This window comes from Hibiscus syriacus, unplaced genomic scaffold, assembly GCF_006381635.1.
Source record: "Hibiscus syriacus cultivar Baekdansim isolate YM2019G1 unplaced genomic scaffold, ASM638163v2 tig00110330_pilon, whole genome shotgun sequence".
Classification (NCBI taxonomy): Eukaryota; Viridiplantae; Streptophyta; class Magnoliopsida; order Malvales; family Malvaceae; genus Hibiscus; species Hibiscus syriacus.
This window is the reverse complement of record NW_024062686.1, coordinates 518,780-580,922: the sequence shown is the minus strand read 5'-3', so window position 1 is coordinate 580,922 and position 62,143 is coordinate 518,780. Positions and strand designations below refer to the sequence as shown.

General features: G+C 35.5%; 3 protein-coding genes, 1 long non-coding RNA gene and 6 pseudogenes across 6 annotated transcripts; 9 read left to right on the top strand and 1 right to left on the bottom strand.

Moving 5' to 3' along the window:
* Positions 1–3,459: 3,459 nt before the first annotated feature.
* LOC120118911 lies at positions 3,460–4,476 on the top strand (annotated as a pseudogene).
* Positions 4,477–9,285: 4,809 nt separating this feature from the next.
* On the top strand, positions 9,286–13,216 carry LOC120118953 (annotated as a pseudogene).
* Positions 13,217–16,021: 2,805 nt separating this feature from the next.
* On the top strand, positions 16,022–17,365 carry LOC120119067 (annotated as a pseudogene).
* Positions 17,366–19,214: 1,849 nt separating this feature from the next.
* Positions 19,215–20,678, top strand: LOC120118956 (anaphase-promoting complex subunit 10-like). Of its 2 annotated transcripts, none has more exons than XM_039138866.1 (6): positions 19,215–19,468; positions 19,545–19,605; positions 19,748–19,813; positions 19,901–19,971; positions 20,251–20,355; positions 20,455–20,678. In XM_039138866.1, exons 1-6 carry the CDS (start codon positions 19,290–19,292, stop codon positions 20,522–20,524), a joined length of 552 nt encoding a protein of 183 aa, XP_038994797.1. In that variant the 5' UTR covers positions 19,215–19,289; the 3' UTR covers positions 20,525–20,678. The 2 variants fall into 2 exon arrangements, with proteins under 2 accessions (XP_038994797.1, XP_038994796.1); XM_039138865.1 differs by having other exon boundaries at positions 19,218–19,468; positions 19,721–19,813.
* Positions 20,679–25,284: 4,606 nt separating this feature from the next.
* LOC120118954 (gamma carbonic anhydrase 1, mitochondrial-like) lies at positions 25,285–27,745 on the top strand. Its single transcript, XM_039138864.1, has 5 exons — positions 25,285–25,447; positions 25,661–25,804; positions 26,372–26,497; positions 26,575–26,726; positions 27,142–27,745. The coding sequence occupies exons 1-5, from the start codon at positions 25,333–25,335 to the stop codon at positions 27,418–27,420; spliced, it is 816 nt and encodes a 271-aa protein (XP_038994795.1). The 5' UTR covers positions 25,285–25,332; the 3' UTR covers positions 27,421–27,745.
* A 4,146-nt stretch (positions 27,746–31,891) lies between these two features.
* Positions 31,892–35,663, top strand: LOC120118920 (annotated as a pseudogene).
* Positions 35,664–35,708: 45 nt separating this feature from the next.
* On the top strand, positions 35,709–37,319 carry LOC120119032. Of its 2 annotated transcripts, XR_005515810.1 has the most exons (5): positions 35,709–36,010; positions 36,105–36,305; positions 36,397–36,520; positions 36,618–36,747; positions 36,841–37,318. It is a non-coding gene; the product is annotated as an uncharacterized LOC120119032 (long non-coding RNA). The 2 variants fall into 2 exon arrangements; XR_005515809.1 differs by having other exon boundaries at positions 35,709–36,305; positions 36,841–37,319.
* Positions 37,320–37,510: 191 nt separating this feature from the next.
* Positions 37,511–38,370, top strand: LOC120119065 (annotated as a pseudogene).
* Positions 38,371–40,936: 2,566 nt separating this feature from the next.
* On the bottom strand, positions 40,937–43,507 carry LOC120119026 (transcription factor bHLH110-like). Its single transcript, XM_039138940.1, has 7 exons — positions 43,003–43,507; positions 42,011–42,641; positions 41,762–41,893; positions 41,603–41,668; positions 41,382–41,447; positions 41,194–41,253; positions 40,937–41,100 (listed from the first exon to the last, which is right to left on the bottom strand). The coding sequence occupies exons 1-7, from the start codon at positions 43,125–43,127 to the stop codon at positions 40,984–40,986; spliced, it is 1,197 nt and encodes a 398-aa protein (XP_038994871.1). The 5' UTR covers positions 43,128–43,507; the 3' UTR covers positions 40,937–40,983.
* Positions 43,508–48,676: 5,169 nt separating this feature from the next.
* Positions 48,677–51,473, top strand: LOC120118952 (annotated as a pseudogene).
* Positions 51,474–62,143: the final 10,670 nt, after the last annotated feature.

Here is a 62,143-nt window from a genome sequence, read left to right as displayed (position 1 = left end):
TTTTTCTCATTTTTCTCATTTCTTTTACTTTTTTTTTCTTTTTTACAATTTGTATCAATTTTATTGATCAATCAAACATTTTCTTTTTTAATTTTGTTTTAATCGGCGGTAACACTAATTTTAATGTTGATTACCGCCCGTCAGTTATCTTTTTTTCTTTGTTTTTTAGTTTTTTAATAAGAATAATTATGTCTTTGTGACATGTTTTTCTGCCTTTATGACACATTTATCTTTGGCTTTATGACATGTTTTTCTCTGTCTTTTGGTAGCTTACGGTTTTTTGCCGTTGTTTTCGTTTATCTTTTTTCTCAGGGTTGGATTTGATATCGCCACGACATATTAAGGGGGCGTTTATTTGTTATCGTGATGATCTTTCCTGCTTTGGGCCCTCAGATTGATTTGGATACGCGTTTTGCGTTCGTGGATAGTTTTCTCACGATGCATGACTCTGATTTGTAATTTATCGGTTATCTTTCATAGCTTCAACCTCTTTTGTAGTTCGTTTAGTGATACAATCATATTTGTTCATATCTTTATTTTATTCGAGTTTTTTGGTTAGATTTTTTTAACATTTTCCTTTTGTGGTCTTTATGTGATCTAGTGGCTAGTTTTTGTCTCAATAGTAAAAGGAAAATGTCATAATTATATTTTAGGTCTACGCTTATACTTGTAACTCTTCATTGTAATTTTAAATATTTTCTATTTTTAATAAAACTAACGACTTTCTATCAAAAAAATTTTGAGACTTCTTTTTGGCTTATATATATATATATATATTTGGTTGAAAACAGGAGAAAGGGGTCGCCTAGCTGCCCATAATATCATCTAATAACAATTCCTCGGCTTTCTTAGGGTAATTTTACATAAATATTGTTTCTTCTTGATGCTTCTACATCTGTTTGGCGATGAAAGCAGCAACACGATTAGCTTCTCTTGGTATGTGCTTTAGATCAACCACACAATTTCTCCTTAATAGTTTCTCAATGTGTTGAAGAATAGTTAGTTTCTCAAGTTTTTTTTTTTTTTGCTTATATTAATGTATAGAGATAAAAAGAATGATAAAGTGGAACACTATCTATGGCGTTAAAGACTTGAGGTGTCACCATATGATCTATTATGATATATTTAATAAATAAATAGATAAAAGTACATGTGGTAATCTTTCATCCCTAGAAGAAAATAATTAATAATCTTAAATACACACACATATATATATATATTTGTATAGAAATAAAATTCATTTATATTATATAAAATTCATTAAGTTTACATGATAATACAACAACTAAATGAATCTTAATAAAATAAATGATTAAAATTAAAAAAAAATCTATTTTATCATAAAAAATAAAAGAGAAAACGATAATTTTAAAATATAAAATTTAATTTTAATTATTTATACATATTTATCTAATGGTTATATTGATGGTGAATATGAATCCTATCTCATTTATATATTTATATTATATTGTAAAGATGATGGTGAGGGGAGTGTAATCATCAAAAGGAATGTTTGCTAAGGATACGGTGTAAGCATAGAAGCCACGTTTCAGGCCGAATACGGAATGCCAAGCGGTTTGTTCATCCTTGGAAACAGCGACGCAGCCCAACCCCACATTTTAAATTATGTGGACAGATATCATGACCTATATTCGGTAATGATCAGTTCCATGTTTATTTTATTTATTAAATTAATATGAAAGTTCGAACGATAGTAGGGATTGTTTTTTTTTTTAAATTTGAAAATTTAAGTGTTAAATATTTGATAAAAAATAATTACTATTATAATTTTATTTGATTATACAAGATTAGTCTTTGTTTAAATCGTTGATTAAATCAACGGAAGATATTCGTGATTCACATCTCAAAAATTAAATTTAAGCTTCAACATTTATGTATATGATTAATTTTATCTTAATTATTTTCTTTAAACTAAATTCGGTTCTAGATTCTTATCATAAATGATAATTAGATGGTTATTTTTTTGGATAAATGCAGAATTTTATTTATCCATAAAGCAGCTCAAGCTACCGATAAACAACAACTAAAACCAAACAAAACCACACCCCAACGACCCAGAATCCCACAATAACCGAAACTACTCCAGCTTTCACTCGTTACAAAGAGTCCTATTGATCAGACTTGGTCGATTAATGTTTTTTCCAGACAGCCTCCAACGAACAACATCTTGCACTTGGGCAACAATCCCCAGCACATAACCTTGTTTCCCTTGGAATATTCTACGGTTCCTCTCTCTCCGGACAAAATAGTTCATTGCATTCCAAGCTAATTTCAACAAGATTGAGAGAAGAGATTTACCTTTAAATCGATGAATTACCCAACTCAGTTCAAACTCTCAGTCTACCACATGCCTTTCAAGGCCACAAGCTCTCAAGATCAAAGTCCAAAACTCCCTTGAGAAAGGGAAATCAAGGAACACATGATTCCTAGTCTCCTGATCAGCTCCACACACGACACACTTCCTCAAGCTGAATACCAAAAGAAACAAGCCTATCTCTAGTAGTCAGTCTATTCAAAATGGTCATCCAAGATATCATTGAATGCCGAGGAATATGAAGACCAAACCACACCACCTTATGCCAAGGAATCTTCTCCCCCTATTCTTAACGTCACCCTAAATACTGTCGGAATCAGAATTCGGAAACTGGCCCTAAGCTTCACATCTTCCAAATCCATCTCCATCCCACTTTATGTGACAGTTTATGTATATTTCATTATTGAGCTAAAACAAATCCAAATACATTCTAATCATTTTCCAACAAAGTTCAACCATAACAACCATTCTAAAACAACATACCGATATCATCACACGTAAAATCAAAATATTGATATACCATGTGAAATCAAGGCTTAGAACTTAACTTAAAATTCAATTTCCGATTACCAATCCGACTGAAAAACACACTACTAGCCGTATTTATCGCAAAAATCTTAAATCATATAAACCCGAAAGGATTCCAATTCTATAACCCAATTTTCACTTGGAACCTACAACATGGAAACTAAATAATGAACTATGAACCTCGGTAGTGGTCTTAATGATGGATGAGTACGCATTCTAACAATACGGCATATAATGAATGCATGACCAATTGAAATTAATGTTATGCACACTTCAATGTCACTAACTCACATCTACAGCTTAGATCATTTAGGAAATTTACATGCTCTTCTATACCATAGTATCTATGTATTAATCAATTGTTCAATCTCGGTGGGGACTATAATATATCGATTGTTGATGGTAAAATTACTATCCATTTTCAAACCACAACCTTAAGGTGCTAAGTTTTTTTTCTTACAGTTTTTACCCCTGGTTTCAGTTTTTCGCGTTTGCCTGTTGCGAGGACAAATTTGTAAATGGACTATCTAATTAATTAATTCACTATTAATTACTTTGCTGTGCAAGAATCCAAGACTGAAATCTTAATACGCCCCCAGTCCAACATAATCGTTTGTCGCCAAAGCCCAAACCCACATTCTCCCCCCCAGGGAAAAAAAACCTAAACAATTCTCAGCCATGGACCATGCTGCGCCCCAAACCACCGTGATCACCACCCGAAGCACCGTCAGAAAACTTCGTGAAAGCCCCTCAGTGTCCTCCAAAATCCCATTCCAATCGCGCAAAATCCGGAAACTCGCCTCCCCCACCACCGTCCACGATCCCGTCAAATCACCTCATCAACCTTCCCTCGTCAAAATCCCTAAATCTCTAACGACGAAACCCGAAATCGACGTGGCTCTTAACCACCTCCGCACGTCGGATCCTCTCCTCGCCACTCTCATTTCAACCCACCCCCCACCGAAACTCTCTCCTTGCAACTCCGCGTCCTCTCCCTTTCCAAATCCATCATCTTCCAACAACTCGCCACCAAAGCGGCCAGCTCGATCTACACCGCTTCGTTTCGCTTTGCGGTAATGAATCCAACGTCGTTCCAAACACGGTCCTCTCTTTAACCCCACAAAAACTCAGAGAAATCGGTGTCTCAGCTCGCAAAGCAAGCTATCTCCACGATCTTTCTGATAATTTCTCAACCGGCTTCTTATCGGATACTTCCATCATCACGATGGACGATGAAACGCTGTTCCAGAGCTTGACGTCGGTGAAAGGGATCGGGCCTTGGTCGGTCCACATGTTTATGATATTTTCTCTTCACAGGCCCGATGTTCTGCCCGTGGGAGATCTTGGAGTCAGGAAAGGGGTCCAGTCTTTGTATGGGTTAAAGGAGTTGCCTAAGCCGTTGCAAATGGAGCAAATTTGTGAGAAATGGAGGCCTTTTAGATCAGTCGGCTCTTGGTATATGTGGCGGCTTCTCGAAGATAAAACTAAAGGAAATGGAAAGGTTGAAGATGATCAAAGTGGAGGCTTTTAACATTTTAATCATTATGTTTTCAAGATTCAATGTTTCAAGCATTTCTCTATTTGCTCTACTTTCTTGTATGTTTGAACTGAATGTAAATTGCACATGTTTAATGTTTATCTTATAGTTAAAAAAATATTGCTTAGTGTCCAAAATAAGTGTCTAAATTATGTATTTTTTTATTAAATAAGTGGTTACGATTTTTTTATTATCTATGTCTAACGCTACAAACGTTATTTTTTAGGTGCTCAGGTCGTCAACGTCATTAGTTTTTTTCGTTAAATGTCACGTGTCAATATTTGGTAATTTTAAAATTTATTTTTTATAAAAAATATTAAAAATATTATTATGTTTATAAAAAAACCCTAACTTTCTTATATTATAATAACCCAAAATATTAAATTCTAATCTTAATCTGTCGCTGTTGCCTTCTCGACCACCACCATCAACGCCAACATAGTTCTTGACATCATTCTAGTTATATGTTGTCATAGTTGTCGTTGATTCACCGTCGAAATCACGTAAAATCATGACTTCCTCTTAGGGTTCATGAGATTTAAAACGTCGATTTATGGTCGATTGATCGTCAATCGATCACGATGTTATAGGGTTTATGGTCGCTTGGGGTAGGGGAGGTCAGATGGAGCTTCTTTGATGTAAAGGGAGGCGATCGACGTGGGTTTAGAGGTTCAAAAGTTTTCAAAGTTTAGGGGATTTATGTTTTTTCTTTTTTTAAAATATATAATTTTATTTTTGAAATTTTATATAGTTTCTTAAAAATTATCATGTGTTGACACGTGTTACTTAACGGAAAAAACTAATAGCGTTGATGACCTGTGCACCTAAAATGATAACATTTGTAAAGTTAGACACTCAGTTGGACAAAAAAAACCGTAGGCATTTATTTGACACAAAAAGGGATAGTTTTGACACTTATTTGGGAATTAAGCCTAAAAATATATAAGCATCATAGTTAAGAAATTTCTGATTGTTATTAGTTGATATTTAATAAAATATAGAATAAATAAGTCATAATAATTTATTCTATTTGCATGTGGATTTAATAACTTTCTCGTGATATTAGTAAGTGTTAAAAAAATGAAAATATTTCTATGATAAAATATAGCATTTTCTTAATTTTCCAAGTTCCCATGGATATGGATGGAATTATTCTATCTATCCTTTTTATGCTAAACTACAACCACTACATTGAAGATAAAATAAACAGGGAAGAGACATACTTTTTTTAGGAGGGGAATCTGAATTGTTCAATATATTTTTGGAAGATAAAATATAATTTTATTATCGAGTCGACTTTTAATTTTATAAAATTTAAAATAATTAGATTATTTGATAAATGAACGTTCAAATATATTATTGTTATTAGTGTTTGAACTCGAGACTTTTAAAAATAATAATCATTCTCTTGATTATTAAAGTCACTTAGATCATGTAGTTCGTGTGTGTATATATATATTAAGGTAATTTTAAGACAACGAAAGGTATCAAGATTTTAATTTTCAAAGTGTTAAATATTACTTCTTAAAAAACGAATAAATGAATAATTATATTAAGCTTAAGTTAATTGATTAATTTGTTATCCATTACTTAAGCTTAAATATTTTATATTTGTAAATATTCTGTGCAAGACTGAATCGCTGAGGAAGCTCTTGATCTTGTTTGAACATTTTTTTTTTGGGCATAATGTCAAAATTAGTTATCAATATTTATTAAAATGATTATTTTGACTTATAATGTAACTTTTTAGACTCAATCTATGCGATATGATTAGATCTAACATATTACAATAAATATTTTCTAGAACATTTTCAACCTTTTAAAATCATAATGTAACCGAACATCTTTAAAAACATAATTAATAATAAGGTTAAGATCAAGTAATGTAAACATAAGACATCATGGATAAGTGCGTAATACTAGGTAACAAGTATGTAAAAATTTCATACATCAGTACAAGGTAAATACATCATAAAATTAATATATCAAAAACAGACATATGTCACCAAAATAAAGGTTATCTGGAAGATGAAAATATTACAACAAAAGGTATAATACGTAATGTGTCGATCCTCCAAATGTCTGGTAGGGAGCTTAACCAATAGTATCTAAAAGGGAAAAAGTTTAGGGAGTGAACTAGGGAGCTCAATATGTTCCAATAAGTGCATATATAAATACATACTAGTAAATTTCAGAAAATAGTTCAGTAAAATTTCATAAAAGTGACAATGATATTTATGAAAACACGTACCCTCCACCCCTGCACCAAAATAAGTTCTCAGAATTGCATCTATAAAGATTTATCCTATATCCTATGGGTATAAGAGCCAACTAAAGAAGTACTTTGGAGTCAATGGGTCTATCCAAATGTTACCTTAGATATATAAGAAATTAACAATTTGATCAGAGTTGAACCTCAAAAATCAAAATCCTATCAAGATAATACCCAATAAAATAGTTCATACAGTATACAGTAGTTTAAGAAAATGTGCATGAACAGATCCCATCACCAGTAACCTAATTTATCCATCATATCTAGGGATGGCAAAAAACTCGAACCCGTCGGGGAAAATTGAAAACTGAATTAAACGGGTCGGGTTTGGGGATGATAAACGGGGAAGGGGACGGGGAAAATTGAATTTTTTAAACGGGGACGGGTTTGGTAATCCCCGTCCCGATTACCTGGCCCGATACCGACCCGATAATTATCTATTTGATTGTTTTGTTTTTATATTTTGGATGCATTTGGAGGTGTTTGACGTTTCAAGTAAGTTTAGATCCGATAATGACATTATTTTTTAAATAACTCGTGTTATCGTGTGAAATTTAAACGGTAACGGGGATCCTCGCGGTGAAAAATAACCATCTAAGGTAAACAATTATTTAAACGGGGATACCCGTTTCTCCGCGATTTTCCCCGATTACCCAATGGGATCTCCGTTTAAATCTCCGCGTTTTTTAAGCGGGGACGAGTACGATTTTTTAAACGGGGACGGGGGACCAATCCCCGGCCCGAAACTGCCCCGTTGCCATCTCTAATCATATCCGGTACCATCACGTTTTCAAGGTTGATTACACCAGTCGCAATGTAGTGATCGATAAGGGTTTCAAGCTCTTCCACCCACAGATCGTCAATCACCAATACTCTAAGAAATATTCTGCCGAACATCATCCCAAACTAACATCACAAATTTAAATTAGCTGACCCTATTCCATATATAATGGGGTAAGGGGAAGGTAGGGTAGTAGGCTGCCCTAATGCTAGGTTGAGAGCAATTTCCGTGGAAGACCTTCGACAATTATGAATTGCCCACGTAAGACTCGATCTCACGACCACAAGATTAAGAGCCTTGCGCTCTACCAACTGAGCTGGACGGGCAATTCATCATCACAAATTTAACATTAACCAATATTAAAGTATCTCTTACTATTTTATCACAAATTTATTTGATAGAAAATTTAATAGTTTTAACCTAAATAAAATTAAACAAGAAATCGTACTATTATTAGTTATCAAAATTTCAATCAGTAGAACATATCAAAATATATACGATCGAATGTACGAAATTACCTCGCAGCTTGACCGTTCAAGAGAGACTGCTATGTCAGAGCGTGGTACATCAGCGTCACGAGCTACCCTCTAGACCCTCAGCCACCCGTTGGATTCAATAAAGTAGGAACCACGAGTAAGATCGACGGTTGTATATAATCGTATACATCACAAGCGTGTGGGGATAACTGGTGCGACTGTTAGGAGCGTTTGAAAACATTTTAAAAAAAGTCAGTTGCGAAGCTTTAAAAATGACTCGGATGAATGTGATGCCTGTCTGGGTATCTATCAGTGGAGATTGTAGAAGGATAGGAATGGCCCTCTGACGGGTCTTTTTCCTAATTAATATTTATTTTATGACTGTCTATCAAAATTAAGAAACTTTCGTGCTTTTTCAAATTTCATCGTCATCTTCTTTGCAAAGGCTTTCATTGTCCAGATTTTGTTTTTTCACGGGGTTTTTGTTTTTTCTAAAAGCTAAAGGTTCTAATTGGCGATCGTTTTCTTCTCTTGGAGTCTTTTCTTTTTAAAATTTTAATGATTAATACTACCAAGATGGAGTCTTGAGTGTTAGGATTATCCCGTAAGCAACCGTAAACAAAAACTTTTTTGTCGAGGGAGGGGATTATGCAATCGGCTTGCTCATCATTAAAGCTTTTTTTTTGAATTATTGTTTTCTTTTTAGGTTGCTTATCTATGGTAGACCTGCGAGAATTTTACTTCTGAATTGAATTGCGATGATTTAGTTTACTCTTTATTTTGCTTTTTACCCCCCTCTCTGCTGGTTCTGTTGGTTCAAGTTCTTCTACCTTTGGTGTTGTTCTATAACTTCAAAATTCGCATCCACAGAAAAGAAATTCTCCTCATTGCTCTGGTTGCCTCATCTTTAGGTGAATTTCTCTTCCTTTTCCCTCTAATATGTTCTCCAATTCCTGTAAGGATTAAAATTAGCAGAAAATATTCCATCTTAATGAAATAGAAATTCAAAACCAGTTTTCATATTGTTTTATGTTTATCGTGACTAAGCATGCTGATTGGTGGGGGTTGATGACCAAGCCCTGGACACCAGGTTGATATGTTTTGTATGTTTTTCTTCGTTGACTGAAGTTCAGCACAAAGTCTGTGAGCTAAAGATTTTTAGTTAACGCAAACCATGAAGCTACACTTCAAAAATGTCATGTGAAGAATCAATATAGAAAAAGGGTTTTCATCTTTTATAGCTTGATAGATACTTGGCAAGTCCGAGAGCTTGTGAAGATGAGGTGGTTTGCAGCTCTTGATCTGCTTAACTATTTGACTTGTGTTTTTGTTTATAGGTCAGGATATATCTTTTAAATGGGGACTGATACTACCGAAGTTGTGGAGACTCCGTCTTATTCCTATCCTAGTTCCTTTAAGGTACAATTGCCGAATGCGGTTCGCTTTTTCTGTTCTAATATGGAATTTCAATATAAGTAATTGTATTTGATCTGCATCCTACGTTTTTGAAAAATATATGTTTTTCCAATATCTTTACAATTCAAACTACAGCTCTGTAGTCTGATCGTTACTGAATGTAATTATGCTCATTTGCGAGACATGCTTAAATTTTCTTTGATTGTAGGTGCACCACGTGATGTGCATGGAGCTTAGAAATTTTGTTGATAGATTTCTAAGGATCTTTCCAGAGATTGAAGCTGCACGACCTAGATGCTCGTCGGGAATAAAGGCACTATGCTCATTGAATAATGCCATTGAGAAAGCAAAGCTGCTTCTTCAGTACTGCAGCGAGTCAAGTAAACTGTATCTGGTGCGTTTTTGTAATTAGTCATATTTTCATGTTTATAGATTCACTTATCATGAAGGAAAGTTTTATTGCTATTTTAAAACTAGTTGTATCTGGATGTTGTGTGCCTATTTTTTTTATATCTTATGATATGTAGTCTTCCAAAGGGTTCAAATTTTGCATTATTGGCCTCTTTTATGGAGATAGATCCTCCATGGAATGCTTTGTTGGTGTTTGTGGGCTTAAATAGAAAATTATGATTTCTCTTTATTTTATCACTTATTCAATTGATCAAGTCAATATCATTTGGTTGATAGTTATCTGCAACTATTTTCAGGCAATAACAACAGATGCCATGGTTTCAAGATGTCAAAAAGCAAAGAACTTGTTGGAACAAGGTTTATGCCAGATTCAGAGCATGGTTCCAGTTATGCTGGCCGTTGAGGTTTGTCCAATTACATATCTTCCTTCTTTATAATTTCTTTTATTTTAATTTTCCATTGTCCCAAGCAAGGGCCGGTAAATGGCTGATTGAATCCCATGTGTTTTTAAATGGGGTTTACTGTTCCTAGTATAGTGATTGAGGATGATCGGACGATGCCAAGATATCATATTTGGATAATTTTTAAACTTGGACATTTTCCTAAAAGCCATGCTTTTTGTTCGCTTGTTGATTTAATTTTATCCTTGTTTCCATGCTCAAACTTTACCAATTTTTGAAAAGAAATCGGGAGTTCTGCATTCTTTGATATCTTTAGGCGTCCGCTCCCCATCCAATTGGAATTTAAGATAGTTAAAAGGAAAAAGGGCAGCGACGTGAATGAAGCCAATTGTTTTGGTGCTCATGAGGGTCAGATGTATGCCTAACCCTGTTTTCATAAAGCTATTTTTCTTCCTGAACCTGTGAGACTTCCAGGCTCCATTGGAATCACCTTACCGTCAAATCAATTATATTTTTTGTTTGAGATACTTTTTCTTTCTTAAGTTCACTTCTGTGATCAAGTGATAACGAAATGTCAGTGCAGATCTCTAAAATAGTTGATGATTTGCGTGCTGCAAAGTTTATCCCTGATAAATTTGATGAGGAGGCTGGGAAGGTTGTTAGAGAGTTGCTTCAGAAGGGAGCATCAACGCCAGATTCAATGGAATATGCTGAATTGAGAGCTCTTCAAACTGCAGCATCACAACTCCATATTACATCTTCAACAGCCATCTTGATAGAGAAAAGGTCTATTAAGAAATTGCTGGAAAAAGTTGGCGATACTGACGTGCAAAAGAAGAAAATCTTAAAATATCTTTTGTATCTATTGAAGAAGTACGGTCATTTGATTATCGAAGAGCAAACAGACAACACAGTTGATCATAATGAAGGAGCATTTACAGTTAACAACCCTGGTACTAATTTTGTATCCACTCACCCTGTTGATGTGGATTCTCGTATGGAGTATAAGCAGTATGATGCTCAAGCTGATAAGTTAAGTGGAGCTTCACCTCCGGAGGAATTTAAATGCCCCATATCTTCAAGATTGATGTATGATCCTGTTGTTATTGCTTCCGACAAACATTTGAAAGGGTTTGGATCCAGAAGTGGTTTGATGATGGTAATGATACGTGCCCAAAAACTGAAATGAAACTTGCCCATCTGTCATTAACACCAAATGCTGTCCTGAAGGATATGATATCAAAATGGTGCACAAAATACGGAATCACCATTCAGGACCCAAGGTTGCAATCAGATATGCTTCACTCATTGGAAAATTCTTCCACTTCCATAGCTAGTTTCGGCAGTTCTATAAATGATATGCGCTTTCCAGTGGACATCAGCAATATCTCGATTGGATCTTTAGATACCAGTTATAATTCTGATGGATCACGAAGCAAGGTTGCTGATGGTTCAAGAATGATACGAGAGCAGGCCAGTGATGATCTTTGCCAATATCAAAACCCTAGCAGTGCAAGCAAAATGGATGTGAAGTCTCTATGTAGCCTTCCTGAGCTTGACTGGGAATCACAGTACGAGGTTGTTGAAGATATGAAAAATCATTTGATATGTGATGATTTAGCTTGTATGTCCATGTCATCCAAGAATTTTGTCGAACCTCTGATTAAATTTTTGAGCTGTGCTCATGATATGTGTGATATTAGAGCACAAAGGGCTGGATTTCAGTTGTTATTGATGTTTCTGAGCAAAAACAGGTATTTAGTCCATACGTTTTCTGCATTGCACCATGTTTTATGATGTGAGATGCCATTAGTTTGGATTATTTTTTATTATTTCCTATTTTCCAAACTGTGCTAAAGTTCAATGGGCTTGTTGAATTTTGGTATTCCATAATTTCCTTGTCAGTATTTTTAGTCGCATGCTCTCACAAAGCGTGAGATGTCTGTCACTGAATTGCATGTCGTTTTGATAATTTAAAGTGACATTTGATCTCCTTTTTCATACTTTACCTTGTTTGTGGACATAGATCTTTTAAAATAGAGGGGCTTATTTGTGACTTTTTCATTTTTGTGATGTTCTTGCAGGAATGGCATACGGTACTTAAATGAAGATGCGTATAGCCTGCTGTCATTGTCTCTCAACTCAGAAGTGACTAAAGAGGTTCTTGACATTATAGAAGTATCATCTGGCCAAAGTAGTTGCAAATCTAAGATTGCTGCATCTGGTGCTCTTATTTCCATTTTAAATATTCTCGACTCGAAGATCACAGAGTTCCAGGTTCGAGTAATTAAAATTTTGCACAATCTGTCCTTGAGCGACGACATTTGTTCCAATTTAGCATCTTTGGAATGCATCCCAAAGTTTGTCCCGTTCCTAGAAGACGCTAATCTTGCGAGACACTGCATAGTAGTGTTGAGAAATTTGTGCAATAACCAAGAGGCCCGGCTTTCTATTACTGAAACTCCGGGATGCATTATTTCTATTGCCATGTTAATTGAGACTGGCAGTCATGAGGACCAAGAACATGCGCTGGCTATTCTCCTCACATTGTGTTCTCAACGTGTTGAATATTGTCAATTAGTGATGGATGAATGTGATATATTCCCTTCCTTTTCGATGTTTCTGTTAATGGGAGTGAGAAAGGAAAGGCTAGTGCGATGGAACTGCTGCGGCTGCTTAGAGATACCAACCATGATTATGAGGAACAAGACCGCCTTCAATCTGACAATGTCACATCCAAAGATGCTAGCAACTATTCTAAAGACAAGAAGTCTCATAAGTCATTGTTCGGAGTGAAACTGCCGATGTTCTCAAGATCTAGTACACAGAGAAAGAAGAAGTGAAACTCGGATTTTCTGCTGTCTTTTTGGATTCGGGTTAGTATTCTCCCTGGTAAGATTCTTTCCCCTTCCGTGGGATGGATTTGCTTACGGGATTTGGGAACATACCATCATATTGTTACTAAACGTACCTATGTAGCATGGGTACGGCAACACAGTGACGTACCAAGTACCCAATGAGTACGGAACGGATACATCTTGGGTACGTACCAAGGATAGGATATTCCCGTATCTGTCCCTATACTCGTATAGCCGTATCAGTGCAACATAAAAATGTAGTTGGTGTAATTTTCATCATCTAGTTTCTTAGGTTTGATTATTATCATTTGAATGATATATCTTATATCATTTTCTGATTGTATAATTCTTCAAAATGTACAGTTTTTGGCTAGTGTTGAATTTTTCTTGTAACTTTTTTTCCCTTGGACCAACAAAAATCTAGTGCTCTAATTTTCTTCTTGCTTTTTAATATTGATGGTCAGATTTCAGGTCATCCATATAACTTAATCATGATGGTAGAACATTCTACATGTTCCTTTGTTTAAGTGCATTAGCTGCGTTTTGTGGTGCATGCATTTGTTAAACGTGTTAGTGCCTTAATTTTAGGAAATAAGTTACTTTCCTTAAGCCATGTCCTTGTGTTTTTGGCCATGGCAAAGTTGGATGTTTTTTATGTTGGTTTTAGGCTTAAATATACAAAATGTGCTCAATCTATGGCCTTTTTTTCATTTTAGTGCCCGATGTTTATTTCATTCTAGCTTGGTTCGGGCCCCAACGACATTAATTTCCCACTTTAAGTGACATGTGTCACAATCTGATAATTTAAAAAAATATATTTAAAATTTTAAAAAATAAAATTATATATACTTTTTAAAAAGATTTTTTTTGAAATAAACTCAAAACTTTGAGAACCTTCATTTTATCCCCTAAACCCATGTCGCCTTTTGCCGTCAATGAAGCTCTACCCAACCTCAACTCCTCCATGTGAGCAAAACCCCTATGAAATCGTGACCAATTGATGGTCGATCGACCATTAAAATCACATGGGATTGCGATTTTCATCATAGAGTTCGTAGGGTAAAAACGTTGATTCATCATCGATCAACCATCGATCGGTCTTTGGAGCTTCGTCGACGGCAAAAGGCAGCGACCTGGGTGGGTTTAGGGGTTGAAATGAAGGTTTTCAAAGTTTTGGGTTTATTTCAAATTTTGTGTTTTCTTTTATATATATATATATTTTTTAATTTTAAATAAAATTTTAAAATTACCAGGTTGTGACATGTGTCACTTAACGGGAAATTAACGTTGTTGACGGCTCGGACACCTAAATGAGTAACATAATGAAACGTTAGGCACTAAATTGAAAAAAGAGACATATGTTAGGCATCTTTTGTATATTTAAGCCTAGTTTTTAATATGGCTAATTTAGTGGTAGTTAAGTCATGCTCTCATGGTGTTGACGATGGCTAAAATAGTGGACCGTGATCAAAACTTTAGGTATTTTTATGTTTTATTCTAGTGGTTGCATTGGTTCTATTCTTTCTATTTCTGGTATAGGTTATTTCTATTTGTGGCATAGGTTTTTAACCTCGTAAGCGAGTTAAAGAAACCGTCGCGTATCGTTTCATTTTCTTTATACTTTCTTTTTAATAACAAATAGAGACATGTAGCAGTTTTTTTTAACTTCGTTTTTTCTTCGAACATGGTGGGCAAGTTTTGGATCAATGGTAGGTTACTTCAATGAGTTGGCATCGGGGAATGGGGACAATAGGAAATGGTCAGGTTATTGAAGACGACGAAGCCTTCAGATTGATGGCTAAATCCTGTTGAGACATATGAAGTTGGTGAAAGACCTTCAACACACCCCCTTACCCTACCCTACCCTACCCTACCAATACCATCATTGGTAATCTCGTATTGTTCTTCAGTTCTCGTACTCCATTATAAGTATGGTAGTGCAGCTCGATAACGATTATCGGAACGAACCGGTTGCGAGAATTTGGTCCTTTATGTTGTATTACATGAAGAATTGATATTAGTTGTTTTAGAGGATATTAAATAAGGGAGATGGTTGGTGGGAATTGTTTTTAAGTTGCCCTACTTTTGCACACATTGTCGGTGGGACACTCGTATAATCCAGTCGGTGTATCCATGCATATATTCTTTGCCTGGAGAAACAGATATACACCCTTACCCTAAACCTTATCCTCATCAATGAGCTTCAAGCTATATAGGAAGAAAAACACCCATACATGCATATATACATATACCTGTGAAGTACTTATATTTAACATGTTTGTCCCTGAATCAGTCACAGGATATGGCAGTCTATCTTGTTGTGCATTCTGCTCTTTATCCAGATTGCCTCAAGCATTAAGCAAACATGGAGATTCATTTTCGATTAAACATGATTGATTGAGTTTTTACACGTTCCCCTAATCGACCGTGTAACCGAATAAAGTAAAAAAGAAACCATGTCATCAATTTATTATCAGTAATTAATAATGATATCAATTTATACTAATAACGATATAAAAGTAGAGGACTGAATTATGTTAAATTATAGTCACCAGATTAAGTCTCGAATTTTAACATAATAGAGGGACTTAAAAGTTTCATCAAGCAACTTGAGTTTTAGAGCTAAAGGCAGTATGACGTTGAAACCACACCAAATCTAAACTTTTTCTCGTCTTTTTAATCCGCATGTGATAGGCTCGAAATATCGCTATTGATTTGAGTGAGTTGCACCAAATCTTGAAAAGACTAACCTCAACCAGAACCAAACCTGGTACCCCCGTTTTAAACCTCTCCGTTTTCTGTAATAAACGGACATTCCTACATGGCGGTTATGTCATCGGGGTCCCATAGCCCACAAGCTCTTGTTAATGGCTTACATTCATTATAATTCATCTTCTATCCAAAAACCCTTTTCTTAATAAATTCATCGTCAGCTCTTCACCTCACTATCAACTAGAGATAAATAAATAAAGAAATTCCATTTCTCCTCCCTATAGATTACCAGAGATGTTACATGGTGTGCACTCCATGGAAAGCTGTGTTCATAATGGGATGGACATTACAGAACTTGAGAGACAACAGGCAAGGTTGAAATTGCAGCAAAACCATGTGGTCCAAAATGACAATCCTATTGAGTTATGTCCAAATTCAGTGCCTCAGTTTCAGGGTTTCAGTGGAGAGCTTCATCAGGGTAGTGGTGATTTCCACAATTTTTTGAAGTATTCAGCATCTGGACCGGATTTTGGTGACTGTATAACAATGGAGTCTCCAACCGGAAGAAGAGCTTCAACAAGAGAAAAGCAGAGGTTTGGCACTATGTATTAACTGTATATCTGTTCATTTTGAGACTTTTTCTTCTTGTTGTTGGATCGAAGATAAATCTATTCAGTTTTTGCTATACAGGCTGTTGTCGATGATAAATGCAAAGATAAGAGGATCAAATGAGAGATGGAAATGGAATCTGAGTCCAAAACGAAATGCAGTACAGATGTTTCAAGAAACTCTTCAATGGAGAATTCGAAGTCTCAGCAGAAGCCAGATTACATTCATGTAAGGGCTCGTAGGGGCCAGGTTACTGATAGCCACAGTTTGGCAGAAAGAGTAAGTGGGGGGTTTTTTGTTTTAGAATTTTGGATTTTTATTGTTAAGTAAAATCAACCTTTTGTATGTTACAGGCAAGGAGGGAAAAGATCAGTAAGAAGATGAAATGCTTGCAAGATTTAGTCCCAGGTTGTAATAACATCACTGGAAAGGCCGGAATGCTTGATGAAATAATCAACTATGTTCAATCTCTGCAAAAACAAGTTGAGGTAATCAGATAAGACATATGGTCAATGTTGTTAGCCTTCGAACATTTTCATTAGCACAAAAGTTCTCTATGTTAACTTATGACGTTCATGCTAATTGTTCTTTTGTCACTGATCATTGGAGGAAAAGTGGATAAAAAAACAGGCAACTTCTTGTCTGACTGACTTGTGGTTTAAATAATGGTGCAATGAATCAGTTTGCTGCTTATGTCGCCAAATTTCCAGCAGCCATTAAGTCACCGGAAACGGCTGGTTTGCCCTTTCTTCAGTTGCAAAAGGAAGCTGTAATTTGCATGTTGGATACAACAACGAACCCTCCCCGAACGGTCACGGAAGGAATGAACGCAAGTGCTTCTTTATCTATCCCGGAACAAGCTCTTGGCTCATCCTGCATAACTGTAATTTATTCGTACTCTCTCATGCATGAATTTCTGGTTCTGTTGATGTCTTAATTGTGTCAAAATCATATATATTGCAGCAACTACAACCATTTTCAACTTGGAACACTGATCCCCTAGGCCCTCACAATGCGCACAATTTGGGGTTTCCTTGAGGGTAATCAATCAATTTTGGTCCCAACATCTAGAGGTGCATATGTTCATTTTTTGAAGTTTTACGTATTTAGAGATTCTTGAAGGGCCATGGACGATTTCCTTACTGGTATCCGGATATGTCTCGGAAACGGTTATCCGAAAAGGGTACCGAGTAAAGAGTCCAAGCAAACATTTGTCTGTCCATTCTCTCCCAGCTAAGATTTGTTGTTTACTGGTTTTTTCTGCAGATACTATTCCTGGAATCATATCAGACTTCAAGATCCTCCTACAAGATTTATGTCAAAGATTCCTGAAATCCAACACGTATCAAAGATGGAGATTTTATTTCCTTATTTTTTTACTATGATTCCAACAACTTATTAAATGAACATATTCTTGTTTTTGTGTGGTCCAATTTTTCAAATGAAATGGCATCCATATCATTAATCACAAAGCTTTTCCATATATGCACTACAACGACTAGAGATATGTTTCTTGTCAATATGTTTGCCCAACTTATATGTATGTGTGTGTGTGATAGTGATGAATGGTCGGGTGGAGGATTAGGTACGGAGCCAGGATTTTAGTTAAAGGGAGATAAAGTAAATGGGGTGAAATTAAAATAAATCAAAATTTAAAGGCTTAAATAGGTAATTATCCTTATACTTTTTAATGGCAAAAAAGTTTGGGGGATAGTAGGGCCCCAAGGACTTATATGGCTCCGTTCCTGTGGGGGACCAGAATAAGAGTGGCATACAAAAGCTGATAGTAATAGAAAATGAGATTTGGTTGAGAGGTTTAATCAGTGCGAGGGGCAACAAAGCTGGTGGCGCTAGTGGCGGAAGTGGCCCTACTTGGTGGCTCCTTGGCTTAACTTTGCAGACTAAGGGGCTGTTTGTTTATTTTAAAATGATTAAGCGCTGGACGATTCAGATGATCTGTATGAATTAACTCTGAATGTGACATGTTGTTTGATAATGACTCTGAATCATTCAGAATGTACTTATGTGTTGAATCATTCAGCATTGTTTTGCTGAATCAGTCAGTACCGAATCATTCAGAGGTGCGAAACAAACGCGCTGAATATTGAACGGTTCAACATTCAACGCTTAATGATTCCATTAATAGACAAACAAACAGCCCTAAGAATACACTTGAATTTCATCTAAATTTTTCAACATTTGATTCAATGATAAACATTATTGGTTAAATCTAAATACCCTTTTTTTTTATATAATTTGATTCAATTTGAGAAAATAATAAAAGCTCAAACATAAGAAAAAAGGAAAAGATTAAAAATTAAATTATTTTTAAAAAATTTGGGATCGAACATATAATTAAATTTTAAATCAAACACAACACGTTATTATCTATGTTAAGTCATGATCAACTTTAGGATCATAAATATTTTTTTAATTAATCACTGGTATCCGATCTATTGACCGATTAATTCAGATTGGTACTACAGAGACGAGGGCAACCCTCCCAACCCAATTTAATTCATTTGCAAAATTAACAAAATTATAATATAAAAATATTATTTTAAACATTAAATTATCATAACATAAAAACATTATTTTAGTTCATTTATTTATTTTACTTTAAATTCAGGTTCAATCTTAACAATTAATAATGTTATAATTTTAATGCGTAAAATAAAAATAGATACTTAAATTATGTATTCTTTTTTACTTTAAGTACCTAAACTGTTTTTTTGTCAAATTAAGTACTTAAATTATTATATTTAAATATTTTAAATAAATTAAAAATGTATTTAGCGAATTATTTCTGTAAAATTCAATCATTATCATTAAAGTATAAACAATTAGAAGAATTAAGTAGACACCTGACATGTTTTTTTCAACCTTTAAATGGCTGTGCCTAGCCGGGACTTCTGTTTTTGAATAGCGCAAATTAGGGTTTTCTTTTCCAGAAATGGCTACAGAATCTTCAGAGTCGGAAGAAGAAGGGAAGATTACAGGAGGAAATCAACACCTAATTGTTGAAGATGATCTGAGAGAAATGGGCAAAAAAGCAGCTTGGAGTGTCAGCTCTTGTAAAACCGGCAATGGCGTCTCTTCTGTCCGTGATGACAATCTTGAAACCTATTGGCAGTTAAACACGTTAATCTCTTCCCAATTTGAAACCCAATTTTACTTTCAATTCTCACTTTTTATGAGTGGTTTTCAGATCAGATGGAGCTCAGCCTCATTTAGTTAACATTCAGTTCCAGAAGAAGGTCAAGTTGCAAGTATGTGAGAATTCTGCTATTCTTTGGATCTTAAATTTGTAATTTTATTAACTTTTGGTGATGGGTTTATGACGATCAGTGGGGTTTCCCCTCCCTTTCATTTGGGGTTTTGAAGCTAGTTGTGCTTTTTGTGGATTTCAAGCTTGATGAGAGCTACACGCCAAGTAAGATCTCTATTCGAGCTGGTGATGGCTTCCATAATTTGAAGGTATAATCTATAGTTTACTTTGTGCTTTCATTTAGAATCGTGCACTCTTACCAGGCTGTTCAATTTGTGTATAAATGTTCTCTATAGGAGATTAAAACTGTGGAGCTTGTCAAGCCTACTGGTTGGGTTTATCTTTCGTTATCAGGAAATGATCCTCGGTGAGTAGCAAAATGATTGTTTCTATTGCTACGTTTCAGTGACAATTTTAGCAGTTAGTTCTATATTGTTTTCTGCTGTTAGTTGGGTTTATCTTTCGTTATCAGGAAATGATCCTCGGTGAGTAGCAAAATGATTGTTTCTATTGCTACGTTTCAGTGACAATTTTAGCAGTTAGTTCTATATTGTTTTCTGCTGTTAGTTAATATAAACGGTTTGCTGGAGGAGAACCCAAGGGGAGATTTGTTTTGGGTTTACTGATAAATGAAAATGTCTTGCAGAGAAACCTTTGTCAATACCTTTATGCTGCAAATTGCGGTTTTGTCGAATCATCTTAATGGAAGGGATACTCATGTTCGCCAGATCAAAGTTTATGGACCTCGACCGTATGTACCGTACAAAAAAAATCATTTCCTTATGCTTAAGTTATTTGATCGCCCATGTTCTAATTTATAATTCATTGGTGTTTAAATGCTCTATTGCAGGAATTCTATTCCCCATCAACCTTTCCAGTTTACTTCAAGAGAATTCATTACATACTCCATTGTGAGGTAATAGATGTGACCTGGCTTGGGGTAGAAAAGGTCATGCTATGTGAAGTGTGGAATAGTCTTATATGGAAGAGAACTGAGCTCTTTAGAACTGTGAGGAGCCTTCTCATAGGAGTGTAATTCTCTCAATATTGGTAGGAAGAAAGAGAGATGATATTGCCTGTATTCACTACCTTGGGCTTGTGCTGTTCAAATGGTTTAAACATCGTGATTTTCTGAAACATTGTTACATTATATTATTTGAGAAAAAAGCAATAGATGTTTTGATTTGTAACTCTGCATACCAGTGTTTTTTCTCCTTGTTTCCATGTCTTATCTCATATTTAGGGTTGAAGTTTAAGTCAAGACTTTCAATTTAAAAGAAACTGAGTTCCAAGTTCAGGTTACAGTGAAATCCTATTATCATTTGAAATATTGGAACTGTGATATGTATTCCTAGCTGGGAATGTCTTGCCACTCTGCAATCCACAAAAAACCATGATAGAAACTATACTATTGACTCAGAATGAGACATCAGGACATCTTCAAAACATTTTAAACTAGAGATTCAAACCATTTGCTGTGCTACGCTCTTTCTGTTGCAAACCACCACCTTTCTTTTCCCTTTTGTCAGCTAACCTGCTTGTTCTGGCCACCGGCACCTCCTTTGCATCTCTTCTCTTCTTCTCTCCTTCTTTCCTTTTATGATGTTGCCTCCTTTTCCTCTTGCTGTGTTTTTGTCTTCTTAAAATTTTTATTTCTTTGTTATATTCCTTTCTCCAACAAATTTAGGGTTGGTAGGTTGTCGTCAATTGGGTAAGACATTGAATCCTTTCTCGTCATTGTCTCTTGGCTGTTGAAGGGATCTTTGGTCATCCCCCTCAGCATGGATGGGGTTTTTCGTCTCCCTGTTACTGAAGTTGTCGCAGCTGCTCCCGTATTTTTTGGTGATTCATTTTCTGGTGTTTTTGTTCCCAATGGATCCTTTTAGCCTTCTCGGTTTTTAATTAACTTTTACCAAGGCTTTCTTTGCATTTGTTTCAAATTAGAAACGATGTTTCCATCGCCTCAGCAGCAAAGAGCTGGACCAAGACTCCGTTACATTAAGGTGGCTTAGCTCGCTTTTATTGTCAGTTTGCCAAGGTTATCAGCATGAGCTTCCCCTTGCTTTCCATATCTCAACGATGTAAGCTTGATAAAAGTGAAGTTGCTCCGTTTCTCCCCTGTTCGAGTTTAAGGTTTACTAGCCTCAATGACATTTTTCTTGTAAGTGACTGTGGTTCTGGTTTACCTATAAATCCTGTATCTTCAATTAAAGTTTCCATTTGTTATTAGAAAAAATCAGTTAGTCTATACTCTGGAAAATGATACATTTTCCTTCACAGGTGTTATGGTAGCTCGCTTATTGGTGAATGCTCGGCATTGCTTCCGTAGTGCACCTGATTGTATTGTACGCCTTGTTTCATTTTTGGTTCGGCGGGGTTTAGGGGCGGAGCTCCCTTAGGGGCCAAAGAGACCCCAGCCCCTGTAAAAATATTTTATGCTTGATAGATTTTGATCTAATAGTATTTTTGTTAATGTAAAACTAAGTATTTAAATTAAGAAATATAAGAATTTATTAGATGTTTAATCAAGTAAGGAGCAAAACTAAAGAATGATACTCTAATACCAACAACCGGTTGGTCCAGGGAAATGAGGCACTAGATCACTTAAGTAAGGTCAGGGGTTCAAATCTTGGTGATTGCGAATAAAGCAAACTGAGTTAAAAAGGCCGCCCTTGCCTCTGCGTACCTGATCCTAATTAGTCGACCAATAAATTGAAAACTTATGGTTATACAAAAAAAAAGGAATGATAATTCAATATTCTCAATTTTTTTGTTTAATAACAATTTAGGTAATTATAAATTTAATTATTAGATAAATTAGACATTGTTTTTTGAATTGTAAGTTTGTTTAAATACTTAGTAAATCATTGTATTTTTTTAAAAAATTAATATTTCTACCCCTTTCTATATCAAATCCTGGCTCGGGGGCGGGGTTGATAATAAGTAAAAGAAGCACCCAAAAATGAGCGGCGTTTATGTTACCAATACCGGATATAGACAACTAGCTAAGTACTGATTCTAAGATGATGGAGAAACCTACAAGTCAGATTGTAAGATCAGAAAAGCCATGCAATCAGCAGCTACGATCAGCCAGGAAGGGTCATACAAGAAAAGCATCCATTAGAACATAAATACTTGGTTGCTAAAATAGAAGGCAGCATTCTAAAGCAGAAAGATACGAATTTCCTACCAACATGCTCATTCACAGGCCGCAGCTGCTCGGCTTGGTTGCGAAGACAAGAAACAAAGGGTAGAATCAATGATGCGGATCTCTGACCAGTGATGATCATTCACAAGCTGGTTTGGTGTCAAAGCTGCTCAGGCAGATAGCAAAGGCTTGGAAAGCAGATAGAGGATATTGATAATCCATGGTGAAGATATCTTTTCCAATTTTTCCAAACTGTAAGATTACTTTCTCTTGTTCTTCAAGAGATACGTTATGTGATGGATCAACAGCTGCAGAAAGCCGGAAATGCTTAACAGAGGCCACCGTCACTAAGAGCTTCATTTTTTCTAGTCAAAACTCCGAAATTTGCATTAGTGGGATGCATACTGGGAATGTTACTTTCATTCTTTTGGTTACGCTTTTTGAACTTGTCAAAGAGAAGTTCAATGAGTTTCTCGGCCAGAAAATCTGGCGCAGTCTCTAAAGCTGCATCGAGTATTTACGCGATTATCTTTTAACAATCAATAAAGTAGTAGATTTCCGAATGCATAGCCTTCTAGCATGCCCTTCTCTATGAAAGCAAACCTTGAGGTCTGCATTCCCCCCCCCCATAAATACATTGGCTCATTTCTTCCGTTCCATTGATGGTTGTCATTGGAACTTGTCTTTCAACACAACATACCTAATGACAGTTTGTTGTTTATTTCAGTCTTGGTGGGTTTACGGCTTTGGTCGCAGCGGTGGGGTTGCCTGAACAAGTGGTTGGACTTGTGTTACTGAATAATGCAGGACAGTTTGGAGACAGGCTAAAACCACCAAATCTGAGGAAACGTTCTTGCAGAAATCTATTTTAAAGCCACTGAAGGAAATTTTCTAGCGTGTCGTTCTTGGGGTTTTGTTCTGGCAAGCAAAGCAACCGGCTCGTATCGAATCTGTCTTAAAAAACGTATGTCACCTACAGCCTTGTTTATTTGGCTTCCCTTGCAAAATTTATCCAGATTGTCAAAGGTTTGGATTGTTTTTATGAACTTATTCTAATATTAAACTTCACATGCATCCCAAGACATAGGTAGAATCGGCAATCTTTAATGGTTCCCTGGAAGCTATCAAGTCACTGATGATAGTTTTTCATCAAACAGGTGTATATCGATACCTCCAATGTGGATGATTATCTTGTGGAATCCATAAGAATGCCTGCAAATGATCCGAATGCCGGAGAAGTGTACTATAGGTATCTATATTGCTTCAACTCTTTATTTTTATTGAAGTTTCAATGTTTGGCACTCTTTGTCCAAAGCATACAACATATACCTGCGACAGCTTGTTTCACTGTTCGAACTGTTGATTATCCTCAGGTAGATGACACGGTTCATGCTAAATCAAACGGAGTACACTCTGGACAGTTTCTTGAGCAAGCTAACCTGTCCACTCCTGTTGCTGTGGGGTGACTTAGACCCTTGGGTTGGTCCGGCCAAGGCTAACCGCATCAAAGAATTCTACCCGAACACAACTGTCGTGAACCTACAGGCAGGTCATTGCCCACATGATGAAGTTCCAGAACTTGTTAATAAGGCTCTGGCTGAGTGGTTGTCGACTTTACAGACAAAAGCTTCGCTCCAGACAGTGTAAAAGAGATCCAGTTTTATGACATTGTGAATCACTCTTTGCTGTAGGATTACGTATAATATAACTGTAAATACATTGATTACATGTTCCATTTTTCATACATATGCAAGAAAGTTGAGCGTTGCTTATTACAAGATTCTTGGAAACAAAGGGGAAGGTTTATGTTTCTGGTAATGCTGTATCTTGGAATAAACCATCAGCTTTTAAAATAGGGTAAACTACAAGTTTAATACCTCAATTATCACTTTTATTTCATTTGATTATCTAACTGTTTTTTTAATATTTAATGTTACGTTTGATTTTTATTTTGATTATTTACCGTTAAAAAAATTAACATAATTATTGACGTGATATTTTCTATATCAGTAATTGTTTTTCAATGATGATGTGACATTACGTTATGATAACATGTAATCATCATTGTTAATTTTTTTTAATGATGAGTGAATAAAATGAAATCAAAATATAATGTTAAGAATGATTTAAAAATGATAATTTGGTAATTAAAATAGAACAAAAATGATAATTAGGATACTAAACATGTAATTTACCCTTTAAGATATAAGTTTGCTACTAAAAGGGATGACATAACATAATCCAATAATAGTTAAAAGAAAAGATAAAATAAATTTTCTATTGAAAAATAATAATCAATAGATTAACAGGGTTCAAAAAGAATTATTCTAAAAAAATGTATTTTTGACCCTCAAAGTTTACCAAAATTCCATACATCGCATCCTACTGAAGAAGATAACACGTGGCAGAAGGTGATCGATTCATGATGTGAAACTGTAGGACAAGTAACCGTATGGAACGAGAAGATGGTCGCTGAAAGCTGGGGACAGTTCATCTCCGGTTACAAAGCTTCACTTTCTCAGCTCAAAAAATCATAAAGAAAACCCCTCAAATCGTCTCTTAAAATTTAAGAAGAGCGAGATGGGAACACTGGGGAAAGCAATCTACACCGTTGGATTCTGGATCCGAGAAACCGGCCAAGCCCTAGATCGCCTTGGTTGCCGTCTCCAAGGCAGCTACTACTTCCAAGAACAACGTACGTACCGTAAAACCGTAACTTCTTTATTCAATTTTACCTCTGGATCGAATTCGCTACTCGTTTATGCTTCATTTGTATATGCAATTATGTAGTATGGTGATATAATAATCATTGCTGCTCTCATCAATCGAAATTTGAAACTACATTTGGGAAGATCTTGACCACGTATAGCTGATTCTTTGGGAATTGTTTGGATCTGGTTTGTTTCAGTGTCGAGGCATCGGACGCTGATGAACGTATTCGACAAAGCTCCTGCTGTTGATAGGGATGTATTTGTGGCTCCTAGCGCTTCTATCATCGGCGATGTTCAGGTCGGACGAGGTTCTTCTATCTGGTATGGATGCGTACTGAGAGGTAAGCAGCCTAATTTTTAATCAGTTGATGAATGGTTGACACACCAATAGTAGATTTACTGCTCTTTTGTTTTTATCCAAGTTTAGGGTTTGGATAATTTATGGTTCAATTAGTCTCGTTCTTAGGAAAATGAAGCTAATGAAGTTTTGTTACTTTATGCGCAGCCGATGCAACAAATGTTTTAGAAACTATAATTTTACCATAATTTCTAAGATGAAACGTTTTACCAGCAAGGTCCATGTTTTATGACGAATGTGTTGTAGCACATGATATCCATGTTCTATTTTGTGCTCTGAGTACTGAATTAAGAATTTCTGTGTAATGAGCCTGGAGTATGTTAGAAACTTGTAATTTCCTAGCTTTTAGGGAGACTTCAAAAATCCATGACTGAACCTTTATCCATCCATTTTTGTTGCCCCTACTGAAAATGAGATTGATGTAAAAGTTCTCATTTTTGTATCTTTTTGAACTTTCTCAGTAATTACTTTGCTTCTTCCCTCTGCCTGTTGTCGCATGCTAAGTCCATGACTGCTGCTATTTTCTGAATCTGATTTTTGATGTGTGCAGGTGATGTTAATAGCATCAGCATTGGATCTGGAACAAATATCCAAGATAACTCCCTTGTTCATGTTGCGAAATCTAACTTGAGTGGGAAGGTTTTACCAACTATTATTGGTAGTAATGTTACTGTGGGTGAGTGAGCGGTCCTTTAAAGCGGTCCTTGTCTGCAGTTTTGATTGAAGATGTAATTAATAATAAAAATTGAACAGGTCATAGTGCTGTTTTACATGGATGCACCGTTGAGGATGAAGCATTCGTTGGTATGGGGGCTACCCTATTAGATGGAGTTTATGTTGAGAAGCATGCCATGGTTGCTGCTGGAGCTCTTGTGAGGCAGAACACTAGAATCCCATGTGGAGAGGTTTGTGGACGCTTCTTCACAGATATTTGGAGTGTTAATCTTGCTTCAAATCTTATGGATAGATAAATGTGAAATAGGTATTTCTGTTCTTTGTGAAATAGGTATTTCTGTTCTTTGTGTAAATGTGAATTATAGGCAAAATGGTAGGGATTGTCATTGTAAGTGGTTCCCGGCTCCGCTTTCAAATGGAAGCTAGATTCAACCTGCATTTTGCATATCAGCTAGTATGAATGTTACATGCTTTTTTGGTGTTTCGAAAGGAGAGGAAACCTTCTATTACTCTGTCAATAAGCTTTAAAAGGCCATTTTTAACATCCTTTTTTGGTCATGCTTATCAGAGTTAAGATTAATCCAAAGGGAATGAATTGATCCAGCTATTCTACACTTGCTGACCGACTTTCTCTGTAATTTACAGGTTTGGGGAGGTAACCCAGCCAGGTTCCTAAGGAAGCTGACTGAAGAAGAGATGGCCTTCATTTCCCAGTCGGCCTTAAATTATACCAATTTGGCACAAGTTCATGCGGCAGAAAATGCCAAGAGCTTTGATGAAATTGAATTCGAGAAGGTGCTGCGCAAGAAATTTGCTCGTCGTGATGAGGATTATGATTCAATGCTTGGGGTTGTTCGTGAGACACCTCCAGAGCTTATCCTACCTGATAACGTTCTCCCTGATAAACTCCCCAAAACTGCTTAGGAGTCTCAATAATTCATTTCTGGGATAATTCTCGATATTCAATGTTAGTGGATAATTTTTTTATGATCTGAGGATTTACAGAAATGGGTGTTTTGAGTTCCAATAATTATGGGGTATGGCCCCGCTGAAATGGAGCCATATTGCTGACCCAGGCGCTTGGCTACTGCTATATTCTCGGGATTTAGAACTTGAACTTGGTAGTTGGTAGAGACTGGCAGGCAACTGGATGTGCAAGTCATGTAAGGTAGTCTTGTGTGGTTGTAATTGAGCAGTGGGCCGCTTGTTACGTTCACCGGCAATAAAATTGAAAGAAACGTGCTGACAATGTGCTGTCCGTAATGAAATCTTAATTCCATTTTAAAAGTTTTGCCTGAAATTTCTCATATATCTTTTTTGTGTACGCTCAGGTCATCTCTAGACTAAACCACTATCAAGTTGAGAATGGTTAAGGTAAATTTCTCCAGACAAGTGCGTTCTTTCTGTCCTTTGACCCCAATTCTTAAAGTTCCTAACGTGACACCTAACTTGAATCCCTAATCTCAGAGCATTCATGTAATTCTAAGCAATTAGCTTGGAAGCCTGCGGAAATCGGAACATGTTCAACCACTCATCTACTCTGATTTGTGGGATCAAACCTTTTCTATACTATACATGCATAATGTAACTTTATTATTTTTAATACAACATGGGGTTTATATTATATGACAAATTTAATGGTGAGTTATATTATATTATATTATATTATATTATACAACATGTTCAACCACTCATCTACTCTGATTTGTATTCATGGATAGTGATATATATAATATAACAAATTTAATGGTGAGTTGTAAACAAGGTTTAATTTTGATTAGGTGATCCTACTAATAGTTTACCATAAAAAGTTATAAACAAGATGTAATGCCAAAATAAGTGTTCAAACTATATTCAAAGTTAATTTTAGGTGCTTAAAGATTTTTTCGTTGAAAATAGGCTTTTTGGCGTTTCCAATGTTACACTATAGGTCCGGTCCCTGGATTGTAAAGCCGTTAAATTTAGTTGTTAAGTGATGACTTAATACAAAATTAAGTACCTAAACTATACCTCAAAAAACGTTTTAGTGCTTAAAGAATTTTTCGTTAAAAATAGGTGACTAACATTTTATTAGTTATACTTTTAAATGTCTATCGTTTAATTTTTAATTTTTTAATAATAAAAATATTATTTTTAATTAAAAAATAAAAAAGTAATTTATATTTACAAAAAAATCCAACTTTTTATTAAAAATATAAAAAAAAGGTGGCAACAGGATGAGGCAGGGACGATTTTGCATTACCCATTCCATCCCTAACACTTTCGGATACGATTTTGGGGAATCCCATTATACGTTTTGGGAATTTTTTGTCCCCACACCCATCCCTTACGGATCCTACGGGTTTTGGTTAATCCCCATAAAAAATAAACATTTTTGAAATCAATGCAACACCTAAGACATGTAAGATATATCAGATCGTCTCAAATTGGTCTCTATCTATAATATGAAAGTTTCAAACGTCAATATTTATCCAACACTCAATGTATATGTACAATCTTAACTATTTTCAATCTCAACAAATCAATGTATATTAAATGAGAAAAAGATCTAAACTTCAAATTTAGTTCCTTTGAGATGTAATAGTGACAACATATAATCTCATACATATTTTTTTAGGATCTCCATGGTTATTTTTGTAAAATATCAGAGATCTCTACGGTTATTTTTCGGGGATCCCCACAATTATTCACACGGGTACAGTTCGGTTATCCCCATGATTCGTATAAAGCGATCCACGTCCCCATTCCCATTTGAGCTTCGGGGATAAAACTTCCCTCGTCCTCATTCTGTGGGTGAAGATTTCGGTTATTCCCCATCCCGTCGGTTAGGATCCCCACGGATTTTGATTTTTCCCACTTGATTGCTACCCCTAAAAAACCCCCTAAAACGGTCGTTGGCCATCTCCAACCATCATCGTTGTCGCCGAATGTTTGGGTTTTGATCAGAATTGCACGGTGGTTCGAATGGTGGTTGCGGCGTGGCTTTTGGACATCTGAATTGACCGAAATTGATGAAGAACGACGACGATGGTTTAAAAACCGACAACCTTTGAACGCTTCTCTACGACAAACGGTGGCATGTTATGACGAAAGGTCAACAGAGATTTGATCGGGGATCGACGTCGGTGATGGTCACTGTCGACTGACCGACCGACATAGAAGGGGGAAGGAGGAGAGGGGAGAAGTCACCAGGGGTTGTTGTACGCACGAGACTGTTTTTTTAAATAAAAAATATATTTTTTATTTTTTAAAATTTTTAAAATAAATTCTCAAAATTATCAGGGCTTGACATGTAAAACTTAACGGCCAAATTTAACGACTGTTACGGTCTAGACACTTAAAGTGTTCCGATGAAAATGTTAGGCACCTAATTTTAACAAAAAATTCTTTAGGCGCTAAAACATCTTTTGAAAAAAAATTCAGGCACTTATTTTTGTTTTAAGCCTTAATTAATACATGTCACATTTACTTTAAGTTAAAAAAACTTAAAATTATAATTTATTTTTTAAAAACAAAATATTATAAAATTGCCAAAAAACCATAAAATCTTTTAAAACCGTAATTTTAATCCCTTAGCATTGTTAGTCACCACCAACGTTGTCAATCGACCTAACACCCATTGTTCGACCGAAAAACCTTCCAACGACCAAAATCCCATTTTAGCCAAACACCTAACGGTCGTGTAATTACAAGATTTTGCAATCGATTGGAAGGGGTTCTCCACGTTGCGATCGTCAATTTATTGTTGTAATCACCGCGTGAAACATTGGGGTTTAGTTGGAGGGGGTTTGGAAATTCGTATACCATCGGGGTTTCAATCGATTGATAACATTGGTAGCGGCCGACAGTGGTAAGAGATTAAAATTAAATTTTTAAGGATTTTTTAATATAATTTAAAGAAATATGAGTTTTTCAGTGGCGTTATAGTCTAAACACCTAAAAATATAACGTTAGAAATATTAGACATCTACAAGTGTAACAAAGAAAACATTAGTCACTTATTTTTAATGAAAAATTCTTCAAAGTTAACTTTGGGTATAGTTCATACACTTATTTTTATATTTTTAGCAAATAGAACTGCTAATTTTATTAAAAAGAGAAAACATTCAAAATTGAAATTAATATGAAGGTTTAAAATTAAACTTATAATTAAAATATTTTCCTATAACCAATTATACAATAAAGTAGATACTCGAGATCATTCAATAATCATACAAGGAAAAAGTTAAAACTCATTCAAGAAACTCGAACAAAAGACAAATACGAACAAATCTGATTGCATCGACAAATGAACGGCAACATGAGATTAAACTACCGAAAGACCACTGACAATCGCAAATTAGAATCAAGCATTGTGAGAAAATAATCTACGAATGCAAACCGCGATCTAAGTCCAATTCAAGGGTCCAAAGCAATGAAGATCAACATGATAACAAATAAGCGTCATCTTAATAAGTCGAAACGAGATCAAATTCGACCCTAAAAAATTATCAAACAATTAAAAACGTGCCATGATGACAAAAAAACGTGTCATATAGAGAGAGAAAAGAATGTCATAAACATAAAGTTATAAAAAATATAAAAATTACAAAAAATTAATATATATTCAATAAATTAAATGAGAAACAAATAATACATACGATAACCAATACTAAGACTAATACCACCGCCTATCATACCAAAATTGAAAAAAAAAGGAGGTGACTATAAAACAGAGGAGGAAAGATGCCGGGGGTTAATACATATGGTTTGTTATAAAAAAAAATCAACACATGTTGTGGGACAGAGAAAGTATCAAATTTAATTAAAAAATCAAATATTTATTACAAGAAATGTAGTTCACGTTCGGGATGTTAAAAAATATCTGATGTGATTGATCCGGTTTAACGACTTGAACTTAAAAAAATCAGATAATTTTGTAAAAAAATTATTCGAACGGGCCGGGTACCTGACCCATGATTTTTCTCAAGTAATTAGGTCGGGTCTAGGTCGATTTTTTATAACCAGGTACCCAATCCAACCCGAAAATATTAATAAAAATTAACTTTAAATCATTATTTTTTGTGTATAGATTGTGTAAAATGAACTTTTTTGTATTTTCGTGATTTTTTTAAGAAAAATAATTTTAAAAATAAATAAACCGGATATCGAGATCCAAAAATATGGATACCCAAACTTAATGAGCCGGGTCACGGGCCGACGGGTATCCGGTTTTAAACACCTCTAGTTCACGCTTGATTAATTTTGCCGCTTGCTTGTAAACGACAACGTATTACTTCACACAAAGGCAAGTCGACATCCCTGTGTCTTCCGAACACTCTGGAGGGGTAGGAATTTGAACGGGCATATATATCAAATTCCGATACTATCCCTTCACAACTGTTCCTCCATTCCTCTCTAATCAAGGTTAAATTCGGCACTTCATTAATTTGCAGCTACGGTCCCAGGAATAGCAAACGTTCCAAATATTTGAGGAAGGAAATGGAGGTGATATTTAACCTTCATTTTCCTTAACGGATTCTCTCTCGACGCGCCGCCGTCTGCTCCTTCTCCACAACTATCGCCGCTGCTCACGCCTCGTCGTAACTTCTAGAAGGATTATCTCTTTATCAGCATTTAAGGTAATGCGTTTCCTTTCTTTTTTGGTATACATGAAAGCCAATTTTATTTATGTTTAGTCTTTTCGTAATTTTGAAATGGTTTCTCCAGTTTTTGAATCAGCTGCTCTTAGCTCTGTATTGTTGTGGATGCGTTGCTTTTCTCATCTTCTAAACGGAGCTTTTAAAAGAAATATGTAGCTTTGAATAGTTCAAGGTTTTTATGTAAAAATAATTAGGAAAAATATTTGAATGAATTTTTCCCTTTTTAATTTCGTGTTGATACTCGTTTTATTAAGCGGTTTGTGAATTATTTTAAACAATGAAGTAATTGTATTTTTTTCAAATCCTTTTTCTTCTATAATTTTCCGTTCTGTTTTGAATTAATTAACATAGAAGTATGTTTGTACGTTAAAAAATCTCTGTTTTTCTTCAGTTTTCCGTTCTGTATGGCTGCTGTTTAATGAAGATGAATTCTCACGAGTTTTAATTTAGCTGTGTCCAACATGATTTTTTTTATTCACTTTTTCAATTGTCTAGTTTTGTATAGATGATTTATTTAGCTATGAAATTTCTGATTTAAAATGAGAAACTATTTACCAGTATTAATGTTTGAATTTTAGATTATCCATTATTTTCCTTGATAATACACAAGTTGTGGCTTATTTGTTACTACTAAAAGTTAACAGCTTTAAGCTTAATTGATTGAATTTTCTCAAGTTCATTAAAGTAAAATGTTCTCAATGTTGCAACAATGAATTTTTGTTGGTTTCCTTTACAAGTATTAATATTTGAATTTTAGATTATCCATTGTTTTCCTTGTTATCACACAAAAGTTGTGGCTACTTAGTTCTTACAGATAAAAGTTAACAACTTTAAGCTTAATTGATTGACTTTTCTCATGTTCATCAAAGTAGAACGTTTTCAAATGTAGCAACTACGAGATTTGCTTTGTTGCCTTTGCAAGTATTTAGAAGAGTTAATGTGAGGGTAATATTCCTTTCTATCATAGAAAAGTTGTGGTTAATTAGTTGTTACAACTAGAAGTTAACAACTTTAAGCTTGATTGGTTGAACTGCCTCAAGTTCATGAAAAGTAGAATGTGTCCAAATACAGCAACAATGGGATTTTTTTTGTTGCCTTTCCTTGAGGGCCTTCTCGTAAGAAAATGACGTGTAGTTTAGTAACTTTAACTTTTGTTGTTTGATCATGCAGAGCCATGGCAACATTTACGGCTATAGCTTTTGATAGGTTGTTAGAACCTGGAGCCTCCAGACCTGTCGAGAACTCCAGTTCTACTTTAAAACCACCTATCCACCCAAAGCCTACTACTAACTGTAAGATGGAGAGGTGCAGTTGGACATCAGTGAAAAGGAAGGCTAACCGCCCCCAAATTTCACCTTCCCCCTATGCTACACCTGAGGCAACCCCACTACCTGATTCACCATCTTCTTTCTGTCCTTCTCCTTACATTATCAATCACAAGCGTCGTGGGCCTAGCCTTTCAAAGAGCTTTTCTGAGGCTAATGTATCATCTTTGGAAAAAATCCTTGAAGAAGATGAGATTAATGGGAAAGCAAACCTGTTGATGAACGTAAGGATGGTTTGGTTGCTTTTAGCATTTCTGAACCTAATGAAGAGGAACAGGAGAATGGCGCCCCCCATATTTGTCCTATGAACATAGAGCCCGAAAATGGTGTCCATGGTGGTTACATTCAGGAGGTGTACACAAATGGTTTCCTTGATGGTGAAGTTAGAAGCAGCCAGATAAATAATGGTTTACTCATGGATGCTGTGCAGAAGGTTGGACCGTTGAACTTGGACATCTGTAGCGACAGTGAAGATTTCTTTGATCTGAATGAATCGATGAGTGTCACAAGTAATACTGAGGTAGGAGATGACACTGGCGCTGAAAGTGCTGCAAGGATTGTTACATCAGGGGTAGAGTTTTTTGATGCATGGGATGCTATGTTACTTTCACACGTATATGACATTAATATGTAGATGCACACACAGTCACACACACATATTAATCTTTTTCTTGCAGGACTGTTATTTGTTTTTAAAACCTGGTATGTATTTACTTGGGGCATGATACGAATGATTTTGTGCCAACTTTCTTGTTTATTTAATAGGTTCATGCATGCATATTTATAGGTATGGAATAGGTGAAATTATTGAGAAACACGAAAAATTTCCCCCACAGTATCTGCCTAATGTAATGACTTTGTTTTTCTTATGGCTAGCTTACTTAGATTTCTTGTTTCTTCCAGAATTATCCTGTGGGAGTGCACCACAGACTATTCGTCGTGACATTGAAGCTGAATTACGGGAAATGAGATTGAGTTTACTTACAGAGATAGAAAAGAGGAAGCAGACAGAAGAGGCTCTAAATAAGATGCAATCTAATTGGCAAAGAATCGGCCAAAAGTTGGGTGACGTGGGATTGTCTTTGCATGAGGATCTTCTTAATGCGACAGAGGATGAACTGGTGAATCAAGCTGAAGAATTGAGACAGCAAGTGTGTGCTGCACGGTTTGTATCATTATCTGTGGGAAGAGGCATCACAAGGGCAGAGATGGAGATGGAGATGGAAGCTCAAATCGAATCAAAGAACTTCGAAATTGCTCGATTATTGGACCGTCTACACTACTATGAGACCGTGAATCGAGAAATGTATCAGAGGAACCAAGAGGCTATAGGTGAGGATTTTGTACCCCATTATTTTTCTTTCCTTAGCAGAACAGGTAGTTTACATTTTTGCATATACTGCATGATATTTGCAAGACTCAGAATTTATCATTTCATACAGAGGTGGCACGGCGTGACAGACAAAGGAAGAAAAGAAGGCAGAGATGGGTCTGGGGTTTTGTTGCCACCGCAATTACCCTCGGGACAGCGGTCTTGGCTTGGTCTTACCTCCCAACAGGAAAAGGATCATCTTCTGATAGCATTTCCAAGAGTTCAGATGATAATCCAACAGCTAAGTAATAATTATTAATCACTTTTCCTCGTGGCATTATATGGTAACCTGATTTATCAAATGTATTCTTTGTTAATGTTAACCTGATTTTGACCACTTTTCCTCGTGGCATTATATCGATGATTTGATAAACAGTTAAATGGAATATAATAAATCAATTATTTTTAAGAATTTGTCAATCCTATGATTATGATGAGTGTTATAGTCTTTTCTTATCATTATGTAAAAATAAATATAATGTAAATTGTTGTATTTATTAAAATTTTAAACATGAATAATCCATATTTGCCCCACATTCATCTAGAGGTCAATTCTCTTTATGGAGTGCTTTAGAAGTAAACTACTCAGCACCAGGGTTTTAAATAGCCGTCCGCGACCGTGATAGCGCCCGCGAAATAGCGGTAGTGCTGCCTTCCAATATACCCACTATGGCCGCAATCGCGGTAAATGCGACATGACCGGAAACGCGACCGCGACCGCGATTTGAATCCCTGCTCAGCACATCAAAACGCATGTAGGAAGGCTAGGTCGCTGATGTCCATAATTGGTTTCCATAATTGTTACAGTTATTTTGTAGCCAATATTATTGTTTGTGTTAATTATTTTATTATTATTAGTTTATCAATTTATTGGTATTTTATTAGGAGTTAGTTTAATATTGATTCATTGAAAGTTTATTATTGTTAAAATCTTATTTAGTAGAAAGGGGTTGCTTGCTTTAGTAGGTCTTTTATTTTCACAAGGTATGCAACCTCTATTTATTACGATTAATAAAATACAATTTGCATAGTATCCACCTGAAAGATCTAAAGTCTCGGCCGCATTTCGTGATGCTGAAACTCATGGGCTCATGGTGGCTCGAACTTGGGTTTTCAGTGATGGTTGTTATAAACCTTTACAGTATGCAGGTTCATATAATGAACAAATGTTTAAGGTATTTTTCTATTTTGACTCCTTTATAGTTTACTTTGTATATCTTTAATGTACTGATCTGACTCGGATCTTCTCGGTTTTGGATTGTTTCAAAGGGATTGGATTTTTTAATAGCTGAGGCCAGAAAATATAGAATCAAGCTCACCCTGAGCTTAGCTAACTATGACAGCTTTGGGGGAAATAAAACAATATCCAAACTGGACAAGAAGTCAAGAAGTCAAACCCAATACCTCACATCTGATGATGATTTCTTCAGAAATCCTGTTGTCAAGGGATACTATAAGAATCATATAACTGTACGAATCTGTTCTTCTTTCCGGTATTTGATATCGGATTGTCATTTCTGATCATTTTCCCGAGCTGATAAAGCTGATTTTCTTTTTGCAGACCCATTCTCAAGAGATGTAACAGCTTTACAGGGGATTATTACAAAGACGATCCGACGATAATGGCATGGGAGCTTATGAATGAGCCTTGATGCACATCAGATTCCTTAGGAAGGACTGTTCAGGTTTATGAATGTATTTATTAGTGAACTTTTCATTTTTAGCTTTTCATGGTGCAGTAATTCACTGTAACTTTCAGTTGTTCATTTGCTTCATTGATAGGCTTGGATAATGGAAATGGCTTCTCATGTCAAATCCATAAACTCCTCAGCAGAAGAAACAACATCCCAGCTTGGATATCGGAACATGTTTAATTGAAAATAATCTGATTTCCGCCATCAATTTTGCAACGGTACATTCATTTCCTGATCACTGGTAACTATCGTATGAAACTTATCGAAGCATTCAGCTCATGAAATTAGTTTCCTCATTGTTTCATTAACAGGTTATGCCGCTCAAACGATGAATATCAGTTCTTGTTTTTAAACATCTAGCTCGATGCTACCATACAAGACGCACGATTCGTCTTCCGAAAGCCGATACTATTCACGGAATTCGGAGAATCATTTAAGGAGACCCCGGTTTCAACACTTGTAAGAGAGACCAATTGTTCAACTCTGTCATACTACAAGATATACTGATCAGCTGAAAGAGGTGGACCAGCTGGTGGTGGTCTGTTTTGGCAACTATTAAGTGAAGGCATGAACTCATTCAGGGATGGATTTGGGATTGCTCCAGGTGAGAGCTTTTCAACAGCTAGTACTTGGTCGACAAGCTCACAAGCTCGACCAAATCCGTAGGATCTTTATGAGAAGACGCATTGGAAACAAAACATTGAAACAGAGCACATATACGTGAGATTTTATACTTTGTTTTATAATATATCAATATCAAGTCGAAAAAAAATTATTAATAGAAAATATAAAAAATACCTAAATTATATATATCCGACACTTATTCGCCAATGGTTGGTCGTTGGCCTTGGCCTATGATGGTGAATACCAGTTGTAGTGTCCGACATGCATTCAACGTGAACAAATCATGATTTTTGAGGGGTTCTTTTTTTTTTCTATAAAGACATTGCAACGACTTAACAAAAAACATCAGAAAATCAAAGAAACAAGTTTCCACCATGCTTTCCTGTAATCCAAGTAACCACTATTCTTCTTCTTCGTCTCGATTTGACAAATTTCTAAAGTCTTTCTCCACCATTTTTCCCTCTGCAACTTCACCTTTCACTACCTATGCCTCAATCAGTGCTTCATTGATGCTCTTTCTATCCATATTCAACGATCTCATCCCGGACCCTCTGCGAAGGCACATATCTTCTGCTCTAAGTTATACTTTCGGGTTCTGTTCGGATAAACAAACCATTGTTATCGAACAATCTGATGGGATCATACCCAACCATGTTTTCAATGCATCAGAGGTTTATTTAAGTACCAAGACCAGCCCAGACGCCAAGAGACTCAAAGTCAGCAAACGCAAGAAAGACGAGTTTGTCATTCAGGCTCGACAAGGGCCAGAGAGTCACAGATTCCTTCCACGGGGCTGACTGGCTGAGCTCAAATGGAGACTCGTTTGCCATGAACCGGAGAGAAAAGGTAACAGTAGTGATTAGTCGAAGGACGATATTTCGAGTTCATGTGCTGAGATGATTGAGAGTGAAGCAAGGGTTTTGAAGATACATACTCTGGGGAATTCTCACTACTCCCGCAAGTTCATGTGGGAATCTATCAAGTTCGAACATCCATCTAAGTTTGAGACTTTAGTGCTTGATTTAGAGCTTAAAAACATGATTGGTGAGGATTTGAATAGGTTTCTTAGGAGGAAGGAGTTCTATAAAAAAGTGGGTCGATCATGGAAGAGGGGTTGCTTGTTGTATGGACCTCCAGGTACTGGTAAATCGAGCTTGGTTGCAGCCATGGCTAATTACTTGAAATTTGATATCTATGATTGCAGCTTGAGAACATAAAAAGGATTTGGGGAAGCTGTTGCTCGACATTGCGAACAAATCAATCTAGTGATTGAAGATATCGATTGTACTGTGAATCTGCCTGATCTTTCACGGGTAAGCGGAAATAAGCGTGGTGGCCAAGACACGCAGGTCAGTAGAGAACTTTTCCTGCATTTCCAGTAATTGAATGCATATTGTTACCCTGTGCTAGTGTGTTTAATGAGTTGAATCAACGAAGTTTACACTCTCTGGACTGTTGAACTTTATCGACGGTCTCTGGCCGAGTTGTGGAGACTAGAGAATCATTGTGTTCACCACTAACCACAAGGACCGGCTTGATCCCGCCTTGTTGAGCCCCGGAAGAATGGACTTGCATATTCACATGTTATACTGCACTATGCAGGCTTTCAGTATTTTAGCTTCAAATTACTTGGGCGTCGAAGGCTACCACCGGCTATTCAGGGACATCAAAGAGTTGCTGGAAGCTACCAAGGTGACTCCTGCACAAGTTGCTGAAGAGCTAACCAAGGACGAAGATGCTGATGTTGCACTCGAAGGATTTCTGAGTTTCCTCGAGCGGAAGACGACGAAATCGAGAAAGCTGAGACCTCAAAGAAACTTGAGAAAGCTGAGGCCTTGAAAAAACTCGAGATTAAAGAATCCGGAGAACCAAAAATGAAACACAAATGAGTTACTCCTAAGGTTTACATGTAAAATGAATTACTGGTAATTATATGATCATTTGGATTATGAATCTTAGTGATATATCCAATTCCCAAATTATTAATCCTAAAAATTCAATCGAATAAGCTTAGTGATATTCACTAATTTGACTATTTTGGAAAGTTGACAAAGTTTGAGTACTAAATGACAAATATTGAGAAAATTAGTGACTTAAGTGGTAATAGTGGAGTTGTTGAGGTATTGAGCTGGAAATTAGATGCTGGAAATTTAATTAAGTTGTTTGAAACTTGAATTGAAGCTAAAAGGCAAAGGACTATTTGAAATAAAATGGAAAGTTGATATGAATTCTAAAAGAATTCATAAAATGATAGTTAAAATGAAAAGTTGAAAAATATTATGTGAAGTTTGGATGAATTTGGATAAAAAGGATTTATTGGTCAATTTGAAGTATTAAGGTCAACATTGATGATGTGATATGAAATTCGTATCGAAAGAGCATCGAAAGGTTTTTAGGAATTTATTTTCTATTGTATGCCTATGTTAGTAAAATCCTAACATATGGTTTGAAATGTATATGTTATGTAAATGTTGTTCATTTTGATTATGATTGAAATCAAGATCAAGTAATGTTAAAGCTAAGGAGAAGCTTAAGAATATAATATGAAGTGCTAGGAAGGTTTACAAGCTAAGGACACTAAGTGAGTGTATATTTAATTTATATTTGTGTTATCGAGTAAACATTGGCTTGCAATGAGCTAGTGACAGAATTACTATGGTAAGAAGTAACTTATAACTATTAGATAAATAGTGATTCATATATATATGTTAAGTTAATATGCTAATAGAATTAGTGAATAAACTGAAAATATAAGTTAGTGAAATCTGTCCAAATTTGTGTTATGAACAGTAAGTTTAGAAAATCATCATAAATTATATAGAAATGATTAGAATATGATTTTTACATTGTTGGAATCATATGTCAATATAGTTTTGTTTAAAATAAACGGATACTGATTTAGATATATATGAAAAAAGATATGAATTTTTAATTGATCATAGGTCATAAAGCAGGACAACAGATTCTGTTTAAAACAACTTATGTATGTCAACTTCGAAAATTCACTATAAATTGTATAAGATGAACTAGAAAAACTGTCTTATATAGTTAGATTTGTATTCGAATCTAGTTTCTAGTGATATAAATGGAATAATTTTTAAGTGTGTATATTAATACAAAATAATATTTCTTTGCAAGTAGTGCATACTGCTAGCATATAAAACTTGTCATAAATTATGTTTTCATGTTACTCTTATGTTATAGGTTATTATAAATGCTCAAAATAAGTCAACGTTATTACAATCGGTATGATAGTTATAATATTTATTACATGATGAATATAATGTTTATATGTTAAAGAAAAATAATTGACGATGATTATAATATATAAATGTTATGTAGAAATGAAATGTTTAGGGTACGAACTGTCTATTATGTTATGATATGAAGAGTTGTATATGTTGATATATTGATATCTTTGATAATTGAATAATATATAATAATTAATGATTCTATTATGATAAATAAGTCCATTGTATGTTGCATTGAGAGTCGTAAGTATATTTAGCATGCCATTAAGTTGAGTACTTTTCGGTTATCAGTTAAATTATGATACATTCGTGTGCATTACGATCTGTACCGTTAGTGCTCATGATATGATTGCACTTGGAGTACATTATATGTTAGAGTTATGACAAGATTAGTAACATATCCAAGTTGATGATCCCCTAATAAACATCTTTTCATGGAGGTTGACAAATATATATGAGCTACCTAAAGCTCTAAGTCTTAATAACCAGACTTTGAGCCTACACCAGTAGTTTTCATAATTTGAAAGGCCGGTATCATTTTTGTTGTGTAAAACCTAAAGTTTCTCAACGGGGGGATGTCTAAATTCCATTAAAGCAGCGATTAACAAAATACTCGGCACAAGACTGGGGCACAAGGCATAGTCCTCTACTTCTAAGATCAGGCGTCTGCTCTTCTTTGCCTTGTTCTTTCAAACGCTACAGATAAGAAGCAAAGATTGTAATTTTCACCTGTCAATAATGGATTTCCTAGTAAATTTTCTGGTCTTTATCGAGATAGATAGGAAATACCGTTTGCATTGTTCTATAAAGCTTGCTTTGTGATGATTTCATAAATGGCACACTCAATGTCTGCAAAGGAAATGTAAAAAAAAAAAACTATTCAGTATCCCAAAGAAACAATAGCCATCAAGTGTGGATGTAGTGATAAAAGGAGAGAGAATAAAAATAACCCAAAGAGAGTAAAAGAAATAAAATACCTCAACTTGGTCATGGAGGAACTGGATGTACCCAATGGCTTCTGTTAACACTGAAGCAGTATCTGTCTGGCAATCACTCCGTACATAAACTTAGATATATAAGTATGGCTCAATCAATGTTTTTAAATTTACATATATATATATATTTAAAAATTTAAAAATATGTCTCATCTCATTCATAGTGGGATGGTAATGGGGAAGTAACATGGATAGAAATGTACCTTTCCAAATGGTGCCGTCAGCTTCTGAAGTGCAGCAACCCTGTCTCCTAGTTTCTCCTTTCTAACCTAAGGTAAAAAACCCAAGGTCCAAGCTTGTGAGAATTTGCATAAAAATGAAAAGGAAACTACGAATGAAGCATTGGTTAACATTAGTTTCACCTTTAACGTTGGACACAGGGATCGTGACTTCGAGGACCGACGCTTCTTGGCTTCTGTATGGGATTCCTTTGTCTCGGAAAAGCAACCAGGTCTCTTTGCACTTGTCGTTGATCCACTAACAAAGGTTGATACCTTTTATGAAGATAAAAAGAAAATGCTAAAAATAATAAATGGAAATAGCTTTCAAATGCATGAAAAAATATCAATTAGGTATAATTATGAATAAGAGAGAAATTTATAGAGACATACTTTGGAAGTGGTGGATGGACTGTCATTACTTTCTCTTCTAGGATCATGGCCCATAAGCACATTTCTGCTTAATTTTCCAGGATTTTCAACTAAAGATTGATTGCAACTCCCACTATCATATGTAGAGTTGAAAAGATCCAAGGATTTCAAGTTCAAGTCCAAAGAGTTTGAAATCAATGTGGAGCACATATCATTGGTAGCAATATTTGTACTTGGAAAGATGTGATTGAAATCATATCTGCTAGCTGCTGCAGTTCCCAAACATGGGGAGTGATCATTAGCATTAGTGTACAAGTTTCTGGAAGAGAGCTGCCCCTCGGTCATGTTGTTAGCGATGGAGAAATTTTTGTGCCGTATATTTCCTCCTAGATTTTGATCAGTGGATTGTGGATAGTGTTTTTTAGAAACTAAATAAGGGTCCTCTGCGCTAGAGTTGCAGTACATCACCTCACTCAGTTTGGGGAAAGAGCCTGGCATGTCATCTTTGGTATTTGCAAGGAGAAACTCGTTTGCAGATTGTTGGTAGAAGCTACCCTCATTCACCGAGGTCCTCATCAAAGGCCATGTCCATAGTTCCCTTGATTTCGGGATAGGATCAACTGGATTCCTATTGTATCTACCACCGATACTCCTGCATGAAAGAAATAACAATAAACACAACATATTCAACAAGAAAACATTACTCAATTTACCAGTTTACTGAAAATTTAAGAACAAAGAAAGAAACTTGTTGATACACGTATTTCTATAGGTCTTGGGATCAATCATGTAACATATTAGCATAAAAAAATCATCTCGAATAAAACTACTGAATATGTCTCAGATTATCATATCTTAATGAGTTTGTTTCCTTCCTTTTCCCTTTTAAATCACTAACTTCAACCGGCTCATGGCTCGTGAATAGAAAAACATGAAAAGTTTGTAGAACTAAACATGATATATAATCAGATGAACAATTAACATATAATTTTTCGAGGTAGTTTAGTACTTACGGAAAGAGGTCGTGCTTCCATTCATCTGCAGTTGATATTTGATGACCAATTTGAGTTACCATAGAGGTGTACTTAGCATACTGTTCTTCAACCTTGAATTGAGAATGGAGATTTGAAGAGTCCATGGTGACTTCAAAAAGAATGCAAAAAATAAAAACAAGAAAGCTTGTCCCTTGATTCAAGAAAGTAATAGTATCAAGTAACCACTTTAGCCTTCAAACACTTTAGCTTGCTCACTTTATTTCCTCTCCCTGCAGCTGCAAAGTCTCATTCACTTCTGCAAATGAGGTTGCCAAGAAACTTTTATAGCAGCTTCAGTTTCCAGTGAAGTACCCTATAATTGTTGCATATGCGTGTGTATATATATATTGGATTTTCTCTTTTTGTCTTCTCTATTATCTCCACAATCACATAGATGGATGAGACATGATTGGAATCCTGGTTTTGGAACTAAAGTAAGATACTCAAAGGAAGGGTCTGAATTCTGAAAGAGGAAAATTCTGGTTGAAAATGCTGTATTCTTTTCAATCGAAGACCCTATATTCTGCAACATATTATGTATAGGCATATTGTAGGGTTATCATTCTAAAAGTTAAAAATATAATTAGTTTGTTAAATCATAGCCAATATTTCACCAGTGCAGGTGGATACTTTTACTGTATATATGAATATGATTAATTGTTTATAACTTTATATTTTGTTGCACATCCATTACAAGAGAAATGGTACTTTACTTTGTATGCATGAATTTCTGTGAGCGGGCTATCGTTATTTTGTGATTTCATATTTTTTCTATGGCCGATGTTCACTGCAATTGACCTCCATAACTTAAGTTATTCTCGTCCTCTGGACTTCGGTTAAGCAGGCAATATTTAGAATGGTTTGATCAGCTCAAGCATGCATCAATGGAGAGCCTAAACATTAAAAACTAGCTAATATTGAAGGTACTCAACTTTGACAATTGTTTTATTAAACAAAATTATGGTTCCTTTTCACCAGAAAGAAGCCTATATATAATAATAAAAATAATAATCAAATTATATGAAACCCCAAAAAGTTGGCTCATAGGAAAAAAAAAGGTAGATATGGGCAAGATTGCAAATTTGTTGTTTGCCTTCTCTTCTACTTTCCCCTGCAGGCAGAGGCTGTCCACCATCCACCACTTATTTCCATTCTTTTCTATTTTTCGATAAAGGGTTGTCCGAATATGAATCCGACTCGATTTTAACCCGTCTTTTTGTCACTACACCACCAGATTTGTTCACCACCACCACTTAGTCCCATGCTTTATAACCAGTACTTTCTGCATCAAATCATATATGTATATAGTTAAGCGAGGGCTTAAAACTATACAATTATTGGATGAACATTGGGATACCAAGATGACATTTTTGTTGATGTTAATAAAAGTGGGATGGAGTTTGAATATTAAATTCAAAGTAAGAAAGAGCACCTACACTGTCTATTCCACTTGCATTATATAGGCCGCCCCCTATTGGAATCCACGCTGGGATGCATTATATGCTAATGCTAAAAAAATAATGTCAAGGGCATAAAATACTGTAATCTTTCTGCTACAATACAAACACACAATAATCTTTCTACTACTAAATATATCAGTATACTTTTTTCTGTCGTTCTATGTAGTAGTATAAGCATGCTTAAATAATTCTCTACTTTTTTAGTTGAATATTGAATAGGAAGATTCCCACTTCTCTGCAGTTCCCTACACCACAGAAGTGGCATCTTTCATCGGTTGATGATCTGCAGAAACACAAGAAGAACAATGTAGAATTTCGATGAAAGGATTATAGTGTTATAGGGTCTCGCTTTATACCCTTTGTTTGGTCTTTTCTCGAATTTGTTTAATAAGTAATTAATTAATCTTGAACATAATGGATGGAAGCAAAGCATCATGATGAAGGTGAAACTGGAGATGGAAAGGAAGGGTTGTAATGAAGTGGCAGAGAGCCTGGAAAGGAGGTGTAAAGTTGGGAGCATTAAAGTGGTTCTAAGAGGAAGAAGACAAGGGTGTGTTTGAGTCTTCCTAGAACAATAAATGCCGGCAGTAAATCCTGGTATCAGGGATCATGAGATTTGGTGACTTCTAACCTTTGACTTTCCTTAAGATATTGAATGATTGATCTCATAATTGCTTAAGGAAATATTTAGCTTATTCACATCTCTGCACGATGCAATCTATAATTCGTTCGGATGATCCACCGCAGTTGAAAAGTTCAATCTCTAGGGTTGGACGATAAGATAACACATTCGTTTGGGAGTCACTTCAGGGGTTTCTATCATGCAGTATTTATAATACGATATATATATATAATATGTCGTTTAAAAAATATATATAATATATAGTTTTGAAATATATATATATATATAGTTTTTGAAAATATATAATGTATATAGGTTTTAAAAAATATATAATTTTTGAAAACGTATTATATGGTTTTTGAAAATATAATATATTATATAGTTTTAAAATATATATTATATTATTATTATTACTTTTTATTTTATTTTATTATTGTTTTTGTTTTTATTATTTACTTTCATTTTTATTTTTATTTTAGGTCCAACTAAAGTCCAGATCCAGGAGTCCAAATGGGTCCAAGTGATATGGTCCAGTAAAGCATGGAGAAGGCCTGTCAGGTACAATAAGGAAAGCTTGTTTGTCTGACCCAGCGAGTTAGGGTTTGTAGCTTATGCCCAACGCCATACAAACAAGGGCCGTCAGATTTGAAAAGGCGTCGATGGCCCAAATCTCACGAAGATTAGGGTTTTTTAACCTTAATCATAAAGCAAAAGCACCGCAAGCCTTAGAACCGTTGGATCAAACTTGGTGATCCAACGACCACAAACTCATCAAGGAAACCCAAGGGCCACTCAACCTGCCACCAAACCATGCGCCAACAGGAGCATCATCACCATATTTCTAAATTTTTATTTAAACTTCAAATTTTCGCAATTAAGATAACTTGGTAATCGTGTGGTACAGAAAGGGCGATTCGATGGTGCTCATCCTTCATCGATCGTAAACGACTTCTGAATCCAACAATTCTCTGATAAAACGTAGATATGGTAAATTGACAATCTACCTCGTTCAAAATAATTGGTGGATACTCCATCACATTTAATTCCAAATTAAAACTTGAACTCGAGGCCGCCCCGAAAGACCGTTGCGACAACAACTTCCTATATTATTCAAGGGGCTCGCGATAAGATGTGTTAAAAATCCTCCTCAAGTGCAAAATGAAAAAGGAAATATTCATTATGTGATCAATCAAATTGATCTCACCTAGTGGATTCCACAGTGCTTGGATTCTATTTAGGAGGATTCATAGGGTTCATAAAGTGTCCAAAGTTACTTCTCAGGCCCTTGAATGTTCATAATTAATATGTTTTGATCCTTAATGCATGATGATAAGTCTTAGGTCCTAATTTGAATCAAGTTTATGTTAACTAATGTTAGTATATGTCAGCTGATCAAATAGTTATTTTATAATTTTTATAGTCAAATAATCTAATTATAAAATAATAATAGTCAAGGTTTGTATTTTACTCTAATTATGATTACATTCTTTTTAATTGTATCAAACACCATTAAGAATGAATATAAATTTTGTTTTATTTAGAATTAATATTATTTTATGTATAAAATTATCATATTTTTTATAATTATTGATATCTGATATATTAATTGATTAATCTAGATCAAATATTATAACTTTTACCAGACAATTCTCATACTAAATTATAGAACGAAATTGATTATTGAATCTTTGAGAGACTCTTGATTAGGGATGGCAAACGAGTATAGTTTCGTGGATTCCGCACCGCATCCGCTCCAATTGGAGCGGGGATGGGTATAATTTTAGCGGGTAGTGGGCGGGTGTGGATTTATAAAGTGGTATCCGTCGTAGGTGGTGGGCGGGTAATGGGTTTGAGACATTACCCGCCCCGCATCCGCCCTGCATCCGCCCGCACCATATCCGCCCGCCCAGCTAAATATCTATTAAATTTTTGGACCATAATGAATTTAGGTGTAATTTTAGAGACTAATTTATAAATTTTAATATTTTATAATATATAACATATAATTTAACCAAATATTAAGGATATTTAGTCTTTAATTTGGTCTTTAATTAGGGAAATATTCGGCTCTTTGATTAAACCCATAATCCCACTAACAACGTCACTTTCCATGTTCTTTAGCCCATGCTGCCCATCCAAACACAAATTAACCTTACTATAAGCATTAACATCAAAAGCAACAGTTTTCATGTTTAGCCCTTCACAACCCATATTAGGCGCACTATGAGCATTAACATCGAAAGCAACTCCACAATCAAACTCTGCGACTACATGCTCCCGACAATTTGTCTCCATAACATTCGTAGAGCCACTCCTCTGACAAATTGAAGCATGCGTTGCTACCCCATCATGAACTGTCTGGGAACCAACTCCAACATCCCATTAGTTTGTTGTCAGGCGGTCTAGATGGATATGTCACTAGTGGGTAGTGGGTGTGGGGATAGATTTGAAAATGTACCGCGTGGGCGGGTGTGGATTTAAAAATTTGTACCCATCATGGGTGGTGGGCGGGCGGTGGAATGAAAAATATTAGGTGAGTATGGGGATGGGGGAGGGGGTATCCGCACCCGACCCGCCCGTTTGCCATCCCTAATCTTGATGCTATTGATCACCTGTTAATTGTGAGTGTCTATTCCACTGAATCTTCCCATCATAATTCCTAATTTTCTTCATCATCTTTATCCACAATATGAAGTGCACAATGCTTGTGTAACTAGTGCAGAATAACAAATCATGTGTAGCTGTGAATTGAAGTAACATGTTATCCCAAAATAATATTAGTGCGCGCGTCTAGAATCGTAATCATTTGGAGTTGTGAGGATGAAAGCAAGCCAGGTCCGGCCGAAAGCGGTGGTGCACGTGTCGCCGCCGTCTTTGCTTGGGATTTGAAGTGGTGAGAAATAGGATATGTCGTTGGATTGGATTTATGATTGAAGGAAAAGCAAAGGGAACAATGCCTGAGAATATGTGCAAAAGAAACATCTTTTCTTTCTCAATGCGAAGCTTTCTTTTTCAAGTAGAGATTTTTCTTTTACCATTTTCACTTTTTGCGTCTTTCATTTTCAAAACAAAGTAATTTCTACTGTTAGTTAATTTCTATTATTACCGAATTATAAGCTTGCAAAAGAATAATCCCAATTTAGTAACTTCCTTTTTCTTTTTCATTGTAGGATTAGTACACAAGAAGATAAAGTCTTCCATTTTCCCCTTAATTGTGGAAAGTGTAAAGAAGATTGAAGTTCCAACTTCCAAGTTTGTGCGTGGCAAAAGCTTAAGGCGTTGTTTGTGCATGACGATATATATAAACCACAAAGATCAAAACAGTACGTAGTAGTCCTTTTACAGCTTAAGGGAAGTGCCGTGCGAGCGTCACGTCCCAGCTCTTTCCTTTACATGCTCTCCATAGTATCCTGTCTCTTTTGTCTCATTGGAAACATTGAATTAGATCAAACCAGTTCCCTTTGTTCATAAAGACTCAACTCTTGTTTTTTCTTTTCTTTTCTGGGAAGACAATAAAGGGGGTTTTGTTTTTGTACTCACTGGGATGATTTTCAGTTTGTGAATTTGGATTTGGTTTAGAGGTTGAAGAAATGGGTATGAAAAAAGTGGGTTTTTTTCTTCTGGGATTTTACAGTGGCATGATTTGAAAGGGAGTGAATTTGGAGTTTTCTGATAGAATTGAAGGAAAGGGTAGCAAAAAAGGTAGGGTTTTAGGGGGGGAGGAAGTGAAGAAACTGATTCAAAAGATCGAAGCAAAGAAGAAGAAGCGGCAAGTAAGAATTGGTTCCCAGACCCCTTTTCATATCTTTTGTTTTATTTTTCTATTTTCCAGAGAAATTTTCGGAGGAAAAAATGGCGACGCTTGTGGAGCCACCAAATGGGATGAAGCCAAGGGGGAAGCATTACTATTCAATGTGGCAAACTCTTTTCGAGATTGACACAAAGTATGTCCCCATCAAGCCTATAGGGAGAGGAGCATACGGCATCGTTTGTTCCTCCATCAACAGGGAAACCAACGAAAAAGTGGCCATAAAGAAGATCCACAACGTGTTTGAGAACCGTGTCGATGCTTTGAGGACTCCGAGAGAGCTGAAACTTCTCAGACACATTCGACATGAGAACGTGATTGCTTTGAAAGATGTAATGATGCCTACCCATAGAACCAGTTTCAATGATGTTTATTTGGTTTTTGAGCTCATGGACACCGATTTGCATCAGAGTATCAAGTCTTCTCAGCCTCTTTCCAATGATCACTGCAAGAATTTCATTTTCCAGGTAATTTTGATGTTATAAACATTCACCTATTCTACATGGTAATTTGGATTTAAATTCGTATTGAGTGCCTATGAGTTAGCATTAATGATTAGACTTGTTAATTTTTACCCCCTTTTTTTCCGTATAATATCCCTTTTTGCAGGTCACTCTAGACCGTAAATAAATGTTTGGTTAGTATAAATAGCTGTCCTTTGTACTTTAATTCTGTGCATCCTTTAGCTTTGGGGCATTGATGACTTTAGTGGTCATCTGGTCCCATTTTGCATTTAGTTCAGCAGAAAAAGAAAGGCTGTGCTGTTGTTGCTTGTTAGGCTTATTAATAACAACTTGTACCGGTGGGAACTTGTTAATGGATTCACTGAAGTACAAGATGATGACAATGGAGCAACAGTTCAACGAATACAGGGGCATATGCATTAAAGGAGGCCCGTGTGACACACTCTTCATTTCCTCTAAGCATCCGTGTCCGGTATAAATACCGGTGCCAGATATATATCCGGTATATATCCGTGTCCGAACGGCATGGAAGGTGAATGATTCAGTTCGTGGTTGTTGAGAATCATAAAGGCCAGAATAGTATGCAGTATCATCTCTTACAGCTTTTTTCGTGGTCGTTTACACAATTATCTTCTTGATTGTCTAGTGTAGACTATTATAGATGGTAATATACACGGTTTGCTTCTGCTTAAGAAGGCTTGGATCCGTATTGAGTTTAAATACTTTTATCTGTTTCTAACCTTTAAATATGTGTTTTAGTTGCTACGAGGGATGAAGTACCTGCACTCGGCGAACATCCTCCATCGAGACTTGAAGCCAGGGAACCTTCTTGTCAATGCTAATTGTGACCTGAAGATATGTGATTTCGGGCTGGCATGAACCAGTAGAGGCAATGAACAATTCATGACAGAGTATGTTGTCACCAGCTGGTACCGTGCACCAGAGCTCCTGCTCTGTTGTGTTAATTACAGGACCTCCATCGATGTTTGGTAAATCGGGTGCATCTTTGCCGAGATTCTTGGTCGGAAACCTATCTTCCCCGGGACAGAATGCCTTAACCAGCTTAAGCTAATTATTAATGTCCTAGGAAGCCAGCAAGAGGGCATTTATCGATAACCCCAAAGCAAGAAGGTATATCACGTCACTTCCTTACTCTAGGGGCACCCATTTTTCTCACCTATACCCTCAAGCCGATCCATTAGCCATAGATCTGTTGCAAAGGATACTTGTTTTCGATCCATCTAGGAGAATTACCGTCACAGAAGCACTCCTACATCCTTATAGGTCAGGGTTATACGACCCGAGGTCCAATCCACCTGCACAAGTACCGATCGATCTCGACATAGATGAGAACATGGGAGAACAGATGATTAGAGAGATGGTGTGGATTGAGATGCTTCACTACCACCCTGAGATTGCATCTGCAAATGCTTAGATGTTTATTGTCTTATCTATGCTTGGTTCTATTGCTGTGTTATAATATGCTTTCAGAACCAGTATTATTGTTCGACATACAAGAACACTATTGAGTAGGGCTGTAAATGTGACGAGACAGATCGCGAGCTATTCGAGATCGACTCGATCAAGGCTCGATAAATACTCAGATCGAATGGACTCGACTCTCGACTCGACTCGAGCTCGACTCGAGTTCTTAACGAGCTGAAACGAGCTACTCGATATTCGACTTGAAAAGCTCGTGAGCAGCTCGAAAATATAATATATTAAGATTTTATTTAAAAAAATAAATTAATAATAATATTAATATTTATGTATTGATTTTTTTTTAAAATACAGTAAGATTTCATGTATTTAAAGTTTATGCTTAAGTTTGAGTTTGAGGCTTCAATCGAGTTAAGTTTAAGAATTTTTTTTTCATTTCGAGTCTTTTCGATCTGCTCACGAGCTTCAGTTCAGAATTTTAAGTTCGAGTCGAGCTTGAAAATTTTAAGTTCGCGAATTTTTGAGTCGAGTCGAGCTCAGCAATACTCGAGCTCAACTCGATTCGTTTACACCCTTACTATTGAGAGTTGTATGCCCTGGGACTTTGCAATCGGAACCAATTTTTTTTGTTTACCGTTGACACACACGGTTTTTAGTTTGGGTTCTTTGTGGCAGTGTAATTTGTAAATATTTATGCTGTTATCCGTAATACAGTGGAATTAGCATCATAATATAATAAAAATTAGGGTAAACTATATATTTAATACCTAAATTATTAATTTTGTTTCATTTTAATACCTAAATTTTTATTTGTTTCAAAATCATACGTGATGTTTATTTTTTGTTTCATTTTAGTATATGCCGTTAAAAACATAATTTTCATATTTGGTTTAAGTTTTCAAAGGGAATTGGAATCCTAAATGACTTCAACTATCAATCAAGGGAGGGAAAGTAAATTTCATCCATAATATGAGAGAATTAAAATCCTTTTGAGGAGGGAATATGAAATTTGACTATAATACCCTCATCATTATTTTCCATATATTTACTTTTTATTTTTCTTATTTTATTTGTTTTTTTCTTTTCTTTTATTTTTATCATTTTATCATTTTATATTAGTTTTATTTATATATTTATTTTCATTTGTATTTTCTTCTTGTTTATTTATTTATTATGTATATACAATTATTTTTATTTTCCTTTATTTTATTCTTATTTTTATTTTATTGTGCTCGTTATCTTTATTTTGATTATTTTATTTATTTTTCTTCATTTTTTTATTTCTTTTGTTTTTTGTTGAAAACATTTTGATATTTCGATATAACAAATTAAGTTAAATGAATTTTAAGATTTTCCAAATGATTTTCTAAGTATATTCGATATAACTATTCGAATATCAAAAGATTACTCCAAATCTTTCAAAAAATTATTTTTAATCCTTACTCAAGTGTAAAATTAAGTTTTAATCTTAAAACAATTTCAAAATAATTTTACAAAGTATTTCGAACTATTTCAAAGCAAAAAATTCCAGATTGCTCAGAGAGAACCGATTCCCCCCCAAGGGGGTACCGATTCCCCCTGAATGGTTTGGCTCCGAGAATTCCAGTATGCTCGGAGGGAACCGATTCCCCCCCAGGGGGTACTGATTCCCCCCTTGTATAACGGTCGAAATATTTGAATTTTACACTTAGGGAACCGATTCCCCATAAGGGGTACCGATTCCCCCCACGCTCCAAGTTGTTTTATTAATTGTTTTCACACTAAAACGGCTATATGATCTTCACTAATCATCCTCAACGTTCAGAAGTGATTCAAGGTGTATTTAAACAAGTCCTGAAGCCTTTGATCAATAAGAAATCATAGAGAAACAAGAGAGAAAGCATCAAACACCAAGTTTGTGCAAATCAAGCTAATTTTTCTTTCAATATTCATTTTGCTTTCAAAGAACACCATTTGTAATTATTTGTGAGTGCTCTTTTCTTGTTCTAGAATTGTGCAAACATCTTACCTTGTGAGGTTTTCCTTGTAAGTTTGTAAATTTGTGTATTTCTCTTTGAAAAAGAGTGTGCTCAAGAATTTGGGGTATAATTCTTGAGGGAGCTGTAAGATTACTCTTTGTCCTCAAAAGAAAGAACAAATTAGTGAATTTGTTGGAAAATCCTTAGTGTGGATAGCTAAGGTAGTAGACGTAGACTTTGGTTGATAAAGTCGAACCACTCTAAATCGATGTGCAATTACTTTCAATTTTCTGCAAAAGCTTCCACCAAAATTTTAATTGCCAATTCACCCCCCTCTTGGCCAATTCCGTCAATCGATTAACTCAACAATTGGTATCAGAGTCTAACTCATTTGAAAGTTTAATCACCTCTTGAGTCGATTCGGGAAGAGTTATATCGATAATCGAAGTCATCAATGGCCTCCGCTTCAAACTTCCACTCCGGTCTCGATTCGATGCCCGTCAACAAACCTCCTTTCTTCAATGGAGCTAACTATGCCTATTGGATGAATAGAATGATGTACTTCATTCAAGCAAGTGACATGAGAGCATGGAATGTCGTAGTAGAAGGATACATCAAGCCTCTCACTTATCCAAGATTGTGGAGTGAAGGAGAGACAAAAATGTTCCAGCTCAACTCCAAAGCCATCCATATCATATTTATACTCTTGGACCAGATAAATACGGAAGAGTTTCATCATGTACAACCGCCAAAGAAATATGGGACAAACTTCAAGTCACTCATGAAAGTATCGATGAGGTAAAGAAATCTAAAATTAGTATTCTAACGCATAGCTATGAAAATTTCAGGATGAAACCAAATGAAGATATCAAATCTATTACGGATAGATTTTCAACGATTGTCAATGGTCTCAAGTCATATGGAGAGATCATTTCAAATGAAAAGCTTGTGAGGAAGTTAGTCTACTCCCTCCCAAAATCGTGGCAATCAAAGAAGACGACAATCATTGAGTCTAAGGACTTAACATCCTTAACTCTTGAAGAGCTAATTGGGTCACTCCTCACTCATGAAATGATGCTTGAAGATGAGGTGGACCTTGATAAGATTGAAGAGACACCAAAGGAGAAGGAGAAGGAAAAGAAGAAAAACATTGGAGTTGTTCTCAAATCCACAAAAGATGAGAGTGATTTGGATGAAGATGACGATGACGAGGAAATGACATTGTTTGCCAAACGGTTCAGAAAATGATGAGACCTTACCGAGGAAGAAAATTCAAACAAAATGAATGCCTAAAAAATGAACAAAAGAGAATGACCCAATCATTTGCTATGAATGCAAAAAACCGGGGCATGTCAAATATGATTGCCCACAATTGAAGAGAAAGGGCTAATCAAAGAATAAGCACAAGGCTCATGTGGCTACATGGAGTGACGAAGAAGGTTCCGATGAAGAGGAACAAGAAGTATCAAACTTGTGCTTGATGGCATTCGAGGAAAATTCTAAGGTAACCTCTAACTCATCTGATTTTGATGATTTATCCTATGATGAGCTATTAGAGGAATATAATGGGTTGGCTTCGGATTATGAGAAATTGTTTTTAAAATATAAAAATGATGTTTCAAAATTGAAAAATGAAAATAAGCTCATATCCAAAACCAACAACGATCTTGAAAGTAAGATCAAAGATTTGCAAATCAAACTATAAGAGTTTGAAAAGAAAAATTTAGATTTGCAAAATTTACTTTCAAAGGTCAATGATGATCATCAAAAGAAAATTGATGATCTTAAAGCTTCTTTTGATAAAGTTGGAACAAAACGTTTTGAAAGTGGAGAAAATTCTAAATCCAACTTTGTTAGAAAAAGTTTTAAAAACTACAATCATAGAGGTCCCCAAAGAACCTCTAATGAAAAAATCGTTAGAAGTATATGGGTTCCTAAAGAGCTCATTACTACTAAAGATAAGGATATCCTACACAAATGGATAACTAAGGGGACTAGAATTTTGGAAACTAATGAATATGGACCCAAAAGAATTTGGGTACCAAAAATTAGAAATTAATCTTTGTTTGTAGGAAAAGGAGCATTGCTACAAGGCACGGGAAACAAATTCAAACTCATGGTACCTTGATAGTGGATGCTCAAGAAACATGACCGGAGAAAAAAGCCGGTTCATTAAGCTTAACGCCAAAAATGGAGGAGAAGTGACTTTTGGTGATGATTCAAAAGGTCACATTGAAGGTATTGGTACTATTGGTAATACCTCTTCCATACAAATTAAGAATGTTTTATATGTGAATGGATTAAGCATAATCTATTAAGTATTAGTCAATTTTGTGATAAGGATTCAATGTCATGTTTGATATTAATGGTTGTAAAGTCATTGACATTGCATCTAATCCGATTATGCTTGTTGGTCATAGAATAGGAAACATATACATGGTGCATTTAGATTCTATTGATATGACTAATTTGTGCCTAGTTGCTAAGGATGAACATGATAGTTGGTTATGGCATAGGAGACTAGGACATGCTAGAATGAGTGTTTTGCAACGGCTAATTCAAGGTGATTTAGTTCGAGGGTTGCCTAAGCTTAAATTTGATAATAATAAAATCTGTGATGCTTGTGCTAAAGGAAAACAAAAGCGAATTTCTTTTTAAATCCATTAATGATGTATCAACTAGTAGAGTATTACAATTGATCCATATAGATCTTTTTGGGCCAACTAGGACTACTAGCTTGGGTGGAAAACAATATGCATTTGTCTTGGTAGATGACTATTCTAGATATACTTGGGTTCTATTTTTAAGTACTAAAGATGAAGCATTAGAACAATTCATCATGTTTTCAAAAGTAATCCAAAATGAAAAAGGTTACTCTATAACTAGTGTTAGGAGTGATCATGGAACTGAATTTGAAAATCTTGGATTTACTGAATTTTGTAACTCTAACGGTAGTAGCCATAATTTTTTCAGCACCTTGAACCCCTCAACAAAATGGAGTTGTTGAGAGGAAAAATCGAACTTTAGAAGAAATGGCTAGAACCATGCTTTGTGAAAATAATTTGCCAAAATATTTTTGGGCGGAAGCCACAAATACCGCTTGTTATGTTATAAATCGAGTAATGATTAGGCCAATTTTAAAGAAAACTCCATATGAAATTTTCAAAAATAAAAAGTCTAACATTAGCTATTTTCATCCTTTTGGATGTAAATGTTTTGTTTTAAACAACAGTAAAGAGAACCTTGGCAAATTTGATACTAAAAGTGATGAAGGAATTTTTCTGGGTTATTCCTTAAATTCTAAAGCTTATCGAGTATTTAATAAAAGAACTTTAGTTGTAGAAGAGTCTATACATGTTGTTTTCGATGATAATCCCCTTCCGAGGAAGGATTCTTGTGTGAATGATGATGTAGGTGTTATAAATACAAATGACGTTAGACATGACGTTGGAGAACCATCATCAAAGGAAGAAACAAAAAATGAGGAAACTCATGATCCTTTTGAGAATTCAACCATTGAAAAAAGGGAAGTATCTTATCCAAGAGAGTACAATTATGTCAAGGATGGTGAAATTATAGGTGATCCATCCAAAGGGGTAACAACTCGATCTTCTCTTAGAAATATTTGTAATTATGTTGCATTTATCTCATGCATAGAGCCTAAGAATATTAAAGAAGCATTAAATGATGAACATTGGATTATGGCTATGCAAGAAGAGTTAAATCAATTTGAGAGAAGTATAGTATGGACATTAGTTGAAAGGACTAGTAATAAATCTATTGTAGGTACTAGATGGGTATTTAGGAATAAGCTTGATGAGAGTGGTAATATAGTGAGAAACAAGGCTAGACTTGTTGCTCAAGGGTATACTCAAGAAGAGGGCATAGACTATGATGAAACATACGCTCCCATAGCTAGGATGGAAGCAATTAGAATGTTATTAGCATTTGTATGTTTTCATGAATTTAAATTATATCAAATGGATGTTAAAAGTGTATTTTTAAATGGTTTTATAAAGGAAGAAGTGTATGTGGAACAACCTCCAGGTTTTGAAGATTCAAAATTTCCGGACCATGTTCTTAAATTGACAAAAGCTCTTTTTGGTTTAAAACAAGCTCCTAGAGCTTGGTATGAAAGATTGTCAAATTTTTTAATTGAAAAATGTTTTTCAAAAGGGAAGGTTGACACTACATTGTTTTTAAAGCATAAAGGTAAAGATTTATTAGTAGTTCAAATTTATGTTGATGATATAATATTTGGTTCTACTAATGATGTTCTTTGCCAAGAATTTTCTAAGTTAATGCAAAGTGAGTTTGAGATGAGCATGATGGGGGAGCTCTCATTTTTCTTGGGACTCCAAATCAAGCAAAGTACGTCAAAGATATACTCAAGAAGTTTGGACTGGAAAATGGGAAACCTTATGACACTCCAATGAGCTCTTCAACAAAGCTTGACTTAGATGAAGGAGGTAAATGTGTAGATATTAAATTATATAGGTCAATGATTGGATCTCTACTTTATCTAACTGCAAGTAAACCGGACATTATGTTTAATGTTTGCTTATGTGCTAGATTTCAATCATGCCCTAAGGAATCACATTTACTAGCTGTTAAGAGAATCTTTAGATACCTTAAAGACACTCCTAGTTTAAGACTTTGGTATCCTAGAGACTTTAGCTTTAGCTTGCATGCTTTTTCTGATGCGGATTATGAAGGATGCAAATTAGATAGGAAAAGCACCTCCGGTACCTGCCAATTCCTTGGAAATATGTTGATTTCTTGGTTTTCAAAGAAACAAAATTGTGTTGCATTATCTACTACTGAAGCCGAATACATTTCAGCTGGTAGTTGTTGTGCACAAGTTTTATGGATGAAACAACAACTTTTTGATTATGGAATTGAAGTTGGTACCATTCCTATCAAGTGTGACAATACTAGTGATATTTGTCTCACTAAAAATCCCATCCAACACTCTAGAACTAAGCACATTGAAATAAGACATCACTTCATTAGAGACCATATCACTAAGGAATATGTAGTTCTAGAATTTGTTGATACTTTGCACCAATTAGCGGATATATTTACAAAACCTTTAGACAAGGAAAGATTTTGGACACTTAGGAGAGAATTAGGTTTGACCAACCTATCTTCACTTAGTGTTTAAAATAATTTTAGCACTTTTAAGAATAAATGAAAAATGCTTATAATAGTAATTTTTTATTGCATTCATTACTATTAGTTAGGGGGAGTTTATGATTCTTGATGAAAAATTAATTTTATGTTCAAATATCGTTTAAAGATTAATTTAATTGTTTGAACATGATTAATTTTCAATATATGAGTTGTCAATACTACTAGAGGAAATTAATTTAGCATTTTGGGTGTTTAAAATCAGATTTTAGCATTTTGGTGCAGAGGGAATCGATCCCCCCATGAGGGAACCGATTCCCCCTTTGAAGGGGAACCGATTTCCCCCACAGGGGAATCGATACCCCCCTGGGGTTCTAACTATACACGGGCAGAACCCTTCAAAACTTCAAACCCTCTTCTCTTCTTTTCTCTTTTCCGCCTATCACCCTTTACACTCTCAAATCTCCATCTTTGCCTCAAATCAACGTTTTTAATCGGAATTCACTTCAAATATCATCTTCTAAACCTGTTGGAATCATCAAAACGTGCAAACTTCATATAATCTCACTCAAATCCGAAATCCTTCAAGGTATTTTTCAAAAACTTCTATTTCATCAATTTATGAACATAGAACTAGTTTTAATTAGTTCTAAGATGAACTTTAGATCGGGCATTGATTGTTTAGTAATTAGAAACTAGATATTACAACTAATTTCATCAAAAACACAAGAATTTTCCAAAAAAAATTAAATTTTCAAAATAAAATTTTTTTTGATTTTCAAATTATTGTGTTTTGATTGAATTATGTTGTTGTTATGAAAACTATACATATATTGTTTCTCAAAACCATATTTTTCAAAAAGTTTTCAAAACACTTTGCCCATTAGGATTGATTTAGAGAACCTTGAAATATTGAGGACTCAATTGAGTTTTGGGATTGATTAAATTGCATACATGTGTTTTCTAAATTGCAGGTTATCCATTCTATTCCGATTTCCTAAACCATGCCCAATCCTAAACGTGCTAGGTCATCATCTAGTCGCTCACACCGTCAACCAAATCCACCTCCAAATCCTCAAAATCCAATTCCTAATCCCATTGATCCTAATTTGACTATCCAAAATTCGTGCTTCAATCATCTTGGTCCTAGAAATCATCGTTTTTGGTATTATCAATATTTCGACTTACAAAATCTGGGAAGAACGTATTTCTTCTCGTCAAGCTATGTTAGATATTAATTTTAAATATCTTCCTCTTTTACAAGAGTGGAAATTTGACAAACTTTTTGATCTTAAACCCATTGTCTACCATCAACTTGTTCGTATTTTCTATTCTAATGTCGTTTGTGTTAAAAACCAAACTGAAACCGAAACCATAGGAATTCGTTCCTACCTCCTAGGACAATTCTTATATATTGACTCGGCTTACATAGCCAATACATTCGGATTAGATAACAATGGTATTTCAAATGAAAACCAAATATTAGGATCTCGTTATAAAAGAAGGGATAGTGCAAGTGTCTTAGACCTTCATGAACGTTTTCTTCATCTAATGATTTCTTGGTGGTTTCGATCATCCGGAGGTCGTTAATCTACTCTTAGAGCCTTAGATCTTTGGTGGTTACATTGTTTCGAAAACAATATTAAAATAAACCTACCTCAGATTATTTTTGCTGAAATTGTTGAAACCGTAAATCTTGTTCCTAACAAGAAACTATGTTCATCTCTAGTTTACGGTTGCATTTTGAGTAATCTGTTTTCCAAAGCTGGGCTTAGAGTCGGTCTAGATGTCATTTTTCCCCTTAAGAAACAAATTAATCTTCTTTCCTTAACGAGAGCGGGATGGATAAAGGATAAGGAAACCGGTGAATGGGTTCGATCTTCTGCAAATACTCCGGGAGCTAGTTCTTCACGAGCTCCACCAGAAGCTGATGACGATCCCAAGCTTGAGCAATTAATGCGAGACATCGATGAAGCCAAAGATGAGCCTGAGCAACCCGAGGAGCAAGCACAACAAACGCATCAAATGCCTCCATATTTTCAATCCTTTATGGAGACATTCGATTTTCGATATGTTACCATGGATTCGCGCTTTACTTCTATAGTCTCATTTATCCACAATGGGAGCTCAACAATTAGAAATTCTTCGGGAGATGCGTGCAAACAACGAAGCAACCAACGCGCGTATTAATGAACTCACTCACGAAATGGCCGCTATGCGAGCTCGTTTTCCTCCTCCTGATCCGGATATGTGATTATGTGCTTAGCTTTAAAACTTTGAACTAAACGATTATTGCTTCAACTTTTTGGATTGTTTGATTCTGTGACTTTGGATTTGTTTGGATGTTTGGATTTGTTTGGATGTTTGAATTTGTGGATTGATTGATTTTGAATTTGTTTGGATTTATGGATAATGTGAACTTATATATTGTTGAAACATTTTAATATTTCGATATAACAAATTAAGTTAAATGGATTTTAAGATTTTCCAAATGATTTTCTAAGTATATTCGATATAACTATTCGAATATCAAAACATTACTCCAAATATTTCAAAAATCATTTTTGATCCTTACTTAAGTGTAAAATTAAGTTTTAATCATAAAACAATTTCAAAATATTTTACAAAGTATTTCGAACCAATTCAAAGCCAAAAATTCCAGAATACTCAGAGGGAACCGATTCCCCCCCATAGGAGGAACCGATTCCCCCCTGAATGGTTTGGCTCCGAGATTTCCAGAATGCTCGGAGGGAACCGATTCCCCCCAAGGGGTACCGATTCCCCCCTGTTCAACGGTCGAAATATTTGAATTTTACACTTAGGGAACCGATTCCCTATGATAGGGAACCGATTCCCCCACTGTCCAAGCTGTTTATTAAATGTTTTCACACTAAAACGGCTATAATATCTTCTCTAATTATCCCCAACGTTCGAAGTGATTCAAGGTGTATTTAAGCAAGCTTAGAAGCCATTGATCAACAACAAGAAACATCAGCAACTAGAATCAAGAGAGAATCAAAGAGAAAGCATCAAACCTCAAGTTTGAGCATTTCAAGCCCATTTTCATTCAATATTCATTTTGCTTTCAAGAACACTTTTTGTGCTCAATTGTATTCATCTTTGAGTGTTCTTTTCTTTGTTCTAGAATTGTGCAAACATCTTACCTTGTGAGGTTTTCTTGTAAGTTTGCAAATTTGTAATCTTCTCTTTGAGAAAAGAGTGTTCTCAAGAGTTGGGGTATACTCTTGAGGGAATTGTAAGGTTATCTCTTTGGCCTCAAAAGAAAGAACAAATTAGTGAATTTGTTGGAAAATCCTTAGTGTGGATAGCTAAGGTAGTGGACGTAGACTTTGTTTGAGAAAGTCGAACCACTGTAAATCGCTGTGCAATTGCTTTCAATTTTCTGCAAAAGCTTCCACAAAATTTTTATTGCCAATTCACCCCCCTCTTGGCCAATTTCGTCATTCGATTAACTCAACAATTGGCATCAGAGCCTAACTCATTTGAAGGTTTAATCGCCTCTTGAGTCGATCCGGGAAGAGTTACATCGATTACAAAGTCATCAATGGCCTCCACTTCAAACTTCGACTCCGGTCTTGATTCGATGCCCGTCAACAAGCCTCCTTTCTTCAATGGAGCTAACTATGCCTATTGGAAGAATAGAATGATGTACTTCATTCAAGCAAGTGACATGGGAGCATGGAATGCTGTAGAAGAAGGATACATCAAACCTCTCACTCATCCAAGGTTGTGGAGTGAAGGAGAGACAAGAATGTTCCAGCTCAACTCCAAAGCCATCCATATTTTTTGTGCTCTTGGACCAGATGAATACGGAAGAGTTTCATCGTGTACAACCGCCAAAGAAATATGGGACAAACTTCAAGTCACACATGAAGGTACAGATGAGGTAAAGAAATCAAAAATTAGTATTCTAACGCATAGCTATGAAATTTCAGGATGAAACCAAATGAAGACATCAAAGCTATGACGGATAGATTTTCAACGATTGTCAATGGTCTCAAATCATATGGAGAGATCATCTCAAATGAAAAGCTTGTGAGGAAGTTAGTCTACTCCCTCCCAAAATCATGGCAATCAAAGAAGACGGCAATCATCGAGTCTAAGGACCTATCGTCCTTAACTCTTGAAGAACTTATCGGTTCACTCCTCACTCATGAGATGATGCTTGAAGATGAGGTGGACCTTGATAAAGTTGAAGAGACACCAAAGGAGAAGGA

Coding starts and splice junctions, on each gene's coding strand:
- LOC120118956 (XM_039138865.1), top strand. CDS start 19,290: ATGGCTACAGAATCTTCAGAGTCGGAAGAAGAAGGGAAGATTACAGGA. Junction 19,814..19,900: donor ATGGCTTCCATAATTTGAAG/GTATAATCTATA, acceptor TGTTCTCTATAG/GAGATTAAAACTGTGGAGCT. Junction 20,356..20,454: donor AAAGTTTATGGACCTCGACC/GTATGTACCGTA, acceptor GCTCTATTGCAG/GAATTCTATTCCCCATCAAC.
- LOC120118954 (XM_039138864.1), top strand. CDS start 25,333: ATGGGAACACTGGGGAAAGCAATCTACACCGTTGGATTCTGGATCCGA. Junction 25,448..25,660: donor CTACTACTTCCAAGAACAAC/GTACGTACCGTA, acceptor GGTTTGTTTCAG/TGTCGAGGCATCGGACGCTG. Junction 26,727..27,141: donor CTAGAATCCCATGTGGAGAG/GTTTGTGGACGC, acceptor TGTAATTTACAG/GTTTGGGGAGGTAACCCAGC.
- LOC120119026 (XM_039138940.1), bottom strand. CDS start 43,127: ATGGACTCTTCAAATCTCCATTCTCAATTCAAGGTTGAAGAACAGTAT. Junction 42,642..43,002: donor TGGAAGCACGACCTCTTTCC/GTAAGTACTAAA, acceptor TCTTTCATGCAG/GAGTATCGGTGGTAGATACA. Junction 41,669..41,761: donor CCCTGTGTCCAACGTTAAAG/GTGAAACTAATG, acceptor TTTTTACCTTAG/GTTAGAAAGGAGAAACTAGG.